Consider the following 63,891-nt stretch of genomic DNA (forward strand, 5'->3'; position numbering starts at 1 on the left):
ATTAGATTTTAATAAGTACGAATATTGTAAATGGTTCGACTTATCATATAAGCATCTCAAATGAGATATACGCATAATGCCTAAGAGTTGAAACACCCTGTATATTCCATAACGCGTTATACAAATCGTTATATTAAAGTAAAGCTAAGTAAAATTAAAATATTGAGGTATAAAGTAGGAAATTCACATAGAAATTATATGACTATTTCTAAGATAAAACAGCAATACATTTATAACCTTAACAGATATTTATCGGATTTAACGCGATAGTTACAATTTAACTACCGCAAAAAACGTAATACACATTTATAATTCAACTGTGATAACTGAATGTAAGTTATTTGAAAAAATATAAACTATACTCATATATTTTAACAAAGCTAGCAAAGCTTAAGTTCAAGTCAAATCAGCGTCGGTACTCTGTAATTTCCAAAGCGTTGCTTGGCAAATTCAATGAAGTTTCCTCACTATCCATAGTGGATCTTTGAAGTCGCCATGGCGATCGTAATCGCTATTGGATGTTACAGTTACTGTATATTCAAGCAATCAAACTTAAATTCAACGCAGCTGAAACATAATATCGTTTAAACAAGTGACGTATTTACAGTATTGCACTACATGGTATAAATATATTAAAAGTGTATATATTTTCCTATATTAACATCTGATAATTAGACAAATATTCTCACGATACGACTTTGACAGATTATTTTTACAAATTCTTATATTAAGGTAATGTGGATACGGATTGAACCACTTTTTTCAGTTTAATTAAAATGTTTAAATCAAAACGACGGGGCAATTTTATTGTTACTAATTAACTATACAATTGTAATTAAAGTTGTAGTCTGGTATAAGTTTTATTGATTGAATAAGCTACACATTATGATATGCATGACATGACAAATGAATGACAAGTGTATTTAAAATAAATTATTCAAAATTTTGTTTACTTATAAAAATTACAACCTCCGTAGATCATTTGTTCAGTATTTACAAACAAATACCGATTTATAATCTGTAATATAAGAAATTATTGTAAATTTAAAGAAAAACACTTTTTTACGGATTATAGTTATGTATTATTGTATTTAAGCTTATAATTATTTGGACATAATTTTAAATTTTAACCCTAAAAATTAAAATTTAAACTTAAAAATTGTTATTAACATAACTATAATCCGTAAAAAAGTGTTTTTCTTTAAATGTGTAAAAGGTATGTTAATAAAAGACAATACTAATTATTGTAAATGTCAAATTAGATTAGATATTTGTCATGTAGATGTCAAGTCAGCTGTCAACTGTCAGTTTGACTTTTCTTGACTAGAAGATTTTTTTGAATCCTCTCTAAAATTATTATATTGCTTTTGTGTAAGTTCAAAAAGCTTGACTTGAACCGAACACTAAACGATGCTTCCAAGACCTATGAGAATTAAGTCAGTTAAAAACCGTAACTTCATTTGGTTCCAATTTAATCTCAAAACTTAGCTCGTATAGAGTGCGGAAAGAGAACCGACGAAAACAAATTTTCAACGCTTAATTTCAATTCAATTCAAAATGATACGCTTTTAATTTCATCATATTAAGATAATTACTGTAGAACTATAATGTCGTAATAGTGAATATAACAAAAAACTTAATTTAGTTCAACGACCTGAAACCGACCAGTTTCTGATCCCAACGCTACACGAGATATTTTTACCGCAAAATCTAACTTTTGCATTCATTTAAATTTACAAAACAGCCCTATCGTTTTGCATTCAAAGCGTAGCTTATAGTATAGTATATAAGACTCGTAATAAAAGACTATGTACAATTATATATGTATAAATAATCGTTCAAATGCTATATTCGTGACTAACTACTGTTTTGGTGTTAATCCTTACGGCGCCTGGACGGACCTGATGTCCTCAGGAACTCTTAAACTATCTTAAAGTAATTTTCGAATAAAATCGTTTTGTTTCATGTAATGGACAATCTTCAAACATTTTTTTGTTAAAAAATGTTGCTGTGATCCAGCAGCCATGCAGCCTTTAAAAAAATTGTTTAGATTTTTTTGTTTCTATTACTTTACAGTTTTTTTACTCAAAATCTTTTAAATTTTCTATAGAATGGACTGATGTGTGACAACCAATGTATCACGATTTTATAAAATTAACCGACTCTAAAATTAATATTTACAAATACTTTTTGGTCATTAACATACGTGGTTTTTTGTGACTGTTGAATGTCTTCATCTCTATATATTATGCAACATATAGAAATATTATTTTATTAAAAACAGTTCATACATAATGACTAGTGATTTATCAAAGTCTGTCCATAGACAGGGGGGAATTATAAATAATATATTTTTTTTTGCAGTTGGTTAAAGAATTGATTCTAATCGCTAAATAGTCTGAGTCAGAATTCATGTCAAACATTGAGTTACTATTCATTGGAAAACCCTATTAATAATTATATTAAACTTACAACTTTCTATATCAATTCCATGAAACAAAACGCCATAGCCTAACGATCATCAAAAATTAAATTCCTTTTTGCATTGACTTCTCTTTATGTACAATTTAATAACTACATTATAAAATAGACACTTAGATTTGATAAATGTTCATCCTACAATTGTATATACATCTTAAAGTGCAAATACACATTAATTTGAATTCCACGAATTCACTAAGGGCTTATACACTTAACTCTTCACTTTATTCAATGATTTTTCCAGTCTCACTTGTTAACAAGCCTTAAAAGAAAGCTAGTTGTATAGCATGAAATCGGCAAAAACATTTGTATGAAAAATCCTTCAAATTCATGGTATTTCCTCTGCTAATAATTTTTGGGTTAAAACTTTGGCGTTGTTGTGTAGTAGTACTAATTTTTATAACCTAACTTCTATATTTACCTTCAGGTCAACCTTTCAGGCCTTCCTACCACACTATTGTTTCCCTGGGAACCAACCAACGCTTTATTACTTTGGCCAATGAACTACAATATTAGTTCTTTGGTAAATTATACTTTATAAATCAATTAAAATAAAATACTTCAACTTCTCTGTGACCTTTCGATTTTGGTCCCTCACAGCACGTAAATAAAAATAATGGAACTACGCACACAGGCACTTTGGTATTATATTATTGTGAATAGAAGAAAATGAAATATAAAATCCATATTAATTAAAATAGTTTCTAATGTCTGAGTTCTATATTTAAAATACAATGAAAATCAACGAGCCAAAGATCAGTAGCAAAATGTAAATGCAATATCTTGAACACTATACAAAAAACATCATGTAGAAGTAATTTCACATTTAAAAACAAAATGATTCTCTAGTACACAGTAATTTTAAGTAACGTTTAAAGAAAGAACAGACTCACTGGCCATTAAAAAAATATTTTATATAAAAACGTCTACAAGTCGATCGACTGGTTAATTTATATAGAACCCAGGCATTAAAACAGGAAGTATATCATAATGTATAGAACAAATAAAGGACCTTTTAGTAATGAAGAAACGAGGAATGACCTTGGTTGAATAGTGTTTATAATAAAAACTTGTAAGAGTGAAAATTAGATATAAGTGCTAAGAGCTTGCCGAAAGTCGTGTAGGGCGGCGAGTAATTGCGGCGCCGAAGGGCGGGCGGCGGCAGATGTCGTCCAACACCAACACATTAGACCGTACCTTCAAAGTAGTTTATTTAGAATTGTGTTACATAAACTTGCCTTATTCATGATCGAATTTAAGCAAAAACTTTCGATTTAAGTAAGAGAATTATAATTACTATTAAAATTAATTGATTATTTTCAACTTAAAATTTTAAGTTTGTTGTTGTTAATGATTATGATCATATAACAATGATTATAGTTATTGTTATAAAAGAACCTAATTTATTTCAAGTATATAATCATTAGCTAACTTACAATTCGTCAGGACAGTTATTCGGTTGTGATGGTCGGTACCCGCCAGTGAGAAAAGCTCCAACATCAGCTGGATCCAACTCGGCCAGAGGTGATGACCCCAAGGTCGCTAACTCCCATAGCGTCACTCCTAATGACCACTGTTAAATAAAAGGACAATTAATGATGTATATAAAAAAATTGGTTGCCTGTAAAGTCGGTATACGGGCGAAAGTTTTACGTGACAACGACTTTGAGTGGTAAAATAATTTTAATGTGAATATTCATTCGTATAGTAGGAAGAAGGATGAAATAATAGTAACAATTTAAAACATTTACTTATACAAAGAATTATATTTAAAACATTAATTTATACAAAGAATCTGGCACTGAATTTTTTATGTCTGTCTCTCTCGCTCTTAGGCGGGCTAACCATGCCCGAGTGGAAGGGACGCGTGCCTCTCACTCGCTCTCATTGTGAGCGCATAACGTGAGCGGAGCGTAACACAGTTTCTTGAAGTGTCACCCGGCAAACCAATTTATAAGACGTTGTCACGTCAAAACACAAACAAGATTCTGTCTCAATCAGATTTGCATACTTAACAAACAATGGGCAGATATACAATTCAGGTCAGGCGTGAATGTGATGAAGAAAATCATGATAGAAAAATGTCTTAAAACCTAAAGAAAAAAAAATATAACAAAAAACTTAACTCGTACCCAACCAAATACATTAATGTTTTTTAATAATAATAATTATTATTATTATATACTATAATCATTATTATTTTAACTTTAGCAATAACAATATATAAGTTAATCTACTTCTCAAGATTTATATACTTGTTACTAGATAGCCTAGTGGTTTGAGCGTGCACCTCTCAACGCAGTGGTCGTTGAAATCACGGCTGTGCCAATCTAATGTTATTACTATTCGGTATTCCTTCCAAATGTCGACTGCGTGTGTCAGGTACAGAAGGCTGATAAACTAATACTTTTATATTAAGAAAAAAATATAAAACTAAAACTGAAATCTAAGGACAGAACCTCCATGTCACTAGTTTTTCTTAATTCGTTATACTTACTATCATTGTAATAACATCCTTAGATTTATAAAATCTAATCTATCTTTTTCATAGGGTTTGTTACACAAAAATATTATGTTCATGTGGTGTAAAATAAATCCTCACAGAAATCTAAGGACAGGACCTCCATGTCACTAGATTTTCTTAATTCGTTATACTTACTATATTTATTATAACATCCTTAGATTTATAATAACACCTTTTTATAGGGTTTCTTTCACAAAAATATTATGTTCATGTGGTATAAAATAAAAACCTCTACCACGGCTATAAAATAAAGAACTTACCACATCTGCAGCTGTAGTATACTGATTGTGAAGAAGGGCTTCGGGTGCCATCCATTTCACTGGTCGGTTCTCGTTGTCACCCAGACAGTGGTAGTCATCAGGGAAGAGATCACGTGACAGACCAGTGTCTGTCAACTTCAGTCTTAACTTCTCATCCACTCTGCATTGAAAATTAATTGTGTAATAAATTTGAGGATAATGTAGCAATAGCAAATACTATTTACCTAATTAAGCGTATTTTAACTAGCCAAAACAAATAATACATTGATTTGAGATTAGAGCGTTGAATCAAACAAATTAACTTTGTATAATACAAAAAGCATGTATTGAATGTATGCGTTGAATATTTTATTTTAGTATTGTTTGTCAAATCTCGAAAGTTCCATAATTTTCTGTAATTTTTTTTTTCAAAACATGTTTTTTTTTCATTATTTATGGCTTAATATCTTAATTCCACAAAAAGTGCTAAAAACAGTTACAAATATTAAAGTTTATATTTTCATTACTCTCATCTGTTTATTTATTATTACGTATATAATATATAAACAGGCAATATATATCAAATTAATTATAATTTTATTGTCACCAATCAATGCCTTTTATATATATATTTCAAAACATTTCTTCAAAATTTACGATGCTGTCATTATTGTCAGGAATAATTGCAGAAGTGTCAAAAGAGTGAATACTTTAGTACTTAAAAAATCTCACATGCAGTTCCTGGATGCAACATCAGCGTGGACAACTCTTTGCACGTGTAAAAATGAGAGACCACACGCAAGTTGAGCTCCTAAGTCCACCAATTCTCGAGTTGCCGGAGACGTTTGTTGTCCCAGCCGACATGACGTTAGATATCTAGTACAAAAAATATTAAATAAACTTATTTACCTCTTATAGTAGAAGGAATTTAAAGACTTTATTATATAGATACACTTCGTTCTGAGCGCTGACGTAAACCCCTCAACATCAACTATGCAAATGGATTAGAATCCTATTCATTTGCCGAAGTGATCCCAATCATATGATTATGGGATGAGAATAATTGGGAATACCCAAGTAGGCGCTTGGGTCTCGCAAGGAAAGCGGAAGCGTGGTCGTCCCAGGGCATCGTACTGTTGCAGATAAGGCAAAAAGAGACGGAAAGAATTAAAGAGAAGTTGTTGTCGTGATCGCCATCTTGTTTAACATTATTAATTAATTAAATCTGGGCTTTCGGTCAGACAGATAGTTAAATGATTTCGACGCTGCTGTATTTAAATTAAAATGCTAGCGACTTCATTGAATATCGATATTTTATTAAGTGTCTAGAGATTCAATTAACTCTTTGATTTAATTACTTTACTGCAACATATACAAAGGCACGTACAAAAGCATTAATTACATCGTACAGTTATGATAAACATAAATAAATGAATTACCTTGAATCTATCGCTCGCGATCGCTTATTACCTCATTTGTCATTATACAATTTATCAATACATATTGTATTGTTTAATAATTAAATTGCTATAATATTATGTAAATATATACAGACAAAGTACATTAATCAGTAAATTTTAGGATTGACGTCTTTTAATTTGTCTCATTCTAAAACTGGAAAGAAATAACTAAGACTCACCTCTTAAGATTTGAAGAGTGTGATACGCAACAATATACTAAGAGTGGTTTTCTAGCTTCTTCTGCGCAGGCTGCCATTGGAGATAGCACATTTGCATGCACCAGACCGAAGAACCGTAGTCCTTCAGCTACTAGTAAAGCCGCTTGCATGGCTGACGCAGCATCTACAAGCGTCAATAATAATTCTAACATGTAGTCTAAATCCTAGTTACTTCATAATAATTTAACAAAGAAGAATAAATTAAAATGACTACATACGACAAACAATATTTATATAAAGATCCCTGTACGATCGTGAAAAGTAGGTTTCATCATTTCAGCATCGACTACCAATTATGCTTCGATATTTTGATTGGCGTTGTGATAATTTACCTTTTAATTACGCGCAATTTAATAATTAAAATTGTATGCTTTATACTCGTATATCATATTTTGTCTTCGTATATAAGTTTTAATTATGTTCGATATCGAACGATTTTATTAAAAAGTGTACTCAAAAGTATATTCGTTATATTATGTATATTCAAAATTTGTCTTCAATCTAAGACCATTTTTTATGCATCACATCATTTATATATCAACATATTTACTACATAAATTATCAGCAAATCGATATATTTAATATGACTAAAAATTCTTAAAATATTATTTAAAAAACTCTGATATCTTTTACTAATAATGGCTTTGTTTGTTCCTTTATATTAAAGATATATTTTAATCTATCAATCAATCAATCTTAAACTTTAATTTAGAATTTAGTAATTATTTGTGCTTTATATTTATATTTAAATGTGTATTCCGTTTTGGCTTTTGTGTATAAACTAATTATTTGAATATTGTTTAATGAGTAGCTGTAGGAATACTTTAATAAAATAAAGAAAATAAATAAAAATATTGCAATATAATAATAGTAATTAATTATATTAAAACATAAATTTAACGAGCTCAACTTTCCAGGAATTATGTATCGAATTATATAGCAGATTGCAGAAAATTTTGCATATTTGTAGAACAGATAAACGGGCATGATTAATAACAAATGTTTAGTGATACCTGCCGCTGATAAACACTTACAATTCTAGAAGGCTGGTCAGTGTATGCTGGTCTTTCAAGAATAATACTGTCAGTAAGGTACGTTAAGTAAATTAAAAAGTCTTTCAAGAATAATACTGTCAGTAAGGTACGTTAAGTAAATTAAAAAGTCTTTCAAGAATAATACTGTCAGTAAGGTACGTTAAGTAAATTAAAAAGTCTTTCAAGAATAATACTGTCAGTAAGGTACGTTAAGTAAATTAAAAAGTCTTTCAAGAATAATATTGTCAGTAAGGTACGTTAAGTAAATTAAAAAGTCTTTCAAGAATAATACTGTCAGTAAGGTACGTTAAGTAAATTAAAAAGTCTTTCAAGAATAATACTGTCAGTAAGGTACGTTAAGTAAATTAAAAAGTCTTTCAAGAATAATACTGTCAGTAAGGCACGTTAAGTAAATTAAAAAGTCTTTCAAGAATAATACTGTCAGTAAGGTAAGTAACTTTAGTACGTTAAGTAAACTAAAAAAAATATTTGCGTCAATTAATATTTTTGTTGCTAATTAGCCGTCGTTTGCAAATTCACGAACCAATTTCCAGCAATAGATAAAGTTGTAACAACTTATTGTTCAATTAGTAAAAACGTGACTGATTTTGTACGCACCTGACACAGTTTTCACCAGCACCTCTTCATACGTATCACCTCTCTTGAACACGCCCTTATAAATACGCCCAAAAGTGCCTTCTTGAACCAGTATCTCGAGCCGAATGTTTGATCTAGGCGTTGTTAGTAATCGAAGCTGTTCCGCCGGATCCGTAATGCGATCTTTCGTTATTGTTTGCTGTGTACAAAATATGTTGTTACATTTTAGTAAACAATTCCTTACTAATATTCCTTTAAAAGCCTAAAAATAGATATGTTACTAAATATTATATATGACTGGCAGGAGCGTTGCTGTGGCTAAGGTTTTTGTTATATTACATAGTAGTAAACTATTCAAGGGAAACTGTAGGTAAACTTGTGTGAAAGGTAGATAGCTATCTACCTTTGCGGGTATAAATTGAGATGTAAACTATCCTACATTTTGAATTAGATAAAACTGCACACGGTGTGCAAATTTGATTGATATCGGTTCGGTAGTTTAGGAGTCCATAGCGGACAAACAACGTGACACGTAATTTATATATTTATATTAAGTAAAAGGCGTGTTGAAAGCAATGGAAAAGATAAAAAAATAAATTAAGAGATGTTATTAAATTAAAATGTATTTAAAATTAAGTTTGTTATGGGAGAGCTGGGAACCCTGACACATGTTTTATTTAAAAGGGGTTCCCAAATCTTACACATTGTAATGTATATATACTTGAATAAACACATTTTTTTTATTCCAAATTCAACAAACCTAATGCAATTCTTAAAGGAACGATTTCATACAAATTTTCAACGCAAGAAACTTTACATCGTAATCATTTTTACCGTAAAAAACCGAAAGGTAAGGTAATTCGAAATTTAATATTGTTTTTATTATTGATATGACTGGCGTTTACAGAAATTATATTCATTGATCTACGATTTATGTGTAGAACTCTTCTCTTAATAATTGAATCAAAAATATTTACTGATAAACAATTACGACTCTATTTTCAGTTACAAATCAACGCGTGTAGTAGATCTCAATTTTCAAAAGATTAGATTTCAGACGTTATACCAAATCGCTGTGGTTGCCGCGCTGACATTTCAATTAGATTGCAATATTAATGATTGTCTTCAGAAATTGCTCTGGACTGGCAGTTTTTTGATTAACCAAGGCAGTGCTAGAAGGCAAAAATACCTTTTAATCAGAATGTATCTTTTATTACATTTATATTTTAATAAACGTATCTTCTATTACATTTACATTTTAATAAACGTATCTTTTATTACATTTATAATTTATATTACACAAGATTTACGACTTTGCATGGAATAGTGTTTAATACAACTCATGTTACTGATAGATTAGAATTTGATTTTAGTTCCTGCAAACAAAAAAAAAACAATAACCTCTTTATAATATTAGTGTAGATTTCGCATGGACAAAGTCTGCCATACCGATATGTTTTATTTCAATAATGAATATATTACGATTTATATTTTACCTATTATGATTAACGGCAATGTGTATTATAGTAATTTAAGTATGCTCTCAACGCTTGTACTTTATAAATATTGTTTTCTTGTGTGTTAAGAAATGTCAATAAATAAATTTAGACAAAATCTATCGCGGAATAAAAAGAGAAGGTAATCAGAATACATGGAAATAAATAAGTTGAAGTTCAAAATTCAATTGAAGTATATTTTATTTAATTTTTTTAGGGAAATATCAAAAAGGTTAGTCGACGTCACAGGAGACCGAAGACCTGGCAGCTACCTTGCACAAAGAATTAGTCTAGCTATTCAAAGGGGAAACGCTGCCAGTATCTTTGGAACCTTGCCTAAAGGGACTCTTTTTAATAATATATTTCAATTATTACATTTTAAGTTTATTAGGTATATTAGATTTAACTATATTCCATGTTATTTCAAAATGTAAAATTGTAATGAAAATAGGATACGGAAAGGTTTACGCCAAAGCCTAGGATGTCTATGCAATATCCCGTGTGACATCATGCAATCGCCTCGAAGATGCGCCCGTAAGTCTTCTAAGCTTTAGATATACCGCCCAATTCAATTCCTGTTTACTGACACTGATCGATTCATACTAACCGTTTCAATGTGAAGAAATTTAATTTGCATATATTTGCTAATATGAAAAAAATAATTGAAAATAAATCTATTTTATTGAATTAAATTCATTTATTTATTTCGCCTTAAAACATCAAGGTTTTGAAGACCACCTTATATGTATATAATCTTAATATATATATTTCTTGTGTGCGTGTGTATGTGACTGAACTCCTCCTAAACGACTGGACCAATTTTGATGAAATTTTTTGTGTGTGTTCGTGGAGATTCTAGAATGGTTTAGATTCACAATTTTGTCCGCTGGACAATGTTTTTTTTAATCAATTAGTAGTTGTTGATTTTGGAATGTTTTACATTGGATCCGACAGACGGCGCTACCATCGCACTGTCAAATTTTAAATAATATTGGAATTTTAATTTTAGTCTGTCCCGACAGTTAGCGCTGCGATCAAATTAAAAAAAAGTTTTGTTATCATTGTGTTATTGTAGACCATGTGCTGGATCGTTAGATGTTGTCATAACATTTGAATAACAATTTTCATCAAAATGGTCCAGAATGTTTTAGCTTATTAAAAAAAGTTTGAAATTTTCAAATTAAAGACGTATAGACAGGACAACGTCTGTCGGATCCGCTAGTATGTATATAACAATTAAATATTAATTATTACACAAAACAGTGCTAGGTATGACAGTCGCACGCTGATGCCACTAGGCCAACACTGATTATCGTACATAATAAACATAAAAAAATATTTATATACCTAAGTCTTATAACTAACAATATAGCAAAGGAAGCAACACAAGCAAGAAAATATCTTTAGAAATCAACCCTTAAGCAAACAACCTGCTAATTTCCTTTCCCTTATATTTCCTGTGTCGTAAATCATCATCTAAATCTTCTAGCACTTGGTTTTAAAAACACGCCAGTTCCTTACTCTTATTATGGTCTCCTCTGGGCACTAATTCATATTTCCTTTCAAGAATTTCAACCTAGCGTTAAATTTACGAACAAAGAGGGTTGCAAATTAAAAATTTTGCTTCGTGCCAAGCGTGATAATAAACATAGATTACTGGATATGATCAAGTATATTGCTTGAATTTACGCGCGTACAATATAGTTCATTTTCAGCTAAATTAATTTTAAAATGATATTTTTCGTATAAAGTTATACGTACAATACGTGTTATTTTAAATGTTGGAAGCTATATATTTCTTTTTCAAACTGAAGATATTTTGTTGAACCAAGTATTTCAATGGTACCTTGAAAAGATATATAGAAATTGTATGAAAACCACCATTGTATTGACGTATATGATAGTAACGGTAAGTAGTATTTCTGTACTGTTTAGTATTATTTTATTATTCACCACCTGAACTTTGAATTGTGCCCTGTAAGTCATATTTACGCTATAATGAATGACCATTTTTTAAGTATCTTCAGGCCGCTTCTAGATACTTTATAAGATCTTGAACGAAGAATATTGCTAATTATATTACGTTTGTATCACCTGAAGGGGTGTTGCAGCTCAAATTGGATCTCTAATGAGGTAAAGGGCTCATTTCACGCGCATTCGACGTCTGCCTTGGAATTTTTAAAATGTATTTTATATATTATGGACAAGAATATTATGTTTCAAAGGTGCTTTTTTGAAATGGAGACTTTTTTGATATATCGGGATAATAGGTCGTTTTTTCTTAAATTTTTTTCATATTCATATTTGCATATTCCTTGCATGTTTGTGATCGCTAACTTAGTATAATAGTTCATTTTTATTTATATGACAGCGTTATTGGTGTACCATATAATACAACAGGAAATTACGTATTATACTATATACGTATATACTATATAAGACAATTGTTTTGCTAAAAAAACAAGAAAAAAAACATTTAGTTTGTAGTGCTGTAAAAAAATTATCATTTTTCAACGTGGACTTCTATCAACGGCGTCTCTCTATAAGAGAAGTACAATTTATAAGTTTCTAAATCAAAACAAAATTTTAGTCATAATTTACTTAACGATTTATTAATTGGCTAAACTCTTTGAGTTACTTAACAGTCGAACTTTAAGGATGATACTTTAAAGTTTAAAGTCAAAATTAATGAAGAAAGATTTATTAATTATTCTCAAAACTTTATTTATAAATGAATTATTGACATTTTAATGAGTATTTATGGCTTAGGGCGTAAAGATGTTATATTCAATATTCAGTTTGAGTTTAAATACGGATTGCCTTGTTTTTATCAAATTTCATTATACTTGTAATTTTTGAACGAAAGCATATTGTTTTGATCTCTTTGGAAAAATATATTAATTGATAAGGCTCAGATGTCCTGCCTTTGATTTTCAGATTATGGATATTGTTTGCCTAAAACACATACACATACATATCTTTACACAATTAGACCGCATTATTCGTCAAAAACTATTGTCATCTTTTTAACGTAAGTACTTATATTTTCATCCAAATACAATTTGACAGACAGAGATGAAAAACGTATATAAAAATGTAGCTGACATAGTATTTGGAAACAACTTAATATTAAGTATATTGCTGTTATAAATTGCGGTCAAAATACCTGTGAGACATGTGTTAAGTTCGAGGCAGCGTAGTAAGACACACGTGACTCCGGCTTCGCGTACACGTGATCACTGATGTGTGTGGTTGCATATGGAGATGGCGATCTTCGACTCCCTGTAAAACAAAAAATGGATACAAATCTCGATACAATGGAATGGAATGCCATTTGTCCCTCGTCTCCGTAGATTGCGGTTTGGTTAAAGCTCACTGATGCATATTGGTAAATGAGCTAGGTTTTTTTATTAGTAATTTTAAGTTTTTGTTAAATAATTGTTTTGTTGAATAAAAATAGTGTTTTGTGGTTATTTTACCGGTTAAAAAAAATACCTTAAATAACGTTTTAATTTTCGGCTAGATTCAATGATTTTCTTTAAAAAAATTGTCATGTCTGGGAATCGAACCGAAATGTGGAAAAAAACCTTATTTTGTTAATGACAATCAAGCGAATGGACAAAAAATGATATTTCTATATACATAGTATTCTGAATGACAGGATCAACCTAAAATGTTTGAGTCAAATTTATAAAAATGTTATTTATTTATAGCCAACGATGACGATTGAAAAATAGCAATATTGTCATTCTTGTTACAAATCCATTGCACTCCCTTTGCCCCGCATAACCAATACCGGTACTCTCTGACGCAACACAGTTATAAAAGGAAATGGACAACACATACATGAGCTTGGAACATTCACAATTTTGATCTGACACTTAACACCGGACCGGTCAAATCTCAACTAGTAATAAGTACCTATATAATATAGATAATTGTTCGTGCACCTAATATCGGGCCGACTAGATTGTCATAATTAGTTTAGTTCTTAATTATTGTAAAAATTTACAGTGTTTAAATAAATTTTGTTTTTTTTTTTGTTATTCAACTTTGGGCTTCACTTAATTTTCTATAGTTAGCATTGTTTATTTGCAAATAAGTACCCACTTTATAAAATACTTCATAGCACAATTTTCATTATTAGAAGTGAACGAATCCATAAAACGATAAAACTTAGTATTTAAATACGTCCTCTGTAAATCCATAATTATCATATTGGTAAACCAGTGGCGCTCAATTATATTAATTAGTAACGCGTTCAGATGTATATGTATCAAAGAAGAGTATTCAATTTAGGGCCCTCCAAGAAAAGAGCGTAAAATTTTTTAAATGGCCGACGACGTACTCGCAAGCCCTCCGACATTGAAAGTGTCGAATGTGACAGCGATATAACTTAACATCAGGTGTGTCCTGCTAGTTTACCTACTGTTCTATAAAAAAACCCGGCTGAATGTCTAAAACTGTCATCGTTATATAAATCTAGTAACATAAAGTTTTAAGTAATTGTAAACCCAACTTGAAAGAACAAGCGAAAGAGTAGGTGGATTTAGAAGAGAGACTTTTTTTAATTAACAAAATAAGTTATTAATAAACTAAATATTGAGTTGCCAGCTTCATACCAAACGGTAGAAAATTAAAAGTAAAAAAATAAAATTTGCCTGTAAAATACTTATTATGTTAATACTTATGATATCAGATTCTCGTATTAAATTACATTACCGCAGGCGTGAAACACCGCAATACATGAAATTTGCTTCAAAAACTTTCAGATTTAAATGCAAAATTATTAACAACTTCGTTTTATGTACGAGTTAAATCGCTTTTGCGATTGCTTTAATAACTACGAAATTAGTGAAATAAAGCGCGAAATGTTTAATTACATTTTCGTTAATTTCGCCAAATGCGTAATACAATCAGATATAAAGCATTTTGTAACATAGCAAAGCTTTTCTTCGTATAATTTGTAATCAGATTGAAAAGTTTTTATGAGACAGGGGTAAAGGCTCTTAGATTTAAATGCTAAATTGACCATGGACAAGAACTGTAAGGACAAAATCTTTATTTAAGAACAAAAGGTAATTACCAAATACATCAAAAATAATGTAATTTTATTAATTCAAATTTAAATTCAAAAATAATTTATTTATGTAGGTAACATAATGTAAACTTATGAACATCGAAAAAGGAATATACATTCAATGCTTCTATTTTTACATTTACTGCCAGTTCTCAAATCAAGAGCGTAGAACGGAAGAGAAGAACTGGCAATAAATTCTCCGCCACTCTTTTTAATCGGCAAGTTTTTTCTTTTACACAACCTTTGTAAGGGGCTACATCCATTACACCATGTTCCATATGACATCTTGAGTAATAAAGAATAATAAAATAAATTAAAAACAAAGATTTGTCCTCTATCAGCAGGAGGCATGGTGGAGCACGCACTTACATTCTCGTGGGAACAACACGCAATTACATAGTAGAAACAACTAATATTATACACGAATTCAAGTACGACCAGTCACCAAAAGTAGCACCCGTTCACGAGTATGACGCATGGCCAGCCATCGGTCACAAGCAATGAAATTTAATCTTATTAAGTTTTATTAAAATAATAATTTTATTCGAACATTGGTTGGAAACTCAATATTATACCATCAATTGAGGAAACTTTTTTCATAATCATTGAATAATTGTTTACCAAACTTTATATAACAATCCGTTTCAGATGAAAAATCTTTGCTAGAAATTGTAAAACTTAAATAATTTAGCTTGAGAATTCTGGAACTACCGTAGTAACAACAGAAACACTATAATAGAGAAAGCAATGAACTCAATACATATGATACTTATAAATATTTTCCATATTAATATTGATGATTATGCTCACAATTTAATATGCCCAAGACGTGGGTCACACTAAAAATGTTTAGAACTGGCCAGTTAGAAATATTGCTTATGAAAACTTTTTTTAATTTCCATTTTGGAACTCTTTGGTAACCTAATGTAGTATATTATAGAATTCATTTATCATTTGTTTTTGTGAATTGGCGGCAAATCTAAAACTCTTGTTACATGCGAACATGAACCTAACGCGAGAAAAAAAATTATAGAGGAAGATATGAGAGTGACATATCAGCAGATACGGACAAGCATAGGCATTGGTAAGAGATGAGTTGAAAAAATATTACATGAACCTTACATTTAAAATTAAGATTAAAAACGAATAATTTCGAAGGAAATCCGCTATAAAATGTAACCACGGCGTATGAAACTAAAATTTTAATAATTACGTGTTTTACGGTCAGTGCAATATTTATTGGACACACAAGGCCTGCAGTGGCGGTATTTCATTTTTTAACTGCTATTACAGTGAGTTATTTCCACAAAATGTAGCGTAGAATATAACATATTTTTATATTATTAGATATCGGCAAATATCGACTTAGGGTACTTCAAGGAAAGAGGGTACCAATATTAAAACGCCGGTAACGCACTCGCGAGCCCTCTGGCATTGAAAGTGTCCATGGGCGGCGGTATCACTTAACATCAGGTGAGCCTCCTGCCCGTTTGCCCCCTGTTCGATAAATAAAAAATATGACCACTATTAATTTAATTAAAATCAAAGTATTTTTGATCAGTGACCGCAATCATCTATATGCTTGATCCGCTAAGATTTTTTTTATTAATTTAATTATTAACACTTCGTTACAATATAGCGTGTTGGTTTCTTCACAGTATCTCTCTTTTCAGTATTAAGAACAAATCACTAGTAATATGGCTCTATGAATCCATTTATACAGCTTTATAAATACTAATTGTATCAGATTGTTGCAAACAACAGAGAAGTATTAAAGTTTCTTAGTGCTCTTGATTGAGCGCAGTTAGTGTAAACTATTCATCGTGTGGCTTCGAAACAGCTAATATTATTATAGAAATACCTACTATAGTTCTAAAACTAGTAGTAGGTATCTACTGAATATATTTTTGAACGAAAAATTAAGAAAACAATTTTATATCGTTTTGAATGTTCACCACGGGCTTAGAGAAGTTTGAAAGAAAAAACGTTTGAATAAGACTGCGGTAAGAGTTACTCGATGTTAGTATTAAGTGCTAAACACTGTTGTATTTGACACTTTATTATATTGTCTAGCTTTATTAGTAAGTAAGAATAAAATGACTTAACAGTCTTAAGTTAGGCTAATTGTAATTTCCAATTTCAGAGAAGAGAATTTATTATTTAATAATATATGTTTTTAAATAAGCCAGTTCGTTTGACAGTTTAATCGCCAATATGGCTCCACCGTTTTGATGCAATACGCCTACATTTGTCACTTTGGACATGTTATTTTTGTCAGAGTTCAAGTAAAAAACTAGCTTCCATTAAAAAAGACTAATCAAGCAGACCTTTTTAAGTCATTCACTATATAAATACATTTAAAAGCTTTATAAACTTATAAGCGATATACCTAAGGATAAATATTTGACGTACCATTCTTCGCAACAGCTGAAGTATGTTACAGACTAAACAATTGGCAATCGATCGGTGCTTCCGATGAAGACTAGTTTATATTATAATTATCATAATATTTTCAGTACAAATTATTGAGGTTGTCTATTAATGTCTATTTATTATTTCAATGACTACAAACATTGGACCCACGACGCATTGCCTCAAAATAACTCAATATTCCGTCTATTTGAGAAATTTAATTACCATTATCAAAGTGACATTGCCATGTATGTTATATAAATAATGGGTAATAAATGATAAAGACATCCTCTTTCGCACGATCTCTTCGTTGCTATTTCAAACTCCGCAACCGTGAAAATATATACTTTCCTCATGAATTATATAGGCGCATATACATTGGCGCAAACCGCAATCAATTCCATACATGACATTGACTTTATGACGAACAGGTAGATGGATGCAGTGGACTTGTTTTTAAAGCTAAGCAGTTCCTATTGCTGACTTTTGTAGGCATTATGAGGCTCCATATATTTTCAATAGAACATTTTTCTTGGACCTTGATTCTCGGACACAAATGACGTGGTTTATATCGGTAAAATAATTTTCAAAATCCAGTAGGTTTAGATTACCCATATAAACTCACAAACTTTACCACTTTTAATACTAGTATATAGTACACTACTATACACTGATGTATTTTGCTTACCAAATGGAAATTTATGTAGACTCGCTATAGTCGCGTAAGATCCCGTAGCACTGGGCGGGCGGCCGAGTGTGTCCAATCGAAGAAGAACGTTTTGATGGCTGCCGTACTGATACGCTGCCGTTGTGTATGATGTGCTGTAATTAATTAAAATTATGTACACGTACCAAAGATTCAGACTGACGTCTTGGAGATGGTTTTTACTATTAAAGAAAAACTAACATTTATTTCTCCAAAAGACATAGTATTTTTTTCTATTAAATATTAAATTAAAGTGATTCGTTAAAGGCGTGAGAGACGTTAATACTTATTTATGATATACAAAAAAATTTAAGTTTGCAAATCGACTGGCTGACCCACTTGCCTTATATTTTCTATTGCGTTTTAATAACTACGACTTAGAAAATAATATAGGTATAAGTCCAAAAGGCCGGCGACGCAATCGCAATCCCTCTAGCATTAATAGTGTCTATGGCAGGGGTATCAGCATAAAATTAGGTGATCCTGCCCGTTTGCCCCTGTTCTATAAAAAAATAAAAAAGGTTACGTATAGAATAATTTGTAGAGCTCAGTCAAAACTGTCCAAATTTTTATATAAAATCATCAATGGATAACTAAATATCGCTTTGTAATATTTTTGAAGCCATATTTGATATTCTACAAAATAATGACAACGCTCTTTCAAACAAAAGCGTTTGTCTAAACCAAACGTTGTGCGGCAATTTTTCATTGTGGGGCATAAAGCGAGTCGCAATTAAACGTCGCTGGGTTATTTATTATGTATCGATAAAGCCTCCGCTATCATCCATCAAGCCAGAGACAAGGGTAGCTTCTACCGAACTATACAAATAATAACATTTCATGAGCGATAGCGATTTACTGCACAGGTAGATTATATTGCTTGTAAATGTTTAAATACGATAGTTTTTATGCGGAAATTGTGGTTTTACAATGGTTAGTGTTTGAGGCCTGTTTATTACCGTGCCAAAGATAGTCACTCAGTGATAAACAAAAAAACAAAGACTATGTCAAAAGAGTACCGAAATTTTTGTCTGAAATTTAAAGACAGAGTAAAATTAGAAGACATAAATGAAATGACATAGTTTAAAAATGGTGTATACTTCTTAAAAGTTCATAAAAGGATATGGACATGAGTTATATGGTATTTCTATGCATGCATTTTAAATATATGCGCTTGATTCACTTTAGTTTGTTAATAAAGGCTTTCATAGTAAATATATATTTGTATTTATATGAAAAGAAAACGTCTTTATTAAAAATATCATCTTTGAGAGATTTTTTTATTTTGGCTTTAAGAAAATGTCAGTGTAATGTTGTACGAACAAAGTGTTATCGCACATTTAATTGTTATATAACATAAAGAATTCCCGCTTAGTCTTTTAACTTACACCTCAACTTCCGGGACAATCTAAACCTATATTGTGTACAAAATAAAATAGGTTATGGTCTCGACTACACTTTATCATACAAATGTCCACGTTACATTTTCTTATGAACGATGATTATTGAACATATATTTTAATCACAAACACGCTACATAAACAAATGATTATTATGAATATAATATATCAACAATGAATCATGACGGCTCTATTGTCTATTGAATATGAGCTGTATACGATTATTCGAAAACGCAACATATATCAAATAATTTGTAGTGTAATTAATATACACAAATTTTGAAATTATACGGTGTCAACATACAAACACGTATTGGAAATATTAATATGACAGAAAAAGCTGTAAAAGTATCAACTGTCTTTATAATACCAGAACTTCTAATTATTTGAAATTGAAAAAGCGTTCCGTTTACAAAATAATAAAAATAAAATACTAAATCAGTGGCGCTACAACCTCTTTAGGTCTTGGCCTCAGATTTCTCAATCTGTTACATGATCATTTTTAAATCTAATAGGTAAGTGGGTGATCAGCCTCCAGTGCCTGACACATATCGTCGACTTTTTGAGTCTAAGACACGTCGGTTTCCTCAGGATATTTTCCTTCACCGTTCGAGCAAATGTTAAATGCGCACATAGAAAGAAAGTCCATTGGTGCACAGCCGGGGATCGAACCTACGACCTCAGGTAAGAGAGTCGCACGCTGAAGCCACTAGGCCAACACTGCTCAACAATACAAATTAATACAGTCTTGATATATTTATTAATAGGTCATGAGTAAAAAATGAGCCTGACGTGCAGACGTGTCTTTAAGGGCCTGTTTCACAATGTATGGATAAAGTGCCAAATAGCTATGCAACACATAAATTATTCGAAAGATAAAAGTTCCAAATAAGATACTTCGAATTTCATGACGTATAGCGCTATCTGACAGTCGTGAAACGCAAAAATACTATTTATACCAATAAGTAACAAATAGCTTATTTGGAACTTATCCGGACATTGTGAAACAGGCCCTTAATATCTTAACTAATTCTTACTGTATGGAATCATGATGTCTTGCTTTGTTCCCACGCTTATATAACGTCCCTGCGGCGGCTACTCCGGCGAGTAACAGCAATGCTGCTGCGGCACAACCGCCAGCAGCAAATAGGACTCCGCCAGAATTACGACCCGCGTCCCCCGCTAATCTTGCAGTTTCATTTCGAGTGACTATTGTTGATACGCCTGTTGAAAGAAAAATATTTGAAATCAAAAAAGAATCCCTTAATTACCTTTTTGACGTGACAACGTCTTATAAATTGGTTTGCCGGGTGACACTTCAAGAAACTGCGTCACGCTCCGCTCACGTTATGCGCTCACAATGAGAGCGAGTGAGAGGCACGCGTCCCTTCCAATCCGCCTAAGAGCGAGAGAGACTTATTATAAATGTATTGCAAGTTATTGTATGTATATTTGTATATAAATTCGTATGTATGTGTAAAGGTAAAAATAAAATTTTGTTAATATGAAATTCAGTGCGAGATTCTTTGTATAAATTAATGTTTTAAATATAATTATTTGTATAAATAAATGTTTTAAATTGTTACTATTATTTCATCCTTCTTCCTACTATACGAATGAATATTCACATTAAAATTATTTTACCACTCAAAGTCGTTGTCACGTAAAACTTTCGCCCGTATAACGACTTTACAGGCAACCAATTTTTTTTATATAGAACAGGGGGCAAACGGGCAGGAGGTTCACCTGATATTAAGTGATACCGCCGCCCATGGACACTCTCAATGCCAGAGGGCTCGCGAGTGCGTTGCCGGCCTTTTAAGAATTGGTACGCTGTTTAAGCTGAAAGGAAAAATCAAAACTTCTTGCGACTTCCACTCCGAAACAAATATGTCCGGTTCAGGAGTTTTTTTTAAACAAAATCTCTTTATTGAGATATCATTGAATATAAAGGTTTGGCCTAAATTAAGACTAATACGGATCTTATACGTTTACAGTTCAAAAATTGTGTATGACTATGAATGTTACCGGGCTATGAAAGTTAAAGTTAAGATCTCCCACCAAGTCTCAAAATGGATACGCGACTGACAAACTTAATTTTAACATGAACATTGCTTTAAAATCACTGTATTTTATTAACAGTTCTTATAAATAAACTTTAATAAAAATGTTCGTTTTTTATTATGATATATTGTTCGTTTATATAACAAAATGTATAATAGGTACCTATGTAAAAATATAAATTAACATTGGCGAATTATGCAGGTAATTTGAGTTCATACGAGGCAAACGGAACAAAATTGTAGAGTCCTTTTTCTACTCGTGTTTTACGCAATATATATTTGACATCGATCGATTACCGAAGTCTCTTTGTCTTTGTCGAAAACAAGAACATCAAAATGCCAATTACTCACACAGCTTTACACCGTATCATGTTACGAAAACAAATTATATTCACTTTAAAAGCACTTTCGCCGCCATAATGGTATTACTGTGAAGCCGACTAAATGAAATATTAGGGATAATAGAAAAACTTTGGAGCGAATGGGGAGGTTTTATAAAACCAGGTATGGAAATTACTAAATCCGTCCCTCACTTTGCGATCACTTCACGTGGATGACGCCGATATTTAGGATTTAATTAAATTTTCATATTGCAATGAATTGTATAATTATTGCCAAGAAAGTTCTGTACAGCCATGGTACATTGGATCTTCAAAAGATTCAAACAAAAATCTTAGACGTTTTATTAGAGATAAAGTAACTGTGTTTATTCTTAATTTGAATTTTGTCCAAATTTTACAACAATAATTATTTGTTTTAAATACAGTAGCTACGAAGAAATGCAAAGGAATTGGGTCGCTAAAGGTTTGTTTAAAACTTATCTCTAACAAAACAGTTTCGACGTTTAAACTTTGGAACAAATTATCGATGGATTTGTCCGGATTAAGTAGTGGAGTCGAGCGTTGTTAATCTCGAGGATTTAATTTGCTTTTTACCTTCAATGAACAAGTTTGTTTTGCTTTATATATTTTTAATAGAACAATATTTATATTTGTAGATACAGGTTTTTGTTTGCAGTGCGGCCAAGGAACTTAACCCTGGTACGTTCAAATCAGGGCTATAACTTTCAAATTTATTTTTCTTCTTCTCTTTCTTTTTCTTTTAAATTTCTTACCAAGTACGCATTTAACATTCGCTCAAACGGTGATAGAAAACATCTTAAGGAAACCGTCATGCCCAAAATCCCATAGGCTGACGGCATGAGTCAGACACAAACCTACTTGCCTATTTAAATAAATAAAGTTATCACGAAATACCTAAAAGATCATAGCGTGTCACAGATAGTCAAAGATGCTTTAAGTTTCTCTACTCTTTCTCGTATCTCTTACTAATCTATCTCTGATCACTTATCAGTTTAGTCATGTTAGAATTTATTTCGATGAATTAAAGTATCAGAGTATAATTACGGGGTAACTATTTTACGATTAAAATTTGACAGTTTTATTAATGGTCACGTTTTTCGCTTTCAATGCTTTCAAGAAAAATTATAGTACGTATTAAAAGAATGTGTCGTTCATCTTTTGTTTTATTTTTGTGATAATAAGTTCTTTATCAGACTATTTAACTCATTACAGTCAATGTGTTTATAAATATTGCTTGAGCAAAATAAGCATAGATCGAGTGCAGAACCTTCAGAAAGTACTTCTGAAGGCTCAAAAATCGATTAATTTATTCAATAATCGTTCAATTGACGAACAATGTTAATATTTAAACATGCAAAACGATGTTAAGACGCGCAAACAGTTTTGTGTCGTTCGCAATCGTAAAAGTTTGAGTACAATACGCGGCTCGGGGGTAAGAAATTTACAAGTCAAATAACCGTACAATAGAACAATCGATACTTCCTTGTAAACACATTAAAATGGGGATGCGAGGGCCCTTCATAACGTCTTCATCCCCCAAAATATCCTGTTGCGTCTACATGCTAATAAAGGGAGTGATTTGTGGAAAGTAAACTTCTATCAGTTGAGCGAAAAATATTAGCGAGGGATAAAAATACAAAATTTGAATTTGGAATTGATTATAATAAATCTTTTTGGTAAAAATTCTATTATTGACTACGGAACAATGTTTAAATTTGTAAACAAAAGAAATTCTAGAATTTTTCTAGATCTGCTTTTGCTATTAACAGTCACTTTACAGTTAAACTAATTTTAGACGTTAGGCAATTTAATTCATTCATTTCCTTAATTAATTCAAAGAAAACACATAATATATCTGAAATATTACGTATTTACGAGCCTTGGCGGTGAATAAAAAAGCCTTCAGTTAAGACACCCTTGAAATTTTGTTAAAAAAAACAACTGAATAATAATAATCGTTTGGATATATTTGTAGCAAATAAACTTTCAAATAGTGGACCGATTACATAAACTAGTAACGTAAACTATGTATTTCCAAAATAATTCAAAGATCTAGCAGAGTCGTTAATTATATATTACGCTCTTAAAGCAAGTATATTCAAAATTGATTTTTCTTTCTCTTAAAACTAAAAACAAAACAAAATCAAATTTCATAGTGTTGAATATTACGCTGGAGAAAATGAGAATGGCCACATTTTGCATGAAATTATTATAAACTTGCCACGAAATAGCGCCTTTGTTGCTGCGACACTGTAATCAAGATCTGAACGAAACAAAACTGTTGAAGCAATGGTTTGACATCGACAAAATGTTATCAGATAATTCACAAAGACAGTTTTGTCTGCAGTTATACGAAGCTATTTATTTATGCTATTATTATAAAACTGATGCCTTTGTTAGATCACAACACTGGTTTGAATTGAAAAAATATTATTGTGTTAATGCTAAATAAAAAAAACCCTCTTAACAGTTCAAATGACAAACAAGCTCAACCTTCTTTATAATAATAATTTATTTATTGCAAGAATATGGTACAAAATGTTAAGGTGGTACAATCGTAAGTCGTTCGCATATTCTGCCTCACACAGTGGCGCGCAAATTTATTTTATAACTAATAATGTAAAATCATTATTAGTTACTTTATTAAATTTGTATGATTGCGTCTCACGCAAATAATGATTTATTGAATAGTACTTTTTTTCCAAAAGTAATGCACTACTCTAGTCGGAAGATCTATTAATTCTATTTTCATTTATCAATGCATTTGTTTACACTAATACATTTAATATCCATTTCCGTCGAATCACAACTGAGCGTTGCTTATAGCACTTTTTGCCGCGCCACCACTACGATGAACGACGAGCTATCCACTGAAGTACGAACAAATTCGACTTAGTTCCATGAAAAGAACAAATAAATTTTAAAATACCGGTAACGCACCTTTGAGCCTTCTGGCAATGAGAGTATAGAGAACAGGAGGCAAACAGGCAGAAGCCTCACCTAATGTTTAGTAATACGCAATACCTAAGTCGGATTGGTTCGGATATACTTCAGTGGGCAGCTGTTTCCACAAATGGTGATGCGCGTCAACTGCCTTATGGACTGATTTTATACCTCATTTACATTCAGACCCTGCCACTGCCCCTAGTGCTGCTGGCGATAATTCCCTAAATACTGCTGCAGCAGGATCGAGAGGAGTGTGTTTTACCAATTCTTAAAAGGCCGGCAACACACTCGCAAGCCCTCTGGTATTGAGAGTGTCCATGGGCGGCGGTATCACTTAACATCAGGTGAGCCTCTTGCACGTTTGCCCCCTGTTCAATAAAAAAAAAGTAAATGTAAACACGCACTACCGCTCGCACTGCTGGTCCTTTCTGCACAAAAAAAGGCCATTTTGGGGAGCGCCGGGCAACGCGATTGATAGTGGCATGAGAAATATCGCGTTTACACACTCGTCCTGCCCACTTCCCTGCTCACTACGGCTGAATGTAAATGCAGCATTAAACAACGATGATTTGTGGAACGACGTCGAGGTGACGACGCCTGCGTATTATTTTTTTTTGGTAAGAACCGCACTATAGAAAAGTCTAGAACCCCATAATAATACCACAACAACCATAAATAAGCCATATAAAACCCTTATTCAAAATAGCCTTTATTGACAAAGTGTTGGAGAAAAGTTTAGTTTTATTGCTTTATGTGTTTTTAGTATAGCAGTCGGTTGTTAAAGTGATTTATTGAAGGGGAATGAAGTATTTCAATGTGAAAGCATTGGTTTTCATTATGTGATTAATTTTATTATGGAAATGTAGTTACAAAGTTTTGATGTTCCACGAAAGCCTACTGAACGATAATATTTCAGCTACTTTTTTATTATGTTTATAGCTTTTGCAAAATTGTATTAACTAGATTTCGCTTTTATTAAAAAAACTTCCTATAGTGGTGAGGCATATACACATTGTGTAATAACGAGTACTAAGGTTACGCGGCTAGTATTTTTTTTTAATCTAATTAAAATTAATTAATGATATTCACTATATATGAAAGATCAGTTACAAATACAAACATATTATATTTTGAAGATAAAAAAAAAATAAGCAACTCACCAGCTAAACAAATTTTGTTCCTCTTGAAAAGTAGGCGTATATCCTTATTTGACCGATCAGCTGACGATATATTTAACTGTATCAATACTAAAATCTCCTGGTTCACAGCACCCGTACAAGGTAGGCGTATTCTATAAAACAAATAATTATTTATTTTTATTATCAACAATCTAAATTAAACATGTTTCCCTGACTGCCGCAATGACAATTTTTCACGATGGTAATGTAAAATCGATTAATAATAAAACTGTTGTGTGTATGTTATCACAACATTCGGTAGTTCATTGCCACATATATAAATAACGTTATGTAAAATTACAGTGATATATATACTTTAGTATGCTTTTGATGAACAAAAAAGTTTATAGTCGAGTAAATAATTATAGTAACAAAAGATTGATTGATTGAAGATGCAAAACATCTATATAGAATTATATCATAGAAACATACCGAAATGTTTGCTGAGTTGTAGGCACAAAGCCTCTCTCGGATATATTAACTTGTGGCGGCAGCATGGCGGTTCTCGCTGCTCTGACGTCATAGTCTATGCCCATCACATACGGGAGCTGTTAAACCAACACACATTAGCATATTTTCCATTAGTCCGTTTCGAAGTATCGTGTCAAGGAATTTATAAACAACCTTGATTCATATAACCTGTGTTAATTTATTTCTAAAATTTTGTCTGAAATTTCTCTTAAGTCCTTTTTCTAGGTCATTTGCCGGGACTGAAACCCGTCAAATTAGTACATTAAGATTGTAGATTAATTACAACAACGTTCTTGGATAAAAAATATTAAATTAGGGTCCTTCATGAAAACAGCGTACCAATTCTTAAAAGGCCGGCAACGCACTCGGGAGCCCTCTGGCATTGAGAGTGTCCATGGGCGGCGGTATCACTTAACATCAGGTGAGCCTTCTGCCCGTTTGCCCCCTGTGATATAAAAAAAAATCAAATTGCAAGTAAGATTAATCGTGTGTTTAACAGTCACGTTTATTTGAAATCCTTTTTTAACTTATTGGAATATTTTTGGGGATTGAGTGACTCACTCATAATGCAGGAGTAGAATGTTAAATGATATTTTTTACTGGTGTGGATGACGTGTTTTCTTTAATTAAAGATTACTTCCAATAGATAAAATAAATCGTAACAAAGATCCTTTCGAAACAATTATTACCAACTCAATTAAGATTCTCTGTTAAATAATGCATTTATTGGTAAATTCTTGCAAATTATTAAAACAAAAGTATAAGAGTATATAATAGGTGTCGTCTGAGAATTCTTTTGAAAAACGACAGCTAAACGCGCGCCTTTGTTTCGGAAAATTAAATCTCTTAAAAGCTAAATTGAAAAGCGCGGGAACAACGTAGACAATTTAAACTGTGTTTTGAAACTGTTTTCCCTCGAATCTTTGAGATTTATGTAGTCCCACGGAGTGCTTTAGTATTTAAGTTTTCATAATAGGTTAAATAAACCTGAATAAAATATATGAATTTATTATTGACAGTCATGATCTATCTAGGTCTTCAATGGATACTTCACGCATTCACACAACATAGTCTTTAGATTTTTAGATGTGTTTTTATGTATATCAAATACAAAATATGGTTGACACAAATTGTTTACTTAACCATACGTCTCGCTGTGAATCAGTCTAGGTCGATAAGCAAAAAAAACCGACACCAAGAGAGAATAAAAGTAAATTTTAAAAGAAATCTAGAAAAAAATCTTAAGACTATAGAACATAGAGCATCATCATATTTGATAAAATAAAACAAATTGAAAACAAAAACTACTTAATTTTAATAAGATTTTTATAATTTTTATATTGCTACGAAGAACGCAGCTTGTTCTACGTCGTAGAAAGCCCAATCTCTACATCACCATATTTAATATACATAAAACAGAGAAATCAAATTAATAATAGTACCATATGCAGAATTGATGCACTCCTATAAATAGAATAGTTTTAAATTTAAATTTAAGTTGAACTAGTATTAAGTTAAAGTCTAATCTAATCGTAAAAAATATATTTTCTTCCTTTTCCGAACTATACTTACCATCAACAATTTCCAAACAAATAAAGAACGAAATTTTTAGTAAATCGGTAATTACCGGTTTTCTTCCCAATCCCTGCCACATAAACTCGAGGTCTGCAATATGTGCTGGCACAGGGACTACGAACCCAGTAGCATAGTTGTTCACGACACCGTCCCTTACGTAATAAAGTTCCGCATCAAGACCTGAAATGAAAAAAATAACTATATTAATCTTCAATTCATATAGGGATAACCACAAAAGACGCAAACGGCCAGATTTTCCGTTAGTCTTCAGTATACGCTTTTTAAGTAATTTTCTGCTAGCATTTTATTATACCAGCAACCATGTAGCTGACAATTTATAGAGCCTTCAAAATAAAGTATACCACAGTCTTTGCGTCTGGTGACGAACTTACAAGCCCTGAATTTGCAGGTTCTTAGGCAGTGGTTACCTCTTAATTCTAAATAATCACATTTGCCCACTGTTGCTTATTTTACAATTGAATTTGTATAGTTTTTTTGATGATTTCGGTACTTTGTTTAATTAATCGAGATTATTCGTGTTAATGTCATTGCATTGGCTATCAATTCAAATATATTTTAAAAGTAAATAAAAAACGTGTTTTAGTTAATAAAAGGAAGTAGTTACATAATTTAAAATTCAAACTCCCGCTGTTTTATAAATGCATTAAGTCCATCAATATTTCAAATTCATTCGAACAAAAAATCTCATTATTCTAATTTTAAAATGTCGTTTGGACCTCGTCCTCTAAATGTAACCTTATACATCGAAGTATAAGTTCCAAAATTGAATGTCTTTTGAGTTAGGTACACAGAAATGCATTGGCAAATGTGTGTCCCCAGAGTTAGTTCGATTCCCGCGGGGGTGAGTGCGTCAAATTATCCAACTAACTCTATTTGCTTTTACGAAGAGGTGCAATTCGCCCGAACGGTTTTGATGCTTTTTCTCAAATGGTTCAAATGGAGATGAAATTTTCCAATTCCATTTTCAATAGGAATAGAAAGTTCGATTTTTGTAATACTCGTTCTAGTATCTATATATAGTATGTATCTTCGAGTCATAAAATTCTAACAAGATAGTAAAAAATAACGTAATTACTTATAATACCTTTACTTAGTATTTAGTTATTATAGTAAATCTTTGTACGTAACTATATATTTATACATAACATTTGTTAAAAACAAAAGTACAAAACATTAAGTTTTATTTTCAGAATCTATAAAGTATGAAGTAAATCTATAGATTAATATCATCTTCAAACAATTATATTACAGAATTTGTTTCTTTTTCAACAGGAATGTTGTTAGTACGTAAATGCCAGTGTTAAATTTTGAATTAGACATAAATCTGACTCAACTACTTGACTACATCCGTTTGAAATAGAATCGAATTCCATTTTTAAATAATTTGAAAATTAAGCACATTTCACTTCCACTATGATTTAGCAGATTGCATAACTACAGTGTAAGGTAAACATAGAGCACTTCAAGTGACAACAGTAACAGAAAAGGGCGTCTGACTAGTCCGAGGGGATCGTAGGGGTGATGCGTCAATTGTAAAGTGGTACTTCATATTCAGGCAACTGTCGTTCGCTTCGACACCTTATTTAGTATTTTTAGTTCGACTGTGTAGAGGAGGATTAAAATTGCGTACAATGTGTCTAGTAAATCATTCGATTTTTATTTTTATAGAACAGGGGGAAAACGGGCAGGAGGAACAAATGATGCTAAGTGATACTGCCGCCCATGGACACTCTTAATACCAGAGGGCTCGCGAGTGCGTTGCCGGCCTTTTAAGAATTGGTACGCTCTTTTCTTCAATTTCTTCTCTCCAGTATTATAATATAAAATAGAGCAATATTCTATAAAAGTACACATATAGTAGAAATTTGAAATTGTAAACTTTTTAGTTCCTAAGAATCTGCAGTCTTGGAGTTATGACTTCACCTATTTTCAATTAAATATTTTAGTAGATATCAATGCGATAGTTAAGAATGATTAAAAAAATAAAAAACTTTGTGATAAACTATTGGGTAAAATTTCTTCAAATGGCAGCAATCTTTTTTGAAAAATTGGCAGTAAATGTAAAATAAGAAGCATTTAATATAAGTATATACTGTGTTACCTATATAAATAAATGAATTTGAGTATTAAGTCATTATTGATTGTTATTCTCGTAATATGTTAAACTGTGGTATGGTGTCAGGTCAATCTAGACTTGGGTAATTTGAACTGTGTTAAAATGCGGATAACTTTTAAAAGCCAGATTAAAAGTTATTTACGGAACATTTGTCGAAAAGAAATTCTGACGGAATGGACTAAGAATAATGTGTTCGTCAATACTAATTGTGATATCATAGTTAAAAAAGCACTCCAAAAAGGTTTTTTTAAATTAATTAAAACGATTTTATATGTAGTTTTAATTGCAAGAGAAAATTGTATTACGTTGGAAAAGAAACAATACATATCAAACAATAAACAACCTCCTGAAAGACAGAGGTAACATATCCTACTTAATGTAGGCTTCAAATACAATTTGTCTCTTGTAACAATGCTTCTCATTATTAAAACTTACTAATGACAGGGGAAGGTAGGAGCCGCCCGCAGCTATCCTTTGTATTCGTAGGCGCTAATATGAACCCGTCTTGTTATACATTTCCTTTAGTGTTAGTAATAACTGTTAATGAGCTAACGAGTTTTTGTGGCGTATATAATATATTTCACGTACTGCTGTTTTGAAATACATGTAGTATGAACTATATTGGATTTTCAGTTCGAACGTATTGTACTCTGCAGTTATACTATATTATTTAGTTCGTTAGAACTTTTAGTTCCAAATACGACACCGCACACATGCGTTCCTTACAAAATCTATGTTTACTAATCTGGTACGTTGACATTTCGCTTTACATATAATACCAGTAACTAGGGAACTTTAGATTTTTTGTTTATCAATAACCCATATTATTATTACAACTATTTACCAATACCCACACTAGTATATTAATAAATAATTAATAAAATTCGAAACGCTTTGATTTTATTTACAACTTTTTTATTATTACATGTATGTAGTATGTATTGCACTTTTTCCATTTTACATAATCTAGATATTTTTCCCGCTAAGAGATCACATTCACATGGAGATAGGAAATAGCCCCCTTACAATATATAAACAGTTTTGCATTATAGTAAAGATAACGAAAAGGATATCACAGACTTTCAAATCTGATAATGAATGTTGTAACTTTTGTAACGTTTAAGAAGAGTTTTCCCTGATTATATTACCAGAACGCAATAACAATGCAAGCTGGTGCCTAGTTCGTTTAGTGGCCATCAAAAGTAATTCGCCAGTGGTCTAGAATGAAGTAAATGACGGGCATAATGCGGTATCATTTTGTAATTATACTGAAATGGGCCATTATGGAAACTGGAGCGTGTTACGTTACCTGGGTTATATACTGTAATACGTTCGTTTGGGTAAGTTTTATAAAATTAGCTTTAAAGTGGGCTTAAATATTTAATACCGCAAACTTTCATTTGGTCTATTAATATTTTACTGTTCTAGACTTACTAGAATTAGTCATTAAATTCACATATCACTACATATTATAAAACAAAGTCGCTTTCTCTATCCCTATGTCCCTTTGTATGCTTAAATCTTTGAAACTACGCAACGGATTTTGATGCGGTTTTTTTAATAAATAGAGTGATTCAAGAGGAAGGTTTATATGCATAATAACATCCATTAAATAGTGAAGAAGTACTGTTATTTTTGAGGTTTCTAATGTAATTAATATGTGAGATAATTACATTTTTTCCGCTTACATTGCAAACGCAGGCTGAACCCTACGAGTTTTATCAAAATAATGCACTAAGTATTGTACACATTGAAAAGGTCTACAGAAAAGTCCGTGATGGTCTATCTCTTATGGATAGCCCACATTTTTATATACAACGTTCACAGATTTTCTGTAGTGTATTTAGTATCAGTATTGCACCCGTGCGAAGCCGGGGCGGGTCGCTAGTATTGTATAAATTATACGCTATATATAAGAAATAACATGGACCAGTCTAATAGTAACATTAAGAGGATTCCCGTATGCCCAAAACATGGATAATAGACATACTTAGAATTAAGTCTCGACTAATATAATAATAAAATAAATCAGTGGCGCTTCAACCCTTTTAGATATGGGCCTCAGATATCTATACGTCTCATGATCAGTTGTCGATCTAATATAGAAGTATGTGATTAACCACCTGTGCCTGACACACGCTGTGGACTTACGTCTAAGGCACGCCAGTTTTCTCCAGATGTTCGAGGGAATAAAAGCACACACAGAAAGACACAGGTGCACAGCCAGATCGAACCTATGACCTCAGGGATGTTAATCGAACGCTAAACCACTAGGCTATCACTGATGAAGCTAATACTTGTTTGAAATTAAATAATTTGAATTGTCTTTACAATTCCCGCATTACCAACTTTTATTGTATACTAAATTGCGCTTATAAGTTATTAGAATTTTACACTTGAATATAGCTTAGCGAGTTCATTCCAGCCAACTCAGGCCATCTATTAAAATTGCAATAAAGGTGTATTTATTGTCTCTTTGTTTGCACGAATGCCTACTGGTTTTGAATGTCTATTGCGCTTATCTTGGTGTTATGTATGACTCGAGAATATATTGGTGTAATGTACGATTCAGATTGCCGAAAATGCATTTGATTTTTCAACTTCAGAAGTTGAATACACGAATATAGGTTCAAGTTTAAGCATTACATTAAAAGTGAACACCCATCTGATTCTCAAATAATAAAAATGAAACACTGCATAAGTTTTTTTATGTAACAGGGGGCAGTCAGGAAGCTCACCAGATGTTTAGTGATACCGCCGCCAATGGAGAAGTTTAAAAATAACAAATTTTCATTTTGTTTCATTGTTAGTGGAATAACTCATAATAAAAATAGTGTTTTTTTTTAGTACTCGAAAACAATCAGCTCAGATAAGCTTTCGGTGCCTATTTCAGTACTTTACAGACAATTTTTTGATTTTTAAAAAGTAAAATAAATCAGTAGTGCTACAACCTTTTTCGATCTGGATCTCAAATATTTGTATCTGTTTCATGATCAATTGTCCATCTAATGGGCAAGTAGGTGATAACCCTCCTTTGCGTGACATACGCCTTTAATATTTTTGAGTCTGAGGCAAGCCAGTTTTCTCACGATGTTTTCCTTCACCGATCTAGCGAATGTTAAATGCGCACATAAAATGAGATTTCATTCGTATACAGCCGGAGATCGAAATTACGAAATCAGGTATGAGAGTCGCTCCATGAATCCACTAAGCCAACCCTGTTTTTTAATAAATATATATCGTTTTAAATTATATATTTTTAAATCCTCCTAGGTTTACACAAATAATAGTAATATGAAATTTAAGCGTTTTCCTCAAACGTAAACCTAGGCTGCTATAAAAGTTCTGATATATTAACAAAAACACAGAAATCTAGAATTCCCAAAATAATGAATCTAAACAAATTTCGTTCCGTGTAAAATACACCAACTCCAAAGTTCTGTTATGATAGCAATAAATATTAATTTTGAGTTGGCCTCATTTCTCAAAGCCTCGTTGTGTTATGCCTCATGGTAATTGAAAATTACAAGTTCCTCTTGCAAGTTTTATTTCTTTACATGATACAAATACTATTTTTATTTTTAATATTATATCTATGAAAAAAATGCACCAAAACTTATTATGTTACGACAAATAAGAACCTATTCGACTTAGAGTCCTTCAAGAAAAGCGTACCAATTCTTTTTTTTTTATAGAACAGGGGGCAAACGGGCAGGAGGGCTCACCTGATGTTAAGTGATACCGCCGCCCATGGACACTCTTAAAAGGCCGGCAACGCACTCGCGAGCCCTCTGGCATTGAGAGTGTCCATGGGCGGTGGTATCACCCAAGAAGGCGCTTGATTGGGATCTCTTCGAGGTGTATGATTTTTCCAATTCCACTTGCGTCTCTTATTCTGCTGACTGATCGGGGTTTTTTCGGCAGCTTTCCCAAGGTTGCTCGTTAGAGATTTTTTTCAGGCCAGTAAATGCTCAGAATACTGCCGCATTCTAGGATCTCGACGGTCTATAAAGTAATTCGGAGGCAAGTTATGGTTGAGGAGATATAAACAAAACACTCCCAAACCACAGCGATATTAAAAAAAATTCAATTAATCTTATAAATTCTCAAGTTAAATTAAAGTTTAAATGAAAATCCTTTTAATAATTTTCATCTTTATCCTCTTAATTACGTTTCGTTTTCTTTTTAAATTTTCACTTAACGAATAACCCTTTTAAACCAAATATTAATCTTGGTTGTTTAAAGTCTTGTCATAATCAATTTTTAAAAAGAGTTCAATGTTGCTTTTATTATTGCTTTTTAGTCCTGTAAAGTATTTGTGATAAGGTAAGATTCGCAGAGGTGTGATAGTGAAAAGTACGATCCTCTTATATCAAAAACTTATTTTAATTTGAAATACTTGAGTTTTTATCCTGTTAATCACTTGTATACACTTGCTTGTATGCATGTCATTTCGGTCATACAATGCGCAGATACGTTGAGAACTGTGAGTAAATGATCGTGTTTGGTAACACAGAAGGCAAAAGATCACCAACTAGAACTAGCACCGGTCAAGTAAATGACTCGTCCTCCTCAAAACTGTATACTGTCATAAGAGAGGCGAGAAACCGATGGAAAAAGAAAATACGCTTCTGATGTTTCGTTGCTTCAGTAGTCATTTTCTATAGCAATCAAACATTATTTTTACGGAAATCAAAACATGCGCCTGTATTACCAACAAACCCAATTTTTTACAGTCTTCTTAGTTATCATCTAATTATTCTATAATATTAACAAATACATTATAAAATTTATAATAACGTAAAATTTGTGTAATGTTTATATTAAGAATGGCTATAGTCTTTATATATATAGAGGCTATAGAATTTTCATTGTAAAATAGCTTTCATTTCAAATAGTGAGTCAACACTTTCTTGACGTATTTTAATTATAATTAATGTAGCGTAATGACCGACCACTTTTAAAGAATGAAAATTAAACAATGAAAGAAAATAATATATAGTTTACAAATAATAGACTTTTCAGAAATCGCCATTAGGGCATTCCCAAGAATTAAATAATTGTGGTGCCATATCGTTAATTTATTCATTCGATTTCTACCTTGACCGTAGTGCAAGTGTTTATAGCATAGAAATAAAGTATATTGAAATACAAAGGAAATCTGTTGCACATCCAACATTCGAACGTCGCGTGCCAAAGCCACTAGACACATTGTGGGTACGTGTAATATTATATATGAAACCTTTTAAAATTTAGCTCTTTTAAATATGTATCACGAAAGAGTATCCAAAATACTGATATACCCCTAAATATAAATAGAATGAATAGCCAGTATTTTCTTATATATAAAATTCTTGTGTCACGGTGTTAGTAACCGAACTCCTCCAAAACGGCTCGACCGATTCTCATGAAATTTTGTGTGCTTATTGGGTAGGTCTGAGAATCGAACAAAATCTATTTTTCATCCCCCTAAATGTTAAGGGTGGTCCACCCCTAATTTTTTTTATTTATTTTTTAGACAAAATTTTTCGTTTTTATTACAAATAAATGCAACCCTAAATTTTCACCCCTCTACAATCACCCCTTATGGTTTTTTTTGTTAAACTTTAATTTTTTGGCACAAAAACATGGCAAAACAACGTTTGCCGGGTCAGCTAGTTTTAATATAAATAATAATACACCTTATGCAAACATTCCCACAGCAACTGTCTCAAACCACGTTTATCTTGAAACACTAATTAAGAAACTACAACATGAAAACATGGAATCGATTTGAAATTTTAAGTGTATAATTTAGCTGGGAACGGGAGAGCGACAAAACCACACGAAATTGGTGTCGGGAGAGCCCGTGGGAACCTCGGTGTGTTAGGGACACGATAGCTATTAGTCAAATCTTGTGAGTAACGTGTCGTTTCTTTGCATTTCTGTAATTCGTACGTTCAGCATTTGAAAACCTTCCTACAATTCTTTTTACTGTGTTTTTATATCATAACTAGCTGCCCCCGCGAACTTCGTTTCTCCTTAATGAGATTTTACTGAGCCTACTATGTACTAAACAGATATACCAACATGGAACATTTTGCTAAGCTATCCCAGAGATTGTTCGGTTTTCCGGAATGAAATCTTTTTAGGTCGTTCTGTGCATTTTTCTCTTTCTAATCTCAATTTAAAAAAAAAATTATGGGTGGATTACCCTTAACATTTAGGTGGATGAAAAATAGATGTTGTCCGATTCTCAGACCTACCCAATATGCACACAAAATTTCATGAGAATCAGGAAAGCCGTTTCGGAGGAGTTTAACCACAAACACCGCGACACGAGAATTTTATATATATGAAATACACAGTAGTAAAGCCTACTGGGATTATTTTAACTGAAGTCAGTTGGTGTCTCGCTTTAAATTTTAATTTACGCTGCAGTGAACAGAAACAAATGAGTTCTTAAAACGGTGTAATTATACCTATATGTTTGATGAATAAAGAGTTGAAAAGTCCAAAAGCCTAAACATATCAAAGTATAGTAGGTTTTTTAATGAACCCCCTTTATCTGTCAGGCTTTTTAATTCTTAAAATGAGAGGGTAAGTAAACTTTTAAATGCTATGTGATTTTTTTGAAAAGACAATATGTATTGAAGAATTTACAAATCTAATTATACATAATAATTAGTGCGCTGCAAATTACACAATGTAGTTAAAAATATTAGACGACATGATCATCAATGATCTTATGTATATAAGATCATTGATGATCATATACAAATGAATATATAGCCTACAACATCGGAAGGATAATATAAAATATAATAAGTAATAGTTTCGTTCAAGTATTTGTAACATATGCTTAATAACACTCGAAGATATTGCTGGCAATATAGAAAAATATTCGTGTATCTGACCTCGTATTGATTGAAGCAATGACCTGGGTAATAACAATCCAGTATCGCAACATGAATAGATTTTGGATTTTCTTTAGCTGTTTTATTGATAATTTTGTTTAAATACGCCTTGTATTTAAACAAAATTAACATCTAGACTTTTATCGTCTAAAGTTTTAAAAAGTTTGATAAAAGTTAATACCTAATATTATATATATTACCAACCGAATATTTCTTTTAGTATATACCCAGCTTGGCCAACAAATCCATTCCAAAAAAGAAACAAACATTTAAACGAACACGTAGCACATACAAAATATTATACTTATGATACTTATTTTAAAGTAGTTGTTTAAAGAGCTACTAATTCATGAAAGGCGGGCAACGCACTTGCGAGCCTACACGGAAGTGGGCAATATAAAACTGACCATGAGGTTCCTGCCCGTTGGCTATTAAAAAAAACGAAATAGCCCAAGTATGAGTGTTTGTCAATTGGAGTCATGGAATGAAAACTAATAGAGCCGGGTTTATGAGTGGAAATTAAACTAAAACGGAAGTATGTAAACTAAATAAATAAAATAAAAATAAAATACGTTTATTTTGGAACATAAGATCATCATGATATCACTTATTCCACGTCATTGAAGCTGTTGGCATCCCTACTCATCGGCAAAGAAGACTTGTTGTGAAGAGGGTGTTGGCCGAGAGAAAAAGCCGGCGTAAAAAACGCTCGGTACTCTTTTTAAAAAAAAGAAAATCATCAAACAATAATGGTGGATTAAGCCATTTACTCCAGATAGCATCATTGATATTTGACCTCGTATTGATCGGGCGGATCGGGCAGGGATCTGTTATTCTTGTATATTTCAGATTAATATCTTCGTAAATGGCTCTGGGGATATCAATAACCACAGTTCAGGGTTAGGTCAATATTGTAAATGAGTATCTGTAGCCATAACTTTGATACACGTTATTAATGAATAGGAGAATGGTTAAATTGAAAGTTCAATTGATTTCCCACGGTTTTTTTACCATAATACAATAATAATGGAAGTCAACATACAATGTGTACAAGCAATATTAGTGTTTTGAAGTGAAATTTCTTTAGAATCGTTGTGATTTCATGCCGGACGCAACGGAAAAAGAGACAGAAACATAAATTCATAAGATTTAACGTGGGAGAAAATGAGATAGAAGGCATTATACAGCCTCTTTTACTGCCGATTTTTCATTTTATCGAATTTCAAACTTTCGTTGTTTTATTTATATTTAACTTATAAATTAAAATTCATCATTAAAATATACAGATTTTAAGGAAATCAAATCAAAAATAATTTATTCATGTAGGTATATATTAATAATAATACAATGTACACTTATGAACGTCAAATCAAAGAAATATCCATTGAATGCTTCTAATTTTACATTTACGGCCAGTTCTAATATCAAGGGCGTAGAACGGAAGAGAAGAACTGGCAAAAAACTTTATTTATTAAATTAATTGTGCTAACATATTCACATCTTTAATTACACCCACAACTTAACAAGTTTATTTTAACCCAATTGCATATCTTGCTTAATATGAAATAACTTCCTAATGATTCACATAAAAATAATGCAACAAAATTTATGAGCCGAGATTCGAGGCATAAAGTAAACAATGTACTAAGCCATCTATTCCTTAATAGCAGAACGGTCATAAAATAACACTTATCGAGGTATTAGAAAATATTATGACAAGGTGGCGAATAACGACGTAAACGAATATCGTAAAAATAGCTTCACGTACGGAAGCAATATGATGATGAAATAGGAGAATTTCTAATCCACAATCTTCGACAATGAGGATAGTCTATCATAGACTATCGTCATTTGTCATATGTCATCGACACCATGTTGAAATAACTTATTCAAATATTGAAAAACGGGTAGGCTATTAAAGAAGAAGATTCTACCGATGTAGAATTCTGACGCGTATTGAGGATATTTGCTTTTGAATTCTAAATCGGTATGCGTTGGATTTTACTATATCCTCCACAGCTTGTGCTTGTAGACAAAATAAGGATTAGAGTTATATTCCATGTATAAATGTTTAATGTATCTAACAATAAATCGCGAGCTTTCTGGCATTAAGTGTCCATGGGCGGCGGTATCACTTAACATCAGATGAGCCTCCTGCCCGTTTGCCCCCTGTTCTATAAAATGAAATAATAATAAATAAATAAATAAGCACCTAAAACAACAGGTGTGTTTGCGTCACACAAATGTCTTAAGTTGTTTTCATGATACAATGTAAACAAAATTTAAAATTAACGAGGCTGATCCGTTTTCAAACCGTTAAAGAGAATTTATTTGTGTAATTTTAAAACATCATCATAAAAGTAATTTATAGTAATCGTTTATTTTATTATAATTAAAGTCTGCGTTAACAAATTCAGTCATAGTCTAGTAATGAATAAAGTCGAATAGCTGAGGATAATATATTAGATTTTTATCTTAATTATAAATCCTCTTATTAAATTAGAAAGAGCTAGATCTAGAGCCAAACATTAACGAGTTCTGTCAGGCTGATTAAATAAAGAAACAAATGCAGCAACCAGAGACAATACTTTAGACTACCTCTATACAACTGTGTAGCACTGGGAAAAGTAATAAAATATTGAGAACACAAAAATGCAATAAATGTAAACGATAATAAATTACGCGAACTCGTAATGCGGAATCAAATGGCTCCCAATGGTCGAAATAAAGGTAAATTGGGCCAAAAATGATAAACCCATGGTGTATCATGTAGTCATTCCGCTAACGAACCACCGTTGGGAGATATTATCGGCTATTCGACTGATCAATGTATGTGTAAATTGTGTGTGAATTATTATGATTAAACAGTTACTGTTATGGACTTCAGTCAGTATATACCAAGTCGCAGTAGACTTCCACTATATATTAAAACTTCTTTAACAAAAACCTGAATTTGGGAATCAAAAGGGTTTTTGAGAGTTTTAAACCTAGTCAGAGAGAGTCAAAGTCAAAGTCAAAAATCATTTATTCATATAGGTAACACAATGTACACTTATGATCGTCAAAAAAATTAATAAACATTATATTCTTCTAATTATACATTTACTGCCAGTTCTCAAATGAAGGGCGTAGAACGGAAGAGAAGAACTGACACTCTTTTTTATGGCCAAGTTTTTTTTGTTTTACACAACGTATGTAAGGAGCTGCAACCATTACACCATGCTCCACATGGCATCTTAAGTAATAAATAATAAAAATATAAATTAAAAATAAGATTTGTTTAAGATTGTCAAAGATCTTCAATCAGCAGAAGGCATAGTAAAATTGGAGCACGCACTTACATTTTCGTGGGAACGTGGGATAAATATTCAATATTATTATTAATATCGTCAAGTTACTATGCGAAAGATATTTTTTCGAATACTTTATTAAACAAAAATTTAGCTTTTCAATATAAACTAATCCCACTTAACACATTTCATTCATTAAATTGCTATTGTCGTGTTTAAATACCGCTTATTTATTTATATTAACATGGACTATATTTAATTACGTTTAAGTTGTAATACTGACTGAACGTCAAAGAAAATGTCCTCAAAATTTAAGAACATTATATTGTCTTTCGTATTACAATAATCAAATATGCAGCAGCTAAATATTTAATTACAATATTATTAGTAATCTAAAAAAAACATGAATATTTCATGAACTACTAAGTCACTTAAATATGGAAACTGTCATAACATGAAACTCAACTAATCGCGAGATATAATTAACTTCGGTAGTAATTTGTATGAACAAATCACCCCAACATATGACATTTGAAAAATTTGGACACCCATGTCCAATTAAAACGAAACCGTAAACGCAGTTTGCCATTTTTAAAACATTACCGACTTTACGACAGATTATATTCTCGGAAGGGTTTAAATATAGAAAGTATTTTTCTCTTGCAGTGCAGAGGAGTGTTGGCCTAGTGGCTTCAGCGTGCGACTCATATCTGAGGTCGTAGGTTCGATCCTGGGCTGTGTACCAATGGACTTTCTTTCTATGTGCGCATTTAACATTTACTCGAACGATGAAGGAAAATATCGTGAGGAAACCGACATCTCTAGACCCAAAAAGTCGACGACGTGTGTCACTGGAGGCTGATCACCTACTTGCCTATTAGATTTAAAAATGATCATGAAACAGATTCAAAAATCTGAGGCCAATACCTAAAGAGGTTGTAGCGCCACTGATTTATTTTTTATTTTTCTCTTAATTTTATATCATTATCGTTAATAACTAGGGTTTTTTGTTCCATTTTGAGAATTTTAAGAGCTTTATATAAAATTTAAAGTAGGATGTAAAAAGACAAGGACGAAACAATATCGTCATTTAAGTTATTGGGCGTAATAGATTTAAAACTAATAATTAAATTATTGCCATAAATTAAATTTCTCCGGTTACCAAACATTACCGAATCAATAGGCATTCGCCATAATAAATATTAATATATTTACAGATATCAAAACGACATATATGCACATACGTAAAACAAGGTGCCGATACATTTCAATAAATTAATTAAATTATTCCAATACTGCAACGCCAAACAAGAGACGCCAATAAACGCTTCGTCACTCTTCAAATGGGGATTTTTTTTTAAATCTGAAGCAATTAATTATAATATAAAAATGTAATAGTATTTAAATTGTATGTAATGCAAATAAACTCAGTAAACATTAAAATAAGCATTATTTTAATAAAATAAATAAATCAGTGGCGCTACGACCTCTTTAGGTCTTGGCCTCAGATTTCTCAATCTGTTTCATGATCACTTTTTAAATCTAACAGGCAAGTAGGTGATCAGCCTCCAGTGCCTGACACACGCCGTCGACTTTTTGGGTCTAAGACCTGTCGGTTTCCTCTCGATGTTTTCCTTCACCATTCGAACTAATTTTAAATGCGCGAAAGAAAGTCCATTGATGCACAGCCGGGGATCGAAACTACGACCTCAGGTATGAGAGTCGCACGCTAAAGCCACTAGGTCAACACTGCTACCTATTACATAATATATTAATACCCCATTATATATTTTTAATCATCATGTCGTAAATTTTCGTTTAAACTAAATTATGACTGGTATCTAATGATGAGTGGTACTTCTTAACATGTCTTCTTACACAGTAATTTAGCAAAAATGTTAACTTTCGTGCATAAAAGTCTAAAATAAAATAAAAGTTTAATGAACACTATTATTATAAACAGTATGGTTCTACAAAGGACAAAATGATTTTAAAAACATCTCAATGAATTGTCTTTTAGAGACTCGCATAAATACTAAATCTTTTTTGCTATTGTTGCTTTTTACATTACAGTATCATATCTAATACACCAATCTATATAACTTTACGCAACTATAAATTGACCAGGGACGCATGAAGTTCATAGTTTTATTGATATTGCCCTCAATAAGGTTTTCACCGCAGGAGGCAGTAATGTGTTTAGTTCATGCGGCGGCAACAAGTGGGTCATTCCAGTCAGTCTTAACTATAATGATTATTTGTAGTCTACACGTTCCGGTATTTAACTGATCCGCTACAAATGTATATGTCCATGTGTATATGTATTGTTTTAACGGGTTAAAGGTTTTATTTTTGTTATATACAAGTAAACAGCAGAGGAATATAGAATTCTGTGTGGCACTACGCAATGAAAAACGTGCCTAGTAAAGACTATTGTTACGATGTATATACATGAATATTAGAACATTTTAATCGCTTAAAATTGTAGCTTTTCTATGGGAGCGAGCTATAATACATACTCCACGCACTGAACACTTTAATCCAAGGGATTGTCCGTAAAAAAACATGACGCAATCCATTCCCTACAAATGTACACATGCGATACGTAAGTAAGCATGACGCGAATCACTTATATACAGAGTTTGTAAAAAAGTAAAATTTAAGTGGTATATAGCGAGACAAAAGAAGGCACTGTTAAAGTGTGAGTACAGCATAAGATTTAAAATTGACTTGGCCTGGAAAGACGTAGTACAGAGGATATACTAGAACAAACAATAGGTCTACGTGGGATCGCATTACAGTCAACTGACTGGTGTCCCATATAAACGATTGTCATATAATGTGAATAAAGGAAAAGGTTTGAAAATAGAAACCCTCTTTAACACGCTAGAACTGCTGTACTCAATAGTACTACAAAAAGTACAATTATCTTACCATATGCAGGGTGTAGGGCACCCCAAGCTGCTCGGAGGCGATAAGACTCAACCAAATTGATGTTTGAACTTTCATTAATCCTCCCCAGCCATGCGTCACTTTAACTATTATTTTTGACGTATACAATTGTCAATTGTCCTTATATTATTTGTTTAATCTGTAAAACAGATATTCGATATTTGAATATTCTCAATATACAGTTGACGCGTTAGATCTAGTGATAATTATTACGTTGGCACACGTCAAAATACTAGATAGATAGAGAAAAAAATCTACAGGTTGCTTACACGTTGATTAGATGTTGTTTTTCTTGTTAAACTAATAAATAAATAAATTAATTAATTAATTAATATATAAATAAATAAACACTTCTTCATAACAATAACCAGCTTTATTGCACTAAGTTCACTCATCTCTTTTTATCACAACGCACACTCAATTTGATAAAATGAGACGAATAAATACGTACCATTTTTAAAAGGTGATAGATTTTTAAAATAAGAAAGAAATAAGAATATAGAAAATATTTGCATGGAAACTGTTCCATGAAAAAACCTTTTATGGAAGTCCGTTGTGCGTAAGTAACCGACCTATGTTAATGTTATGTAATATTTTATTTTAACAATGATATTATAATACGTATTTTAAAAATATTATTACACATATATAAGGAATGTTCATACTCGAACTGAAGTTTTAGCGCGGTGTATGTAACAAGCAGTAATAAAACCTTATGAGAACTAAACGTTTCATTCATTTCAAACAAATTACACACACCCCAGTGACTTATAACTTCATACCGTCATATATGCGCCATTACTTTTATTTCCATGCATTTGTCGTTTATGAGTCCCCAGTTTTGTATGCATAGCGCAGTGGCAAGTTTTCTTTTATCTCTAATAAGATCCCGATGCACCCTTAAGTAATAAACCTAGTGTGATAGCATTGTTCCCTTAGTTTGTAACGGGACGTTTTAACGTTATACTTTTGTTATACTAAAAATACCCAAATAATTTTTAGTTGTATTCAAAATTACATTTAAATTAAAATACTATTGATTTATACAATAAGGTTTGTTTAAGATTAATATTTGAAAAAGTTAATATAATCTGATTTAATTTTGGGTATCTAATAAACTTAATCGAAGTAATTTCTTTACGTTTTAAGTAATTTCTTAACGAGTTTCCTTATATTAATATACAAATCAAAGTTATGAATATTCAAAAACTTATAACTAGAAACTATTGACGTATTTTATATTTTAAAAAAGTATAATAATGTCAGTATTGAAAAAGTATATATGTATATATTTTACGTATATTCATTTATTTTTAGGTGTTAAATACTTATGGGTGCCTTCAGAAATGAATTGTATGTCTTTATATGACATAGATTAAACTAAGAAAAATATATCAAGCTAATAAAATAATTATTTATTTCATGTTATCTTAATAAAATGAACTTAATATAATTTTGTATATTATTTTCATAAGATCAGCTTATCTGGTACACGACTTTAGTCGGTACGAAGTTCGTCGTCATTAAAATAAATATATGACAAAAACAATTAGGGCCATGAGTTTGTCCAATAATTATATGTAGTATGTGTTCAATACGGCTCAAATGCTGTGAAGAATCTAACAGCGCCTTTAACGCGGATATTTTCGCGAGTTGGCATTGTAAACTTTGTCCAAATCACGATAAATATTGACGTAATCAAGACATAGAAAGTAACCCTAAAATTATACCTTTTTGCACAGTCGTGTAAAGATCTTATAGGATTGTGCAACGGAAACACATCAAATTGCGTACGAAATACGTCGAATTTGTAGAACAAATATAAATGGTTGAGGGTAGATCAGGGGTAGATAATTACATTTTTTGATCTTCGGAAATGGGGACGGCGATGCTGAAGCGACAGGTCTTTGTATAGTTGTTTTGATAGTGTCACTGATATTGAACTTCGGTAAATAATGTATTGATTATATTGTCTAAGACATTGGGCGGCATATCTCATTATTTATGAAACAAAAATTGGAGGGAAAATACGAGCGTGGAAAGAATCACAAATTTTCTATTCCGGTGAATTTTTTTTATGGTAAATGAAATTATAAATGCTTAGTGCTGGTAATATGTATCAGGTCTCTCTCAAACAAGTTGTGTGTTCGAATCATAATATTCCAAAAAATTTAATGTACTTACACATTTTCGCAAGGAATTTGTAGTGCGGTATTGCCCTTCAGGCAACAAGCAACCCAGGCGATTTATTAGAAAGTTTCTGCCATGAAAACACAAGCTAACTTTGTACCAAAAACAATTGAGTATTTACTAGATAGAAAATCAATGCCAATCATATATAACTATATAATTACAGTTTTGTACCGGACAAAACAATGACCACTATTTAAGCCCTGATTTGTTTAAGCTATCTCGGAACAGGATTAAATATGAAGACCTGCATCATGATCCTACCCTCACTTTCAGACCATTTCGGCACTCGCGAGCCCTCTGGCATTGAGAGTGTCCATGGGCGGCGGTATCACTTAACATCAGATGGATGAGCCTTCTGCCCGTTTGCCCCCTGTTCTATAAAAAAAGACCATCGCACAGTACAGCCAAAAGAGGTATTACGTATTAATGATTTTTATTGTTTTTTCCTTTCATATTTGTACCTTTTTGTATATAAATAATAATAAATAATAAATAAAATTTTATTGCTTCTCAAAATTTTTTACATCAATAAATGAGTTTCAGATAACCCCCGTAAGTAGTCAAGAGACTTGTGTTGAAATATTATCCATATGTGTATATATATTATCAATATTTGGCTGGCTAATATATACAAAAAGCCTCTCGTTGGTTATCCTGATGTAAGTAGTATTTAATGATAGTTGGTGGATAAATATTGTATTAAGGTTCAAATAAACATTAATTCAATTTTTTATTAAATGATGAACTACTTTACCGACCTTGCCTGTAGGATTAAAATACCGTAAAAGATTGATGGAGGTTTGTAATTTATTACGTACGCAAATGAGTGTTTACGGCCTAAGGCCGGAATAATGATTTCTTCTTTATTTAGTTTTCAATGCATTATCAAGACTAAAATGAGGCCATAAAAGACTAAAGAGAATGTAATAAGGTCATAAATTCTAAAGCAAATATCATGACCTCACTACTAGGACTGCTTTTTAATGTAATAGGTGATATTTAGTGTATGAATATTGAATTCTACGTAAAGTCCGTAAGTCAGATTTGTCTGTATAAATGCGAACTTACGAACCAGACAAAATGAATTTGTATGTTGATCTCGCCAATTAATATGTCACCAAAATTCTAAAAATTTCAAATAAACCCAATCCGGTTATAAGATAATAGTAATGTTATTAATAATGCTTTATAATGACTCACCCAAAAGTTTCATTACTTCTGCTTGGCTGATAAGCACGTTGAGATGGCCCGTTGCCAGGGGCAACGCGAGCCATACCGCCCAAATGAAAATCAGTCTTTTACTCGCCATTACTAAAAACTCACTGTTCTATCATTTTTAATTTCACTGTTCACAAAGTCCTACGTCGTATCCATTTCATTCAAAACAAAAAACGCACGACTTCTCTCACTCGTCTCTTTCTTCTGAAAAGAGGTTCTATCACCTCTATAATTTTATTATTTTACTAATACTAAATAGTCTGAATAATATGCTGCTTTTATAAGTCAAATATATAATCATTATTTTACATTGTTAAATATTAAACTTAAACTAAATTGTATACAAATAACTATTAAACGAATATAAAATGTCGTTACTTCTGACAGAAATCCCGCGCGTTTTTAATTTTCGAATTTCGAACGCGGCGAGAAGCCGCGGAAGGTAACCCACGCGTGCCAAACGCGGTATCACGCCGCACTGCCGTGTTCGCTTCGTACAGACAACAAGTTACGCTGTCATGCGCACTTACTTGCACAGTGTGAACTTGCTTTATAAAGCACCTTGAACGATTTTATCAGCCAAATCTGCAAGTTCAATAGCAAATATTGCAACTTTTTAAACGGTTTTAAACATTTCTAAAAAGATTATTTATACAGTTATAGCCATAAATATACATAATACTTAATAGTAAGTATTCATAAGCGTGTTATTATCACAGTGTTACTATTATATTATTTAATCATATTACAATGATGGAAAATCTATGAAATATATCTGTTCCAGATGTAATTAGATGTCCAAACTACATAAATATCTAGAAAAAAACCTGTTAAATAATTTTCTATTTAGTTAACTTCTAATAAAGACTACGTCTAAAGAAGTTTAAATTTTATTAAATGTGTATTTTTAATGATACTTGTGAAAACTGATTTCCCAGCGTATTTGGTTCCTTGGATGATGTCCGTAAATAATTATCGGTTAAGGAAGACACAGAAGGATGCCTGAAAACCTATATTTATTATAATTAACAAATCTATATAATCTTTATTGCAAGGGCTTTGATTTCGTCCAAGCAAGTAAAGTACTATCATATTTTGCATAAATCTTGTCTTAGAGGTGTAATTGAATTTCGAATCAGGCATACATAGTTCCCCTTCCGCTGTGTAAATGTGTTAAAAATTGAAAGGCTTTCATCGAAGACTTATAAAGTGAATTAATTGAGTTTATCTCGGGGGAGCGTCGCTTCCGCGCATTAGGCCTGTTCGTATGGCACTAATGAAATTACTCCATTTATAGAGGCTCAATATCTGTCGAAAAATATTTGTAAAACGGTGTGTATAGCTGAGATTTTTGTTTATTAGGTTGAATTAAAAACTCATAAGTTATGTTTTTGAAGTTATACTTCTTTTGGCGCGATGGAGAAAAATGATGAGAGTAAATTTTTACGATCTGCGCGCACACCGACACCTGAATTCGACTTCGTAAAGTTAGGTCTAGGTGGCATGAAAGTCGATAACTTTCAAATTGTATATTCTAGTATTTTTATATTTAGAACACGTGTTTCGTAACAGTACAATTAAACAGTGTGAATAAATAAATATTCATATACGGCGGTGGTAGTATTAACTAATCATTTATTTATTGAAATAAAATCTTTTTGATTAATTTTAATATTTATCGTGAATCAGTTATTTTTTTCCATAGGCACGCCAAAGACGTTTAACTTCTAACGCGTGTACATAAGTACACACACTCTTTTTTATTTCAGGATTTTGATGATTTTACCTGATGTTATCCCGTTGCCCGGTTGCCCTTTTGTATTGCGTAGTATTATTGTCAGTGCCCATGGACACTCAATCACAGAGGGCTCGCGAGTGCGTTGCCAGCTTTTAAGAACTGGTACTCTTTCCTTGAAAGACCATAAGTCGAATTGGTTTGGAAATACTTTGCAGTTGTGGAACGGTGGACGTCGAGGTAATACGGGTGGATACAATACTAAGAACATTATATTCAAGGAACATTAATATTAGAATTACATTTAAAATGAGAATTCCCCTTTTGGGGGCTGTAATACATTTAAGATATAAGACGACGGCAGTATAATAAAAAAAATAGTACACAACTGTATTTGCAATGTAAATGTGCAATGAATCAAAAAGTTTCAGAAGATCCGAGTAACATTAGATTAACAAGAATGTATAAATAATACTGAGGCAAGTGGATCGCGGCACTGATGGATTAGCCTGCTTAATAAGCGCAAAGTTTACTGCAATCTATTTCTACTATTATTAATGTACACCTTATGTTACGAAGAATTTTTTATTTATGTAATTAATGTTAGTTTGTGTTAAGAGCAGTGTTGGCCTAGTGGCTTCAGCGTACGACTCTCATTACGTAGGTTCGATCCTCGGCTGTGCACCAATGGATTTTCTTTCTATGTGCGCATTTAACATTTGCTCGAATGTTACCTATTTTTTAAATAATTTTACCTATTTTTAACTATTGTCAATAGAGCAAAGTGATGTACTACAGTTTTATAGAAGACATTAATATCTATAAAAAGCCCGATACTATTATGTCTAACAAAAAAATTATTTTTGGCATTTAAAAGTGATTTAACCGAGATAAGCTATACAACATCGTGCTAAACTGCATAGCTAGTGTACAGATGAATAAGATTCTAACTTTAGAAATATTATTGACAATTATAATATACGCGATATAGCGTTCAATGTGCAGTCTATCGGAAAATTCTAGAAACTCACCGAAGCGCGGATATATTCGCTCGTCGCTAACTTTTATATACCTTTTAATTTTCATATAAAATTCAGTGAAGTTACCTAGAAATTTTCAAATAAAAATGATCAATTTGAATACAAATGATTAAATAGTGATTTTAATGATTTTCCATGTATTGTAACATCATCAGCAGCTAGTATAATATTATTTGCTTCCTAATGGCGACGTAATATTTTCGATATCAGATTTTTTATTGAAAATCATCAAACTTAAACTCAACATAACTTATAGGTAACTTTATGAACGTCAACAGAAAAAAAATACAGATAAATTGATTCTAGATTTACATTTACTACTAGTTGGCAAGTCAATGGCGTAGAATAGAACAGTTTTTTATTCGCTAAGTTTTCAGGCATACAAATTGTTTGAACTGGAGCAGATCAATCCCAATTATCATTCGACATAAAATATCGTGTGTCCTACTACCCGTACTTATATTCAGTATACTAAATTTATTAATATTTTAATCATAATTTTATCCATATAAGAAAGTTTTGAAAGAACAGGCATCGTTTTCCCTGAAAACATTATCTCAATAAATACCAAGTGAAGTGGCGTTTTGCGATCTATTTGCTTTGCTTAAGGGGCACGTTTGTTGAGTACACAAACATGGCCGCGGTGCCGGATGGGTTGTTTTATGATAATCTCTCAGAAATATGGATTTCAGTACGGATATTGGATTAATGTGAATTGAAACTGTAAATAGAGTATTTCAGTAGAATATCAACAAACTCTTCCCTTGTAGGCCTATAAATATGATTTGTATAACCTTCTTTGGTAATGTTGTTTTTTGGTTAGTACGATGTTGTTATGCTATTCCAAGTATTCATAATAATATTTTCACAAATATGGTGGTACAATTTTGGCGTAGAAATTTATCTTATATAAATACAAATTTTTATAACATATTACGTCATTAATAATATGATCATAGTTAAGTAGAATACTTTATCACTGCGTCATATTATTTTGAAATAAATGTCATAATGTAGGAATATTTATAAAATTTTATATGTAAATAATATTACAACACTAAATAAGCATTTATGAAAATATATATATCAACTTCAGTGTACTCAGAAACAGATACATAAGTCATACAAATATCATTCCGATATCTATTTATTTATTAATTAGGTTTGCGACATCATACATTGTACTAAATCTACCGATTTTACAAAATTTTCCATCTAAAATGTATGACAATTAATGTAAATATAAGTATTTAAAAAAGAAATTAAAATATGCAATTAAAACACATACAAGATACGATAAGCACACAAAAAAATAAAATTACCAGATTTTTTTCAGTACTTAAAGCAGAAACAAAATCATCAGCAAAACAGCGAATTAGGTTCGAGAAAGGCAACCAACAATGCTTTCTCTAAAACCGATCAACCCACTACAGAATGTATCCAGCTTCGGATAAGTTGTTTTCAATCCGTTAAAATCACGAAGAATTCGAACGAGTGACGCCTGAACTCCTAGGTTGGTTTTGGCAGCAGGGATATGGAAAATATTTCTGATTTTAGACCTAGGGTATAAGTAAGGGACGACTATTAATATACTGTAAGAGGCCACTGCTCTTTATATAATTGTTAAGCAATTTATGTAAGAAGGTAAGGATTAAGTTCTCTGACCGCACAGTGACATCATATTACTATTTTTAAGTGGCTGATGAAAATCCTCTTAATATGAAAGTTAGATGTCGCGTACATGATCTTTGACTGCTTTCAAGGCGTTGCGAATGGATCGCATATAGTGGATTCAATATAATACTGCCAAATCCAACACGACTGCGCACCAGAGCGTTATACAAATTTGTTTTAGTCGTACAACCAAAACAATCTGCATAAATAATTTATCTAATTTTAGTTCTGTTCCCTTTTGTGTTTCCAATCTAATTCGTTTATCAAACCAAAGAAATATAATAATAATAATCAAATGTTAATCCACTAAATGTTTTACCGATTTCTCAAGGACTAACCAAACAAAAATAAAGAAACCATATAACCCCACATATATAATAACTGAAGGTAAATAATACGGGATTTTATCGCTAACCAAATACATTATCTCATATTTCGACCGGGCAAATATTGCCCGCCGAAGCCCCAAATCGCATGTAACCCGGATACTTTGCTCCGACTCGAGTTACCCGGGTACACTGATATCCGTACCAAATGTTAATAGAATATATTTTTCTTTTTTTTTCCGATGAAAATGCGGATTACAGAATTAATGTGTTTATTTATATAATATAGTAATACATCTAATTTTAATTTTACTAGAAAAGGCCTCGTAAAAAAACGTTGGTTTAAAATACTGGATGTCCATCACGCTAGCTATTAATAAAACATGCTTGTCACATAAAGAATTCCTTTTTCAAACTGCATTATAAAAGAAATGGAAAAACCACAAACTGAAAAGTTATCCAACTCGACCACAAAGTTAACTAGATGCAAATTATAAAACTCATCTGCTATTCCGTTTAAGCAGTGCTTTACCGCAAAATGCAATCTGATTTAGGAAACCGCTTGCGAGTGAAGACCGCGGCGGCGTCAATTTCCTTATATTTTGTTCCGTTCGCCGGCACTTGATTTGGTTCCGATTCAAATTGCTAATAGATTATGGGTGCCTGGTAGTTTTATTATAAACTAACTATCAGAGGTTAAATTTCTGAGACACCATATTGTCTATAAATACGAAATACTAGTCGTAATAAATTCAAATTCAAAAATCATTTATTCATGTAGGTAACACTTATGAACGTCAAAAAAAGAAATATACATTAAATGCTTTTAAATTTACATTTACTGCCAGTTCTCAAATCAAGAGCGAAGAACGGAAGAGAAGAACTGGCAATAAAAATCATATAACTGGAAATAATTACGAGTACTAGATTTTTAATGCTATGAAATGAGCTTAAAGAAAAACTTCTGAAACGACGTTACTTCTGATTCAATATATTAATAAATTCAAACAATTTAATTTAATGTTGAGCGAATAAAATAGATCCTAAGTATAAGCAGTTATTAAATTAGTGAGTCACGCTTAAAGAATCACTCCTTGTAGAAATTATGACAGAGAAATTAGATATAATACCTGGGAAATACAGTTTATTAGTGTCAATTAGTCCAACAAAAAAAAGCAGTGGCACTACAACCCAAGTTAGGTCTTGGCCTCAGATTTCTGAATCTGTTTCGTGATCATTTTTTAAATCTTATAGGCAAGTAGGTAGAAAAATAGTCCATTGGTGCACAGCCCGGGATCGAACCTACGACCTAAGGTATGAATGTCGCACGCTGAAGGCTAGCACTGCTCCCAGTGCTAACCTAGTGGCTATTTAGTCCAACAAAATGCGCGTTATTAAATACATGGTAATGGCTGAACAATCTTTTTAAGTAGAGGTTTAATTGGTCCATATAACCATAACCTATTTCGATAAAATATATTAAAAATCTTCAATTGTTTATTGATTGCGTTTAATCTGAATGTATTTTCAATTAACATATTTTTCATATACCTAAAGATACTTGTGTGATGAAACTTAACAAATAAATAAATTTCATTTTACGAACTTTCTCTGCTAGCTTCAGAGTTCTGCTCTCTTAAGAAACCAAAACACATGAACTTTAGAAAAGTAAATTGCGCGGTTTACACAATCTCTATGGAAACCAACTTCTGAAGACATTACCAAACCGTGTACGAAATAAATTACAAAAAATATAAGTCGAAAATTACCAATTCGACTTAGGGTCCTTCAAGAAAAGAGCGCACCAATTCTTAAAAGGCCGGCAACGCACTCGCGAGCCCTCTGGCATTGAGAGTGTCCATGGGCGGCGGTATCACTTAACATCAGGTGAGCCTCCTGCCCGTTTGGCACCTGTTCTATAAAAAAAAAGTCACGCAGTAAATAAAAAATCTACCAAATCTTAGAATAATCGGTGACATTCAGATTTTTTTCAACCAAAGAAAAGTAATAAAAATAAAAACAGAACCTCTTTAGATGTTAGGGCGGGGTGCTTCCAAAAGTTTTCAGAGTATAGGCCACCAGGCTCTCTGAGTTCTAATATTTCTCGGAAAAAATCGGGTGTATTGTGATGGGTACTATTCTAATTAATTTGCTATTTGTTTTAAAATTTGTGCGAAGTTTTGTTTGATGATTTTCTTTTTTAAAAGAGTACCGAGAGTTTTTTACGCCGGCTTTTTCACTCGGCCTACACCCTCTGTCTTCTTTGCCGATGTGTAGAGATGCCTACAGGTTCGATTTTAATGACGTGGAATAAGTGATACCTTGATAATCTTATGTTCCAAAATAAACGTATTTTTTTTATTAAATTTTTTTGAAAAGACTCTTGCAAGCTTTCTCGCGTTACTGGTGTCCGTATGTTCTGAAATATCATTCTAAGAACATGTAGGGTTTGACTACCCGTTATACTTGTCTCGTATACATACATCGTATATTACTTAATAAACGTAACTTGTAACCATGAAAATATTAAATTCACGACAGAAGAGCGAAGCTGTATTTGAGCTGCAGAATATAAATCGCTTTCATTTATTTATTACCCAAATTGTTCAACAATTAAAAATGAAAAACCATTAAAACATATATATACTCAAACTCAAGAACTCAAACTCAAAAATATCTTTATTTATATAGGTAAACATGTACACATATGAACGTCAAAAAACAAATTAAATTAATTGTAAATTTACATTTACAACCAGTTCGCAAGTCAAGGGCGCAGAGCGGGTAAAAAGAACTGGCAAGAAACTTTCCGCCACTCTTTTCAATCACCAAGTTTTTAATACAAATTGATTGAACAGGAGCAAATCAATCCCAAGGATCATTTAAGTATTCGTCTTATTATAAAAAGCTTTATTAATTAATTTACTTTTAACGCGGGCTTTGAATTTATTTAGTGATATTTCTCTAATTTCGCTTGGAAGTTTGTTGTAAAAACGAATACAATACAAATATAAAATAGTGCAGGGGACTGATGTACCTCTACTATGTGACTTCCTTATATACATCATATCATCATATATCATTCCTTATATATTCCTTATATCCTAATATACATCAAATTCAATATGAACTTGAGCCTTAATTGTTTCCAAGTCTAACCTTCCAGCTTGTAATCTCAACTCAATTTGGCCCGCTTGACTTCTGAGCTGTGTCACAATCATGTTACTATGAACGTACAACCCTACTTAGCAATCCTAAAGATCTATTCCTAAAGGGCTATTTAATTCGTTTCCTCCCATACAGCTTAAAGGGTTCTTAAGGCCGTGTTTGTGAATAGCTCTCCGGACTTACGTCATCTTATATTTTACATAGTTTAGACCACCAGTTAACAATTCTAGATGACGAAATTAACGTTAAAATTTTAGCTATTTTCTTATAGTGGAGTTATTCTAATAATTATTAACCCTATTCAGATATAATTCTTTCAAATAGCGTAGCGTAGAGACACAAATCACCCGGCTCAAAGTTTGAAGTGTGCATCGTTATCGCAATTGATAATATAAGGACAGTTGATTTTTTTTAATATAACAGGAGGCAATCCCAGGGATATTCTTAATTACAGAGGGATCCCGAATACATTGCCGGCCTTTTAAGAATTGTTAGTCTCTGACTATGACCCATGACATTTTACCTCGAACCAAGTCTTTCTGGCTTCCTTTGCAACTTTACGTCGCCGGGTTATTTGAGATGGCTTTCGCTTCCTGTAGGTTTCATTCAAGAGCCTCCATAATGATAGATCTGGGGTTTTAAGCATATGCTGTAAATAATTTTGTCTGCCTGATATTAACTCAAGAAACTAACGTAATTTACACTTGTCTAATTGAAATACTTGACGTATTTTATTATTATTACATAGTACTACTAAACCCCTTTCCTTAACTGTGCAACGCAAAAAGTATCCTGTGCCACTTTCCGCTAATTGCTGGCTTTCAGCTGCCGCAGGTCTACCTCCACTAGATCCAGTGATATCCAAGCCGACCGCTACTTTATACATATTAAGGGATTTTTATTATACAAATAAAATTTAAAATAAGTATTGGAACATACAGTTCTAAAATGTCTTTACATAATCTCAATAGTAAGAAAAGCTCAATTTGCTGAAACTTTCCTCGGGGCACCTTTCCCTCGTTATTTCTTTATCGTGTAAGTGTGGATCGAGCTTTAGACTGTCAAGTTCTGTTCAAGACTGTTCAGTGCAATGTGCTTAGTATATAACATACATGGTATGCAATAATTAATGTGTTGAAACGAGATGTTAATAATTATTTTTTAATACGAATATAAAATAGTATTGTAACGGATAAGATTTCTTTGTTTTAATCATCTCTTTTTGATTAAAAAAAATTAGTGGCGCTACAACCTCTTTAGGTCTTGGCCTCAAATTTCTGAATTTGTTTCAGAATCATTTTTAAATCTAATAGGCAAGTAGGTGATCAGCCTTCAGTGCCTGACACACGTCGTCGACTTTTTGGGTCTAAGACATGTCGGTTTCCTCGCGATGTTTTCCTTCACCGTTCGAGCAAATGTTAAATATCCATATAGAAAGAAAGTCCATTGGTGCACAGTCGGGGATCGAACCTACGACCTCAGGTATGAGAGTCGCACGCTGAAGCCACTAGACCAACACCGCTCTCTTCTTAATATATTGTAATAAAAAAAACTGTATTAAAATGTAATAAGATTTATTTTGCTTTAAAACATTCCTATTGTCACATCCAACCCAAATTATTTTACGTTAATTAATAGATTTTTTTAACAATTACGCAATTATATTTTTACTTAAACATAGTTCCGGTTAGCGCTGTCAAATTTAACAAAAATAAATACTTATTGACCTAGACATGACCTATAAGTTGAAGTTATAAATAATAATGTAACATTCCCTCATACATAATTCACAGGTTAACGCCTCGTTACCGAGTCGTAAAGCTGAAACTTGCGTTAACGTACTGATTACAAACGACGTTATACATTACATTAAAAATGTATAATAATTAATTACATAAAAAATTTAATTAATACTGTTAATATGTTAAACAATATGAAATGTATGCATTTATGGTTAAGCTATTCATATACTTATAATATGAAAAAGAAGATTTGATTGTTTTCTTTGAGAAAAAAAATCTTTCACCATTAGATCTGTACGTTTAAAAAGTTGGGTTTTGGTATGATATTACGATAGTGTAACCCAAGGTGTGAACCAGCTAGGATTCCTAAATCGCGTACGCTGCGTAAGCTATTGAATAGACAATAGAGCAAAGTTATTTATTACAGTTTTATTTTTTTATAGAACAGGGGGCAAACGGGCTGGAGGCTCACCTGATGTTAAGATACCGCCGCCCATGGACACTCTCAATGCCGAAGGGCTCGCGAGTGCGTTGCCGGTATTTTAAGAATTGGTATGCTCTTTTCTTGACCCTAAGTCGATTGGTTCGGAAATACTTCAGTGGTCAGCTGGCAGTTTTATAGAAGACATCCATATCTACTAAAAAGTCCGCGATACCCTAACTCTAAAAAAAGGGTATTGTTTTTGCATTGAAAACTCTATTTACCAAAGAAAGGTTTAGGCTTAAGAAGATCCTGCTTAGACCGAATTAATGCAGTTGGTACCGCAGAGTACAGTTGGTTATACACCAGAAAATGCCGAGTAATATTTCAAAACAATTAATTTTTTGAATTAGCACGATCCTTTTTCTTAAAAACTAAATCAAATTTATTCCATTCCTTCTTTTAAAAGACTCAGTTGCCTTGATTATAATTTATATACCTTACCTTATATATATAACAAAAAAATCCAAAAGTTAATGGTAGGTATCATTGCGATTTCATTTTACGTAATATATAAATTTATTTATAGGTTTAATTAATAAGTTCTTAAATAGTGAAACCAATCTAGATAAGTATGTCGAAAGCTTTATTCCAAGAATAACATTAAGCATTTCTACGAAAAACGATTCATGAAAGCCGACTGTTTTTCCATTTATTTTATATAAAATCTAATTATCTAAGATATGCCTCAGGAGTATGGCATTATAAACACATTATTTAATTGAAAAATTAATTGTTTGAAATGTTTACTAACGCCATAAATATAGTTTTTGAAGAAAACAGCCTACGGAGTCTTAAGCGGCCGGAGACGCACTCGCGAGCCCTCAGCAGTGAGTGACCCTCTATAAAAATCGTGACAGTCTACCGTATTGTCTTTGAAATTTATATATTTTTCTTTATTGTAGCTCCAGTAGTTCCACTGTATTAGATATAATATTTTTAATTTACCGTCGAAATTAAATACGTTTATTTGGAACATAAGATCATCATGGTATCACTTATTCGACGTCATTAAATTCGTACCTCTTGGCATCACTATTTATATTGCCAGTTCGTCCTCTGCTGTCACAAAGTCAATGTTTGTATTTATGTGGGATTATTGTTGGCCACAATATCTCAGGTCTAGCTTTAGTGTCTTCTTCAGTATCATTTTTTTTTTCTAATAGGAGAGTGGCGAGTGTTAAATGCGCACAGATACCATTGATGCCCGGCCGACGTTCCTCACGACCTCAAATATGCGACTCGCCGATACCGGTAACACTTAAACTAACGAAATTAATATAATAAGTTTTGTTAAGTTTAACCGTAAACATTGGTATCTGGTATCCGTAATGCCTAAACCATGTTTCACTTGAGGCATAAGTCCATCAAAATTGCGTACAGACATGCAAATAACCAAGTTAGCATGTTATTCACACATAAACTCGTTATTTTATGCTTTTACCGTCACTTAATAGAGACGTTTTTGTGAATTGGACAAATATATTTGCATTAAGTGTTTTTATATGTCACTAATGTAACGTAAGTGCATGCTCACCATGCCTACTGCTGATAGAGGACAAATCTTTTTTTTAATTATGTTTTTTATTACTTAAAATGTCATATGGAACATGAATGGTTGCAGCTCCTTACATACGTGGAGTAAAAGGAAAAACTTGGCTATTAAAAAGAGTGGCGGAGAGTTTATTGCCAGTTCTTCTCTTCCGTTCTACGCCCTTGATTTGAGAACTGGCAGTAAATGTAAAATTAGAAGCATTTGTATATTTCTTTTCTGACGTTCATAAGTTTACATTATGTTACCTACATGAATAAATATTTTTTTAACATATCTCTTGCGGGCCTTCTAGCAATGTAAGGGTCCATCACTTAACTCTTGGTGAGGTGAAAAAAAGGATATTTCCTATTTCCACAGAGACTAAAAGTAAAGTTGGCTTGCGGACCACTATCACCTTGACATTGATTTTATCAATATCTGCAATTATAGTCGATGGAAAAAAAACTAAAAAACCTCCAGTTGCGCTAAATCCCTTTGTCTTGTCCATAATTTCTGTATCGATTTAATTGTCTTTTTATTTCTACAAGGCAAGTAGGTGATCTGCTTTCTGCGCCTGCTACGACGTCTTTTTGGATTTTTTAGCGTACGAACGAGTTTATATGGTCACATACAAATTCCATTGAATCAAATCTGCGACAGGGGTGAGAGTCTGCTCAGAAAAGTGACCCACAAACCAATTACTTGTCCTTAAAACATATAAATGAAATTGTAAACGTATGAAGGCAAGGTAAGTTGCAGTATCACAATAAGAATCATATATGAAATGTCCTACAAGTTCTCGTACAATTTGTGTTACCCTCTCAGGTGTAGAAGTTAGACATAAATTAAAACAAGTGAACAATTCGAAGGCAATACACTAGTTATGCTAAAAGGGTGCAAGTTGAATGATACCGAAACTAACTTTTTGAATAAGACGAAACTATAATAATTGTCGAGACGAAATACTAAAACCTATCACACCGAATACTTCTAATAAATTATTTGAGCCTTTTTTAATCGTTACTTAATATCAAGGAATACAATTTTTGAACTAGATACAAAACAAATCATCAGGTATATTAAAAACGTTCGTATAATATATACTTTTATGAAATGAAGAAGTGGGAAATCTAGGAAGTCTGACTTCGTGTGACTTCGAATAAATTAAAAAAAAATAACCGTGAAAAATTGTTTTTGATATAAGCCTGTCCTCGACCTTTATATATAATAGACCTTTGTAGTATGTAATAAATAAATAATTACGTTTTTATTTTGTTTGTTTGTTCATCTTATCTTGTTGTCTCAATAAAGAAATATTATAAAAAGAGTAGAAGAAAAGTCTTTGTTATACACTATAACAGGATGTTAAGATAAGAGATGGCTGCCCACACTAGGATTTCCTGTACTTTATAATTTCTACAAAACACAAATTTATAATTAAACTATTTTTACACAAAAAGACTCTTCTGTATCTACCTATATGCATAGGACAGGTTGACAAAATATTGTTTGAAATCTAAAGTGAAATGATTTAATCATAATCATCACATTAACAATATTTTATAATCTGTAGCATAATTGAAAAGTTTAGCCAGCTATGTAAGTCATTTGTGTAATTTACGCGAGCGGTAAGTGGCGTAGCAATATGGTGCATTGCTGCGGTTCCCAACCACATTGTTGCTTTATTGAAACAGTATTGAACAAGAGATTATGCGCTTTTGTATTTTTAAAAGGAATACAATCTATACATATTTTGTTGTCCATACATCGTTAGGTTCGTATCGACTAGGATAGTAACGAAATTTAGAAATAATCTCACAACAAACAGGATCAGCAATACTAAGAAGTGACGCCTACAAAACAAAAACAATTAACATTGAAAAATTTGCTAAAAATTAAGAAAGTAATTTATTTATTAAAACTTAAATATTACAATAAATATACAGCATTTACAATTTCGTAATTTATATTAACGAATATAAAAAAAATATAATATCCTTAATAACTAAAATATATAATTAAAAAGAGTCCATTTAGGCAAGGTTCCGAAGATACTGGCAGCGTTACCCCTTTGAATAGCTAGACTAATTCTTTGTCCGAGGTAGCTGGCAGCTCTTCGGTCTCCTGTGATGTCGACTAACCTTTTTGATATTTCCCTAAAAAGCCATTTAGCGCTACGACCCCACGGACCAAGGGTCTCGATACCGATAATCGACATTAAAATATTGTAAATGTAACAATGCTCCTGTCCTTATTATAAAAAACTAATGATGACAAAACAGATATAGAAATCTAAGGCCCAAACATTTACATAATTAATACGATCATTTTATGATAATATTGGTGATGATACGTCATTTGAAATAATATAAAATAACGTTGGATGCAAAGAAATCGTCCAATTCATTATACAACATGTCTGTTACAGTCCGGTGTAATTGAATGGAATTTAAAAGACAAGAACAAAGTGAACTATGTAAGTGCCTGCAATGAAGCCTCACCCTCTTTAATGTGGCAAGAAACCCTTTTGTCCTTTTGAATGAATTGGCTGAACTGTCCAGCTTTGAAGTCGAATTTATTGCACTTCGCCCAATTTTATTAAAACTTCCTGAAGCGAGAATTAATGTTTGGTACTAACGTTTAGCTTATTTTGTATTAAATAGAATATAATGTATTTTATAAATTATTTTTGGCTAATTAAATTGTATTACCATTCTTAATAAGTGAACTTAAGTAATTAAATGTATAATTAAAATTAAGTCCTGTGGAAAAAAGTCAAATCCCAAATTATATTTAAAATTATAACCACGAAGCAGACAGAAATCTGAAGGCCAGACTTAAAAAGATTCAGAGCTTTTTATTGAAGTGAAACGTTGAAGCGTTATAAAAAACTACCGTCACATTTTTCGGTTACGCGTCACATGTTTCGTTACGCGTCACATTTTTTCGTTACGCGCCATCATTTTTTGTCATACGCCTAAGCCATTTAATAACGAAATTATATGTATAATAACGATAACAATCATAGTAATAACTCTATTACAATTAATGAAATTCGAATTCTGTAAAAATAAGTTACAAAAAATATATTATATATTTCAGAATTTATATTTAGTTTTTTTATTAATTATATTATAAATTATAAATTCTCAAATTTAACTTTATGTAACCAATTTCTGTAAAGTTGCATATAGTATACGCACACTTTTTTATGTATAATCTAAGAGTGAAAATATTCCAACCAATTTTCTAATAAAAAGATGAAATAAAATACGCCTGTGCAACAAATACGAAAATAAACAAGCTCCATACACTTGCAGACATCATTTTACATGTTAAAATTTTCAACCTTTCGAGGTGATTTTTAAAGTTTCCTGTATGTATTCATGGTATTCGGTTCAACGATGTAGAAAAGTGAAAACAGTCTACTCCTATATCTTGGTAGTGTCTTAAGAGTAAGCGAGCAGCGTTATCTTCAAACTATACTTACTACGATATCAGAAAACATTTTTAAGCATTTATAATAGATTTTTTATATTTCGGTTTAGGACTGACACATGTTCTGACCTCTGATAACTGTTCTGACCTCTGAGCGGGGGCTCCCCAGTAGCGTTCTTCAAGGCAGTTCTTGCCGCGCACCACCTTGTGGAACCAGCTGCCCACTGAAGTATTTCTGAACCAATGCGACTTAGGGTCCTTCCAGAAAAGATCGTATAAATTTTTAAAAGGCCCGCAACGCACTCGCGAGCCCTCTAGCATTCAGAGTGTCCATGGACGGTGGTATCACTTAACATCAGGTGTGCCTCCTGCCCTTTTGCCTATACCTATTACTGCCTTTTTTTCTATAAATAAAAAGTTTAAAAAAATGTTTCAGGGGCAAACGGGCAGGAGGCGCACATACACATAAGGACCTAAAAACTGACTGTGTGTGTGTGGTACGTAAGTAAAACATACACAAAAAACAAGAAACAAAAATTGGGGCCTACTGAGATAATTGTAATGATACAAAAGCTATAATCATAAATTGTTTTAGTATATGCATATCTTTCGTATTAATATGAATACATATTCAAATATAAAAATATCTGTTTGGACCACAACAAGAATGTCGAGGCGAGCAAATATTCCCTCAGATATGTTGTTTGATCGGCGGGACAGGCTGTCGGCAAATATCTAACAAAAAACTTCTTTGCACGTTCGGCACACCCCAGAAAGAATTCTACGTAATAAAATAGAATAGTGACACGACACTATTTCCTCCATGAATGTATTAAATTACGTACGATATCGTTTTCATATTGGGGTGAGGTATTAATAATGAATCTATACAGAATTGTAATTTATATTTGACAGTAAATGCTAAAACACTGGATTTTTAGGTTGTTAAGGATACTCAATATCGATTTTTTAAATTACTTCTATTTATTATGTAATAACTGTTGTTTCTTTGTAAATATTAATATTGTATTGTCTTTTATAAGTTTAAATATAATAATACATATCTATAATCCGTTAAAAAAGTGTTTTTCTTTAAATATTAATATTGTTTTATTGTGTGTTAATACTTAAATGTCGGTGCAAGGAAATTAGTTATAGATACTTAAATGTTTCTGTATATTTTTAAAGTGAGATAAGAAAGATTTTATAACGGTATAAATTTGAAAACTTAATAGGCAAACTCCAATATTATTTTAAAGTATATCACAAAAAGAGGAACAGCCACTTTTAAAAACACTCAGTTCGAGGTATTATAAGTTCCAAAGTTTTGTGCATTCACTCTACAGATGTATGATTGACTACGTAATAAAACTCGTAACTGGCTGATTTCAAAAATTCTTACCAAGAAGAAGCCACGTTATGTAAGTGTTATATGCTATTATCCCGAAAAATAGAACATTTGCATGGAAAATTGTGGAAGAAATCGTCGAACGAAAATGTTTCATACGAATCCTACTTTAACGATGAGAGAAATAGAGATTTCTAGAGAAAAAATAATGAGCTTGATAATTAATGCTTACAAGCAAGTCATGCATACTTACTACATGCATGTTTTATAAAAACAAGTCATCCGTCGAGCCTGTCTGTCTGTCTGTTTGCGATAAACTCAAAACTACTATATGGAATCTACTGCTATTTTCACTAATTAATAAGGAAAGTTAAGATTTTATATTTCAAAATTTATGTGTGCCCATGCGAAGCTGGGGCAGATCGTTGGTTTCCAATTTTTAAATAGCAGCGTTTTCTTAAGGCAATTTCTGCCACG

General features: G+C 32.0%; 1 protein-coding gene across 1 annotated transcript; it reads right to left on the reverse strand.

The window, feature by feature from the left end:
• Nucleotides 1-3,469: 3,469 nt before the first annotated feature.
• On the reverse strand, nucleotides 3,470-47,109 carry LOC110993137 (tyrosine-protein kinase Drl). Its single transcript, XM_045632662.1, has 13 exons — nucleotides 46,911-47,109; nucleotides 28,295-28,422; nucleotides 26,629-26,744; nucleotides 26,179-26,309; nucleotides 20,685-20,871; nucleotides 18,230-18,363; nucleotides 13,216-13,331; nucleotides 8,575-8,752; nucleotides 6,884-7,046; nucleotides 5,977-6,120; nucleotides 5,266-5,425; nucleotides 3,918-4,054; nucleotides 3,470-3,678 (listed from the first exon to the last, which is right to left on the reverse strand). Exons 1-13 carry the CDS (start codon nucleotides 47,017-47,019, stop codon nucleotides 3,567-3,569), a joined length of 1,815 nt encoding a protein of 604 aa, XP_045488618.1. The 5' UTR covers nucleotides 47,020-47,109; the 3' UTR covers nucleotides 3,470-3,566.
• Between the last annotated feature and the right edge of the window lie 16,782 nt (nucleotides 47,110-63,891).

Source organism: Pieris rapae, chromosome 20 (genome assembly GCF_905147795.1).
Source record: "Pieris rapae chromosome 20, ilPieRapa1.1, whole genome shotgun sequence".
NCBI lineage: Eukaryota > Metazoa > Arthropoda > Insecta > Lepidoptera > Pieridae > Pieris > Pieris rapae.

Excerpts from the sequence above, each read along its gene's own strand:
- LOC110993137 (XM_045632662.1), bottom strand. The coding sequence starts at position 47,019 with ATGGCGAGTAAAAGACTGATTTTCATTTGGGCGGTATGGCTCGCGTTG. Across the intron at positions 8,753-13,215 it reads ACTTAACACATGTCTCACAG|CAAACAATAACGAAAGATCG; the intron begins GTATTTTGACCG and ends TTTTGTACACAG. Across the intron at positions 7,047-8,574 it reads GCTGGTGAAAACTGTGTCAG|ATGCTGCGTCAGCCATGCAA; the intron begins GTGCGTACAAAA and ends TGACGCTTGTAG.